Source organism: Citrus sinensis, chromosome 3, assembly GCF_022201045.2.
Source record: "Citrus sinensis cultivar Valencia sweet orange chromosome 3, DVS_A1.0, whole genome shotgun sequence".
In the NCBI taxonomy this organism is placed as follows: domain Eukaryota; kingdom Viridiplantae; phylum Streptophyta; class Magnoliopsida; order Sapindales; family Rutaceae; genus Citrus; species Citrus sinensis.
The window spans coordinates 6,014,389-6,085,730 of record NC_068558.1 but is presented as its reverse complement, the minus strand read 5'-3'; the positions used below and the strand labels follow the sequence as shown (position 1 = coordinate 6,085,730).

The following is a 71,342-nucleotide window of genomic DNA, read 5'->3' as shown; positions in this document are numbered from 1 at the left end:
TATCTATGTACCCTTATTCAAATTTAATAGAATAAAGAATTCAAAACTCAAGTTTATTTTTAATAATAATAAATTAATAGTAATAAGAGAGTATAATATTAATTACTAAATTTTACTCTATATTATAATTTTTTTTAGTATTTAACAACAACAATAATAAATTTTTTTAAGGGTTAACTTAATTGTTAACTTAGAATTACGTAGAGTCATATATCATAGTTTATATTAATATTAATACACATTTATAAAATCATGATATCAATTATTTATTTAATAAATTATAAACATAAATCAATTTTATTTTTTTTGAAACTAAGAATTAAATAAATTTAAAAAAATTGAGCTAATAAAATATACTAAAAGATTTAATTTCAAGTTATTTATAAAATCATAAAATTTTAAATTTATTTTCATTAAAAAATAAAACGTACTTATTGCGTACTTTTTTTCGTACCGTGCTTTAGTCCATCTCTAATCGTGTCGTACTTTTAAGGTCCACGTGCCTAAAATTTAAGCTCGGCCCAGTCCATGTGCGTGCCGTGCCGTGCCGCGTACTCTACCGAAACATACTCGTACCGTACTGTACTATACGAACATGTGCCGTACCCATACCGTGTCTCGTACCGTCTGGCCCATTGGCCACCTCTAGATGAAACCTGTCACATGACATTTTCAACAGTAAATTAAAAGCGTTACTATTTGAAAACAACATGTGTAATGTAAATATAATACACTAATAAATTGAATGATTGTGTGAAGATATTTTAAATGTACTGCTTTTGTTGATGAACCCAAACTTTATCTAAATTTCCATAAATTGAGACCATAATCAGTTTGTCACGTCATTATTAAAAAAAAAAAAAAACAAAGAGAGAGCTTAATTAAGTTAAAGCAAGGGAGAGAGATGTCACTGCCAACCATAACAAATTCATACATTTTCAATGGGCTAGCAACTTTGATCATACTTGTTCAAGTTGCAGCTTACGTCAACTCGTATTGCTCAGCTGGTAAGCCAATGCCCAAATAAACAGACGCTCAATTCATCAAAATTGCATGTGGTGCAATTACATACCCCGACTTGCGCTTCAGCTCGCTTATAATTTACGCAACCAAAATCCAATCTAGCCGCAGGCTTTTAGCCATCACAGCCCGTCTGTTTCACTAAAACCACTCAGTCTACTATAGCCCTGATGAAAAAACTGTCCAAGAGCCGTGGATTGAGTCCCAGAGTCGCAGCAGCCATGCGTGATTGGCGTCGGACAGTTGAGCGACTGGGTGGATGAGCTGAAAATGGATTCTGCTGGACGGAAAAGTTTTGAGCTCAGAATGAGTGATGTGCAAACATGTGAGTGAGTGCTGCCTTGACGAACGAGCTACCTGTTCAAATGGTTTTAATGGGAATATTAAGCTAACTGTGAGGACCTGTATTGCGAAGTTTGAACATGTTACAAGTAATGCCTTGGCTGTTATCAACAGATATGCTGCCACTACCAACCATACCATGTCGCCTTAATTAAGTGAGACTTCAGCTTAATTAGTTTCGTAGCTAGCAATTCAATAGATATGCATGCAGTCGTTATGTAGTTAGCTCTTGTCTGCAAATTCTTTTGTCTGAATCATTTTGCTTCTGGGCTGATAATTCTTTCCTTAAGGAAATTGATTTTGAGTTGGATTTGCAATATTTGCATCAACCATGAAATGGATTTGTATCTAGTTTGGGTTGTTCTTAATTATTTGCCCTTAAGTTTGTGGGGATGTAGTGTGTGTGCATTTTCAGTTTTTATGTTTTTTTTTTCTGGGGGGTGGGGTCGACCACAACACTATATACAGAAGATCTATGTCACTGACAATTGGCCCGCTGGTAAATGTTGCCCTTCGGCCTTTTTATTTTTATTTTTATTTTTAAGTATTACATTCTAAAGTGCTTGGTAGTGTGACATTAATCATGCATTTGACGCCCCAAATATTTCATTTTTATTTAATAGCTATTAGTTTCAAAATCAGCATAACTAAGAAGTATTCGGAATTATTTATTCACAGAAATGAACTCAAAACACGTTCCTGAGACCCCGCATATCACAATCACAATGGAAGCCAAAGAGTGCTAGTCGTGGAAAACTCGAGGCCTACGTTAATAGCAGTCTTTGTTGAGCAAACTGCAGCCCTACCTCCCTTCATTTGAAGTAATAAGTCCGCAGAAATTATTAGACAGTTCACTATAGGTTCTTTTCTTAAGATGCCCTTTGATCCAATCCGGTATCCCACTTTGATGATATGTGCTTTGGCTATAGGCTTTTCTTTAACTTTATACTCCATAAAAACCACTTCCCGGACATGGAGTGGCTCTTTGGCTCCAATAATTTAGGTGTCTATGAAATGCAAAGGTAGCCATTCCAATAAAGTTTCCAAGGCTGAACTTTGTTAGAGAGTAGAGTCTTTATACTTGTCTTCCCTTATGAATTTAAACTTTTAAGTGGATTTTTTTACATGATATCAGGAGTCTGACTTTTAAATTTGATTACTCTTGCATGCAAACTCTTTTAATTATTTCTTTTGGACTCTTATCTTTCAGTCCATTTACGAGTTTGTGTCTTAATCCACATTTCATATAAAAAGACTATTAAATTTTTTATTAAATACTATTATTAAATTTTTATTTATCAGTTTAAACTTTTAGGTTAAACTGTTTCCTTATTTAAAGAAAGATAAAAAAAAAAGTTCATTACCCTTTCTTTCAAAAGATTATATTATTTTGTGACAACCACGGTACCACGAGCTTTTTCTATATAATTCGAAGATCTCTCCCTGCACTTAGTGTATTTATCACACTCTCCAGCTACAAAACACACACACAGAGCAAACATGAAAGGCTCACCCTTTTCCCACGCACTAACTCTTCTCATCTTCATTCAATTTGCTACTTACATGAACACTTACTGCTCAGCGGCTAGGCCGGTTCAGAGTGAAACAAACACCCAGTTCATCAAAACCTCATGCCGTGTCACAACTTACCCTGACTTGTGCATCACCACTCTTTCCGGATATGCAACCAAAATCCAGGCGAGCCCCAAATTATTAGCCAGCACAGCCCTCTCCGTGGCGCTTAAAACTGCGCTTGTTACTTCAACAACAATGAACAAACTGTCCAAAAGCCAGGGCTTAAATCCTAGAGAAGCTGCAGCCTTGTACGATTGCGTTGATCAGTTGAGGGACGCAGTTGATGAGCTCCAAAATTCAATCAGTGAAATGGGACGTAATGAGCGCAGTAATTTTGCCCTCCAAATGAATAATGTACAAACATGGGTGAGTGCTGCATTAACGAATGAGGATACTTGCATGGATGGCTTTTCTAGGAAATCCATGAATGGGAATGTTAAGGCTACTGTACGGAGACAGATTTCAAACGTTGCACATTTGACTAGCAATGGTTTAGCTCTGGTTAACAGTTATGCCTCAATTACCTCACCTAAGTGAGATTTTAGCTAGGCATTTAGCCATTGCTCGTTCTGGAGATGTATTATGCCATTTTAGTACTGCCTTTAGCTTGCAATTGGTAACTAATCCCTCTTTTGTTTGCGCCTGCTCATTAATTATTGAAATGGATGCATGTGGGGGCTTGGATGTATTAATGCATATATGTGATTCTGTATTGTCTACTAGTAAACTAAAGATGCAAATGAAGTGCTATGTTTTGTTTCATCGACAGTTTGTTCATGACGGTCTATAATGTGAAAATATTGAGTAAACTTGATGGTTATTAAACTAAATGGAAGAAATTTAGCCGTGACAAGATGTCGAGGGTAGCAAATGATCTCTGCGAAGCCTTTCCTTGGTGCAAAATTCAGTATCAAATGCTGGAACAATTGAATAGGCCGGTTTGTGACATTCTGCTATATATATGTCACAATGGGAGCTCAATTTCGTCTCATTATTTAGTATTAGACATGGGCTGCATTTGATTTCAGCCACTTGAATTGAGATTAATGCACCAAATATTTACTAAGAAATCCATTACATAATCAGCTTGATCACATCAATGCGAAGAACCCACGTGCAATTCCGTTCCCATTTTGGAAAGTGTAACTCTTATAATTCATATATCCCAGGACCCTACTTATCACAATGGAAGCCAGAAAAAGAGGTATTCTGCAACTCTTGCGGTAAGATAGTCACATGCCTTCCTATCTAATTCATCTAGTTCTGGGACGCTGGGCCCTTATTAGGCTTGTATAATTTCAATTCTGCAAAAGGGAAAGCCGGAAAGCTGTTTGCATTCCATTATTATTAGTGTGTTTCTGGCATTATGACGTGCTATATGGGTTGGAGTTGGCCTGCTACTCTTTTTTAGTAAGAGGCTTGTGGCCTGACCATTATAAAGTGCGCTCTCTTTTGGGCACATGTCGTAGTTATACTTCGAAGTGCTTCTGATTTTTTTTAGGCCCCCACTTTGAGGGCCAAGGCTCCAATAATTTCATGGCCATCTATAAGCTAGTGCTTCTGATTTTTTTTTTAATCACTAAAGTATGCTTCTTTTTTGCAAAATTACAATAGATTTTAATTAAATTTAACTGTCATTTAGAACAAATTTTGTACACATATTTTTTCATAATAAAAATATTGTTATTAGATAATTTATTTCTTCATCGTTTAAAATTTATTTTGATTTTATTAAAAAATTATTATATCATATGTTAGGAAAAAAAATATTTAGGGTCCATGATTTGTAAAGATATTTAATTAAATTAAATTCACATTTTCTCTTTTTATATAATGGGCGGGACTATTTGAACCCATTAACCTTCTTTCAACACCCATTTTTTAAAAATTAAAATAATTATCAAATTATAACTTCTTAATTTAGTTGATTAATTCTAAAAAAATATAAAATTACCCTTGGTTAACTACTTTCTCTCTCTGCTTTTATAATGGTTAAAACCTAAAATAGTTTTCCTCTTTTAATTTTTCTTTTTTTAATTATTTTTTACTAAATCAACTTTATCTTTCTCTTAGTTTTTGCTATAGCATTATCATTCTTTACCCATTATTATCACTTAGAGTTTGTGCTTACGAGATTTAATTTAAAAAAAATTGTAATAGATCCAAATGGTACAAGAACTTTTATTTTTAAATTTTGCATGATGGGTATTGATTCTTTCATTTTGTTTGGATTACAATAAGACTAAATTTGCTAAATTTTTGAATAATTTTGTTTGTTAAATACAATATTTACCTCATATATCATGATAAATTTTGATAAAAGGAAGAAGACGGAGAGAAAGAGAATAAAGTCATATAAGTAGTTGATCAAATTATATTCTCATAATAAAAATTTTAATTCAAAAAAAGGTATAGTAAAAAATTTAATGGGTTCAAATAGCTCCACACTTGTATAATTTATTATTTATGGTAATAGTAAAACTATGACTACAAAAGTGGGCAATATAAGGATGTAAAGGGGTGTAGAAAGCATTTCATCGGCGTAGACCCAAAATAACGCTTTATTTTGTAAAGGTATAGGAAGCCCGAAGTCTAAATATTGTTATATCAATGGATTTCGCAGGCCTTCGTTTTTTAGGAACCGAACCATTGATTTCAGAACTGTATCTGCAGTGGATGATACATTCTATTTTTTAGCAGTTTTAGGTAGAGATAGCAAAACCTAGCCTGCGTGTCTTCCTTTAGACGCTTGGGCGAGCTTAAAAAGCCTGGTACTGGACCGGGTTTTTAAGTCCAGACTTTTGAAATTTGGATTTTATATTTTATGATATAAAATTATATGTATTTTTTTTTATTTATCTTATAGTTTCATAATTTCTAAATTTATTTTAATAAAACTGGATATGAAAATATAAATTTTAAATGTTTAAAATTTTAAATATATATATTAGATGGATCAAATAAACATAATTACTTAAAATAATATATATCTCATAATATTTTTTTAATAAAATTTAAATTTCAATTTGAATTCGGATTTTTCAAGTGATGTCCGAGACCGGCGTGCCTCATCACCAGAAATTTCAGTTCGTGAATCGTGTGCATTTATCCACACGTGCATGAAATCCTAGCTTCATGATGGATAGGCTCACAAGCAGCGATATGTCTATTCAGTTTCATCTCCTGTACATGCCACTGTCCCACCTCTCTCAAGTAAAATATGAGGACATGAATTCTAGTTATGTGGCAGCTTTTCAGCCCTTATATCCCATTTTCCTCTTTGCATTTTGGCTGTCTTTCACATTATTAAGGACTTGGTTATGTTGCAATTATATATCGTGTTACAGTTACATCTAGTTATTAGAGCTATTAAAATTTAGAGAAATGATACAGCCACAAACTCTTGTACAAATTTATTTTGTACAAACTAACTTGGCATTAATTCATTGGTTGAATGAAAATATAAATTAATAAAAATAAATCATGTGGGTTAAGTGATATTTAATTCAACCAATCTTATCATGCCACATCAGTTTATACAAAATAAGTTTGTACAAGAGTTTGTGGCTGTATCATTACTCTAAAATTTATTGTTGTACCCTCATCTAAATGGATTCAATAACTAGTTACAACTGTGATACAGTACCACAATTACAACATAATCAGACCCCATTATAATGCCATAAACCCTCATTATCATTATCTTCAATTCATTCCTTAAAAACAATTTTCAATTCAAAATTTCGAACCTTATACTTGAGGAGGCTGCGTACTTGTACAAATATGTAATTTGCTGAAGATTATTATGATGAAGTACGAGAAAAGAAAATGTATTATTATTAGAAAGATGCAAAACGATTAGAAATTTTTTTTTTTGTTAATTGAATATTAATTTTTAAAGGATATACCTTTACTTTTCACTATGTTTTAAAAATTAAATTAAAAACAATAATAATCTTTTCAATACCAGAAAATAAATCAGAAATTAATTATCGAAAATATGAAAATAAAAAAATAAATGTTTCATATAAATGGCTCTTAATTTTCCAAGCGCACAGGCCACTTGAAGAAAACAACAAAAGATAGGCCTCGCTCAAGCGTTAGCCTTAAGGGGAGAAGAGAATAGAAGAGAAGAGAAGAGAACATAACCAAAACCAGAACTGAATTACAACCGCTTACTTTATCTTTTTTCCCTGGCGAGTGGCCAGTGAGACTCCGTCACTTAACAGTTCACAGTTGAGTCCACTGGTGTTAAAGTGAAAAACTAAACATGGCAGCAGAGAGAATGATAACGGCTTCATGTTCATCGGCAGTATGCAACTTCAATATGAATGGCTCTCAAAGGAGGCCTGTGCCTGTGCCTGTGACTGTCCCTCGCTCTCTGGGTCTCCTCCCTTCTCGAGCTTCCCATTTCTTGGGAAGCGTGCGTGTCTTCAGCCCCCGTTCTACTTCCAAGCTCTCTCCCAGAAGCAGAAGACAATTCTCTGTTTTTGCTGTGGCCGCTGAAGGTTCCTCTCTTTCCCTTAAGTCGGTGTTAATTATTGCTTCGTTAGATCAATTTCCTTTATTTGGATTAATTTCGGAATACCCTTTATTTAATTCTTCAAGTTTCAGCGCAAAATTTCTTTCTCTCTTTTTTTTTTGTACACTATCGTAATGGTATTGAAGACGCGTTTTTTAATTTATTTTGGAAAATTTGGCTGTAATATATTCATTGGTCTAAAAAATAATAATGTTACTCAGAGTTTAAACAATATAAAAACTGTAGTAAGTAGAAGGTGGTATTCAGAATTACGTTTTGTGATACTGGGAAATTATTGCAATGAATAGTTGTAACACAAGTAATATGCATTCATCTTACTTTGGAGTACTGGATTCTTTTGTTGATATTATATGGCCGTATCTATCATGGAAAAGCAAAGGCGTCATTATGGTATTGAAATTTTTGATCTTTATTCTTCTGCAACAGTGTTATTTTTGGATTCTTACTTTAATGTTTGCTTGTAAGAGGATGAGTTTTTATTTTGATGGTTGTTTTGGTTTCTGGGTTTAGGCTAACAGCAGAAGTGGATTTCATTTATCTTTTTTGCAGAGTCAAAACGTGTGATCCCCTTGAAAGATTATCGGAATATTGGTATAATGGCTCACATAGATGCAGGGAAGACTACTACAACTGAACGAGTCCTATTTTATACAGGAAGAAACTATAAAATTGGGGAGGTACATGAGGGAACAGCTACAATGGACTGGATGGAACAAGAGCAAGAGAGAGGGATTACCATTACTTCTGCTGCAACTACTACATATTGGAACAAACACCGGATTAACATCATTGATACTCCTGGCCATGTTGACTTCACACTTGAAGTGGAGCGTGCTCTCAGGGTTCTGGATGGTGCTATCTGCTTGTTTGACAGTGTTGCTGGTGTGGAACCTCAATCTGAAACTGTATGGAGGCAAGCTGACAAGTATGGAGTTCCCAGAATCTGCTTTGTCAACAAGATGGATCGTTTAGGAGCAAACTTTTTCCGCACAAGAGATATGATAGTTACAAACTTGGGAGCTAAACCACTTGTAGTTCAATTACCTGTTGGTGCAGAAGATAACTTTAAGGGAGTTGTTGATCTTGTGAAGATGAAAGCTATAATATGGTCAGGAGAGGAATTGGGTGCAAAGTTTGCTTACGAGGATATACCAGCTAATCTTCAGAAAATGGCTCAAGAATACCGGTCACAGATGATAGAAACCATTGTTGAATTGGATGATGAAGCTATGGAAAGCTATCTGGAAGGAAATGAGCCAGACGAAGAAACCATCAAAAAATTAATCCGGAAAGGAACCATTGCTGGCAGTTTTGTCCCTGTGTTATGTGGTTCAGCTTTCAAAAATAAGGGCGTTCAACCATTACTTGATGCTGTTGTTGACTATTTGCCTTCACCACTTGACTTGCCAGCAATGAAGGGAACTGATCCTGAAAATCCTGAAGCAACACTTGAGAGGGCAGCCAGTGATGATGAACCATTTGCTGGACTAGCTTTCAAGATTATGAGTGACCCGTTTGTTGGTTCCCTCACATTCGTGAGAGTGTATGCTGGGAAGCTTTCTGCAGGATCTTATGTGCTGAACGCAAACAAAGGAAAGAAGGAGAGAATTGGTAGACTTTTGGAAATGCATGCCAACAGTAGGGAGGATGTAAAGGTTGCCTTAGCAGGTGACATCATTGCTCTTGCAGGTCTTAAAGACACCATTACTGGTGAAACACTTTGTGATGCAGACCATCCAATTCTGCTTGAACGAATGGACTTCCCCGATCCTGTGATTAAGGTTGCAATTGAGCCCAAGACTAAAGCTGATATTGACAAAATGGCAAATGGCCTGATCAAACTTGCTCAAGAAGACCCTTCATTCCACTTCTCACGAGATGAAGAGATCAACCAGACAGTGATTGAGGGTATGGGAGAATTGCATCTTGAGATTATCGTCGATCGCCTAAAGAGGGAATTTAAGGTATATATTGGCCCCTCCATACATCTGAGTATCATGTTAATGTTAGGTATTTTTTTACTTCACTTTATTGGGTTTAAACCTTATTCATGGTACTTTTTTCTTGGAATATATGATTGATGTTAGTGTATAGGTATATACTTTTACATACAATACTTGTACGCATATCAGTTGTTGTGAATATCAGTATGCACAGTGATATAGTTTTATGTCTGTGAGCAGAAGAGAACTAAAAGATGCAATAAAATTGTTTGACTGATGCTATTCTTATTTCCTGCAAATTGCAAAGAAAAATATGTTCTGGATGCATAGACTTTTTCTTTGTCTTAACTGGTGATCCTTTGGTGCTAATAGGTAGAAGCTAATGTTGGTGCACCCCAAGTCAACTATCGTGAAAGCATTTCTAAAGTCTCTGAAGTGAAGTACGTACACAAGAAACAGTCAGGCGGACAAGGACAGTTTGCTGATATCACCGTGCGATTTGAGCCTATGGAGGCAGGAAGTGGATATGAGTTCAAGAGTGAGATCAAGGGAGGTGCAGTGCCAAAAGAATATATTCCTGGGGTGATGAAAGGACTAGAAGAATGCATGAGCAATGGTGTGCTTGCAGGCTTCCCTGTTGTTGACGTACGTGCTGCACTAGTTGATGGTTCCTACCATGATGTTGATTCTAGTGTCTTGGCATTTCAACTTGCGGCCAGGGGAGCTTTCAGGGAGGGCATGAGAAAGGCTGGCCCTAAAATGCTGGAACCTATAATGAAAGTCGAAGTTGTCACACCTGAAGAACACTTGGGAGATGTGATTGGTGATCTCAACTCGAGGAGAGGTCAGATCAACAGTTTTGGTGACAAACCTGGTGGTTTGAAGGTACATTGAATTTCTTTCTCAGCACTCTGTCCGGATATACATCCATCTGGTTAATTCCTAAGTGTCTTTGATTCTTGATCTTTCTTTCCTTAGTTTTTCCCGCTGCAGTCTAAATTTTCGATTCATGGGATATTTTGGTATTATTGCAGGTGGTTGATGCGCTGGTTCCACTGGCAGAAATGTTCCAATATGTTAGTGCACTCCGAGGGATGACAAAAGGCCGTGCATCATACATTATGCAGTTAGCTAAATTCGATGTTGTCCCTCAACACATCCAGAACCAACTTGCAGCGAAAGAACAAGAAGTTGCTGCTTGAATGAATTTTTCTGAGGAAACAGGAATCACTATATATTTTTTCATTTACTTGATATAAATCAAGGGAAGGTTTCTTTTTGTACTAATTTTATAGATGAGCTGAAAAAAACTTAGAAAGTTGTGGACGTCAATCTCATCATCGCCGAACAACATCTTGTATCATTGTGTTTGTGACGTAGGATTTGAGAAAGATTTGATCTTTTCCATAAGTTATACGGAGAAAGGGTGGTAATCTTAAACCAGAAGGTGTGACAAATCTACCTTATTAGCATACGGAGACTGCAATTTAATAATATGATTGATTTTCTTTTCGGACTACACTGTTAAGCATTTGATCGATAACATAAGTATTATTAAAACTATCATTAAATACACGCTTTATTAATTATTCACATGTGAATCAAAATCGTGCTTGCTATATTTTGTTTTTTATTGATATTTCAGTGTGAAACGTGGTTGATGGTTGTAAGGCCTTCTCTTGTTGCTGGGTTTGTAGCTGCCTGCTAGATGACGGATGCTTTAAAAACCCCAAAACTTGATTGGAAGCTATTTGCTTCTACTTTACTTCGGCGTAATTCATACTAGCACCGTAAGCCATTTTCATGCGACATTTTGATTTTTTATCACCATTTTACTTCATTAGGCTGTTAAAGAAATGCATCGATAATATTTCATTTTTTAAAAATAGCTGGCATTTTCAAGTACGGCCTGTGTGGTTCTGTTATTATCCAATCCAACCCTAAAGGCGCAAACTACTATAATGCACCAACAAAAAATGACTCTTCGATGAGCTCAGTGCACCCGTACTTCGACGATCAATGATCTATTTTTGTCATTGCAAGGCAAATCGAATGAATCAAATGCGTAAAATGTTCATAGCATTCCCCGCAACCGAACATCTAACAAAAGACTGACATATAGTCAGGCGTAAGTACCGCGAACACACAGTTAAGCCCTCTTCAATTTTGTATCTGCCAGCCATGCTTATGTGATTGCTATTATTACATACTCAAATTGTAAATTTCAAACCTGTGAAATACCGGGAACAGATCATAGGCAGGCAAGTGATATCCCCATAAAAGATTATGAAATAAACAACTTTCAAATTTCCAACTGAAAACCGTTTTTAACAATTACTCCACTCAAATTCACACAGAAAATTTAATTCACTGAAGATTAAGCTAAAAAATATCCTTGTCTGTTGTAAAGTTACTCCAAATTTATCTCATCTGGACAATCCCTGCATTGATCAGCTTCTGAATCTTATTCATCACCTGTGGGTTCTTCATGTGATCTTGAGCAGCTTTAGGATTTTCCTGGAAGTCAACCAACACCTGTCCACAAAGTTCATTTAGCCAAATTCATTATGCAGAAATACCAGAACTTTAAATACCTACTGAGGGATTCTAACTCATCTCTTCTTACCTGTCTCATGACTGGGTCAGAGAGTATGTTCTGAATTTCGGGGTCCTGCATTCCCTTGGCCTGCATGATAGAAACAGAATTAAATCACGCCCCAATATTGTTGAAAAATTCATTCATTCTCATCAAGAGATTTAAAAGAGGCTCACTTGTCTCTCCTTCAATTCCTCCGGGCTTAATTCACCACGACCGGCCTTGTTAATTTGCTGCACACATCTGCAACAAATTTTCACCAAACAATTAAAAGGCGACAACGATACAAGCTTAGAATGTGCACTTTCAAGTAACGAAATCTCAAAGCAGTATTCATATATTGTACCTTCTGACGCCATCAAGAAGCTCCTGGTTTTGTGGGTCATGCTTTAGCCCCTCCTGGTATGTTTCTAGAGCTTTGTCATATTCCTTCAAGAAAAACTGAATGGCTCCTTTTCTGGTATAACCCTTAGAGAAGGTTGGATCAAGCTCAATGCACTTATCTGCATCCTTCAATCCCTCAGGCATGGCCCCCAATTTCGTATAGCAGGCAGCTCTGTTACTGTATGTCTGGAAGTCAAAAACCAGCACTTTTTTTCAGCAATTGGCCATCATATATGCTTGAAATAGAGTTTAGCATGCACCTAAACTACAGACAAAAAGGATGAGACTTCATACCCTTGGATCTTTGGGATTCCTTCTCAATGATTCTGTATAATGTTGTATAGCCTCTGGATACTTCTGCTGCTTAAAAAATTCATTTCCTGCAAATCACCAGTGACATCAGGTTTGAGGCCAACAAGAAATATAACAAAGTATCACTCAGTGGCAAAATATGGAAACCATGGCAAATCCAAGTTGAATCCATTAATAGGCATCTGTTAAAGAATGGTAAAGCGCTGCTTTGAGTGACAGCAAAACCATAGTCCCACAGTGAAAGAATAGTATATCCCAAAAGAAACAAGTCAACAGCATCTGTTTAGGAAGGACATAGCTAATCCAAGTTGAATTCATTAATATCAGATATGTTAACGTTGAAGATGCCAAGAACAGAAATCAAGCACCACATTATCTAATATCAAGATGCACAGTAACTTGAAGACAACTTATGACAGGGATGAAGCTTAAATTTACTGTGTCCTGTTTGCTGATGCATGCATGCATGTGCGCGCGCACGCGCGCGTCTGTGTGAGAAATCATGTTATCATGAGATAAACCTGTTAAAAGACTTTAACTAAAGGACAGAAGGCAAACGAGCAACCAAACAAAAAGCCAAATGGAAACTGTACCTTTCTCACGCTCCTCATCAGCTATCTTCGGGTCAAAAATCTCTTGTTGCTCGAGTTCCTTCTTAGCTTTCTCCGCCTCATTAAGTTTTTTCAACGTGTCTGGGTTGCGATGCTCAGTTAGAGCTTTCTGGAAAGTCTCAATAGCAGGTTCATAGTCCTTTGAACATTTTGCCATTTTCACCAGAGCAGTTCCCTTCCTAGTTAAAGCTCTTGCTATCATCTTAAAGTCAGATCTAAGCTCTCTTCCCCTTTCGACAGCCTTGTCACAATCCTTGATGCATTCCTCATACTAAAAAAGAATGATTCTATTAATAGGATTATGATGATTTATAAACAGATTATATAAGAAAAAAAGGGACATGATTTTCTAGTTAAGTGAACTTGAATAAAGACTAACTACATTAAAAACCTTTACTAAGTGGAATCATAAAAATAATTTTAGAGCAATAAGGCTGAGATCAACTACTAAAAACAGCAGAAGCTGTTATGCTTTCTGTTCCAAAGGATTCAAATGTTCCAAACTGTTCAAAACCAACTGAATTAGTAGAGGCTGGTGAAATTTACACTATTTCTCATATTAAAAACTTAAATGATGCAGTTGAACAAAATTATTAAATACATCTCTTATCCAGAAACCAATATAATGATTGATACCATTAAAAACTACCGCCTAACCCTAATTAATTTGTTCAATATGAAAACAACAGGAGGATATATTACTATCAGAAAAGTGTACATAGTGGCACTAAAAGTTCATGAAGTCGTACATGGATGTTTCCCAAATCCCCAAACAAACAAAATCTTCACTGCCATCAAATTTTAGACTATAGCCGCCTCTCACTTAAAGCATATTCCTCTTAACTGTCCTTGTTACTCTCATATGCAGAAATATAAACAAATCAACAGTTGCATAAAACAAGTTAAATTCTGACCGTATCCTAGATTTTACAGTATCATATGTCAATTAATATGACTACTAGCATGCATTGGTCTATAAACTATAATCTATTCAGTTACATACACAAATGAAGAAACATATAAAAGCAAAACAAGCGAAGCAGAAGCAGTCATTACCTTGCCCATTTCGAGATAAACCGCCGCACGATTAGTCAGGTAAGAAATATCCTCATCATCGAGCTCCAGTGCACTGGAGTAATGTTCAATTGCTTTCTCAAATTCCTTCTTCTTATAAGCAGCGTTTCCCGCCTCTTTCTCCTTCAATGCCTTTTCTTTTCTTTCCTTAGCTTCCTTCTCCTCCTCCGTTAGCTCCATTGGCTCAGGCTCGGGCTCAGACTCCGGCTTCCTCGTCTCCTCCTTAGACGTCTCCGGTCCTTTTGGGGCATCTTCGTCCTGCATTTCCACGTCATCACCACCAGTGGGCCCCTTAAACTTCACATTTAATAAAACCCCCAAAGCCTGCATCACCCGCTGGTCCTTCAAGTATAAGTTTAAGTTGTTAGGATTTCTCTGAATATCCTTCATCATATTACGAAAATCATCTTGGTCGAGATAACTTCTCGTAGTCGGATCCGCCGTTAATTTTGCCCACATCTCAGGTCCGGCAAAAGCAGAACCAAATGGATTATCGGCCGGCGGGGAACGAGATCTGAACGACGCGGAGGCCGCCGCTTTAGCATCGGCCAAGCCGGATTTGAGGGCTTCATTGTTAGGATCGATATCAAGTCCTTTCTTGTAGGAGTTAACAGCTTCGATATAGTCCTGTAATCCGAGGTGAGCAGCGCCAAGTCGGCTGTAGCCTTTGGACCAGTCCGGCTTAAGCTCGACGGTCTTCTTGGCGTCGGCTAAGGCGTCGGCGTAGTTGTGGAGAGATGCGTGCGCGGCGGATCGATTGGAATACAGCACGTGATTATCCGGAGATAAAGAGATGGCCTCCGTGAAGTGGCGCACCGCGGCTTCGTAATCCCCGGACGAAAACGCAGCGTTTCCTTTCGCTTTGGCTTCGTCTGCCATGTCAGCAAGGAATTAATTGAAGAATGATTGGCTTGTGGTTGTGGTTGCAGTAATATTTAGAGCAAAGTACTGCCCTTTGAACTTCTCCTTTGTAGCTAAGAAAACGATTAGTTTCAAATATAAAAGAAGAGTGGGAGGGACGAGAGGGTTCTGGGGGAGAGGGATTCTGGAAGGTTCCGTTAAGTGAAGTCGTTTCGCTCGTGCCATCGTGCTCGTGCGTGCCCGAATAGAAAGTGGGTTGTTTGGTTACGGGGATTTGGTTGAACTTATTCCTATAACCGCCGCTTTTTCGAGTTTATTCTTAAAATTATATATGTATAATTGGGCAGTCTGTTTTTTTTTTTTTTTAATGAAAATAAGTTATGCGAGTGAAGAGAATTATTTTAAAATAAATTATAAAATTATGTAGTTTAAAAAAGTTAAATTTTTATTATTTAAAAATGTATGCGCACAAAAAAAAAAGGACATTCGCACTGAAAAATAACTAATATATACACATCATAACACACACACACGCACGCGCGCACACACACACACACACACACACACATATATATATATATATATAGTTTTACTTTTTTATCATTGCATCACTTAATAATAATAATACAAAGTTGAGATTTTTCTTAAATTATCATAACTGGATTTAACTTGAAAGGAATAGGATCCTCTCTTGATCTAATCTTTACTGAGTTTTTAAAGATCTTCTGTTATGTGTCTTTTTAGTGGTTGACTGGTAGTGTATAGGTAAGATTTAACTTCTTTTATTTTTATTTATTTATTAACAACCAATCAGCAATTGAGTTATTTGCTCAGAACATGATCAGATAAGGAAAAAATCTTGGTCAACTTTAAAATATATGCATTCAATGTCCTTTATAACATGTCTTGATTTGCACATAGTTAAAAGAGTAATGACAGACATTCATCTTTTATCCCAAATTTCATCTTAAATGATATGTTATTAATTGATTGGTTGGTAATTTTTTATAAGATCTAAGTGAAGTAATTGTACTACCCTCACTATCCAATTGATAAATACGACGTCATTAGGGATAATTTTTTGAAAAAAATAATTTGGGATGCATAGCATTACTCTAGTTGAAATTCAATTGAAAAATAGCTACTCTAAATAAACATAAAATTTGTTGAGACAACATATACAGGAGACTGATAAAGTGAATAGGTGTCCTTTTACTCTATTACCTAATATGCATTTTATATTGCCAATTCAGGTTTAGTACAAAAATTTCAATTAATTTTTTATGTTTTAATCAATTTACATGAAAGTTATACTTAAAAAATAAAATATAGTATTACAAGTCTCTCCTCTTTTTCTTTTATCTTCTGCTTCTTATGTTATAAGCATGACAAATTGACAAACTAATTTTAGTGCCTGCTTGGTATGACTTATCTACTAGTCATAAGTGCTTATTTAATTTTATAAACTCTTTTTAAAATTTATGTTTTTTTTAGAATAGTTCTTAAAGATTAAATAAGTTATTTTACCTCTACTAACAAAAGATCAAATTTTGGGTTTTTGAAAGTATAGATCAAAAAGTTTTTAAAAATGTTAAAATTTATAAATGTCTTTTATTTATTTGACAATCTTATTTCATTTTTTAAAGCATAAGTTTAAAAAATTTTGTCTATTAAAGTAGTTTTATAATTTTTAATAAAGCTCTTATTGACAACCAAATAACTAAAAAATTTTAGGCAAAAACTCAACTTATAAAAGTTTTACTAATAAAAGTTCTATTTAAAAAGTTATATCAAATGGAGCCTTTGACATTACAAATCAATTAGTTAATTAACTTCAAAGATGGGATTAACTTTTGAATAAGCAATTTAATGGTAGGAATGACAAAATACTTTACGGGTTTGGGGCCTCATGGAGCCCCACCCGAAATGAAAAAAATTTTGAATAATTTTTGGGGAATGAGGACAAAATAATCCCTAAATTTCTAACGGGGTGAGGTTTGGTTTTGTACTCCCCACCCTAATCCCCATTATTTATAATTTTTTTAATTCTTATTTAATAATTTTTATTTTATCAACTATAATGTCAATTAATAATTTTTCTTTTATTTTTTATGTAATATAGACAAGTTATGACTAAAAGAAAACCCTACAATATAATTCTTTTTCAATTCTAAAATATTATTATGTTTTATTTTCACTTTTAAGGTGCTGTTCTGTTTGAATATTTTTTAATTTTAATATCATTTTAAGATATTATTTCAAACTTTTAGAGTTTTTTTAAATAATTTATAATATGTTAATGATTTTATTTTAAGTCTCTAATTTTTTATTTATTAAAATCATGTATCTATACCTACTGTGAAACAGGTAAATGAAAAATGTGATAAAAATAAAGAAATTATTCCCCACATGAAGATTCTTCATCCCCTTCCCCACCCCATTTAATTGATTGGAGAATGGGGTAGGCCTCTCACCCTCACACACCCCATTGCCATCCCTATTCAATGGCTAATTGTCTCTAATGGGCTTGTAAGTTGTAAACTGTAACAATTATGGGGTCTAGAATGAGGCCGAACTCGGGTAAATACAACATCCTATTTTTGTAATGCTTTTTACACCCATTTGATATCCGTATAACGCCCCACTTTTGTAATCATAGACATTGTTCTATTGTTATTAGAAATTACATAAAAGGATAAATATAAATTTAATTAACTAAAATATTTTTATAAATTTTGAATCCTTAATTAATTTTGAATCTTAATATATGATATAATTAATTTATTGACAAAATCAAAGCAATTTTGAACAATGACCAAATAAAAGACCTAATAATCATAATCTTATTATTAAAAGTATGTTTATAATTTAATTTATTTATTTTAAATAATAGTAAGACTATAACGTCCCACTTTTGTAATAATTTCCATACTTCTATTGTTATTTGAAATTACATAAAAGGATAAATATAAATTTAATTAGCTAAACTATTTTTATAAATTATGAACCCTTAATTAATTTTTAATCTTAATACATGATATACTTAATTTGTTGATAAAATCAAAGCAAGTTTGAAACAATGAGCAAATAAAAGACCTAATAGTCATAATCTTATTATTAAAAAGTATGTTTATAATTTAATTAACTTATTTTAAATAATTGTAAAATTAAAATAAATTTTAATTAATTTTATGTCCTTGTTATTTCCTCAAAGAAAGAGCTATAGATAGAAGAAAGTAGGGTTTCTTAAGAGTTTTAAAGGGATGGTGAAAGAAGCTTCACTCCAAAAATAAACAAAGCAATGGGCGATGATCTAAAAACCAAAAGTGTAGAGCTTTTTACACCCCAAAAATTTATTTTGACACCACTCTTGAATTTTGTTCTATAAAATATCCTCAGCTTAATTTGTAGAATACAAACCCAGAAATTAAACACAATCATCTTGTCTTTAAATTTCACCATACAAAGAATATTTCTTTTAATTTTTTATTTATGAATACGGAAAAATCCTAAAATTTTAAATTATTTTTTTTTCTAATTACATAATCTCTATCTCCATAAGTTTTAATTCTTAAAGTTTTAAAAAATTGAATTAAAATATAAGATACAAATATAAATTATAAAATGAGTTTTTTTAATATAAATTATAAAATCAGTTGGGTGTAAGAAATTGTTAAAACAATAATTTATTTAAGTGTTTAATATATTTTCATTCAGAAAAATTATATTGATTATTTAAGTAATTTCAATTGAGAAGGGCTTTTATAAGGAATTTAGGTGTCAAAACGCTACTCAAAGCAAAAACCCGCGCTTATCAGCGTTAATGGGCCTAGCAGGCTAGCAGAACGTTGCACTTTGGGATCAAAGCAAAAGGACTAAGGAGTCCGCTTTACAATATGTTCGCATATGGATTTATTTTATAGAATGAGGCAACGCGTACGTTAATGACTAGTGACCTTGAACTGCTAGCTGCAACAAACTCAGTCGGTGAGCTTCCATTTCTGTAAATTATGTTCAAACCCAATGTGATGACGTGATTTCTTTGCTTCTAGTCATTGCTTTTATTGCATTTCTGATTCTTTATGTTTGTTAATTATTTATTTCATAGACACGCACGATCCCTGTTTGACGAAATTCCGCAAACAAGAATCCTTAACCTTCTTTGATTAAATTCCCTAACAAATGCGATTCTACAAAATTTCCTATACTCATCTTGATAATTCCCAGTGAAGCATGTTAATCGCACGAGCATTCTTTACAGCTGCGTTGCTTTTGAACAGATGCCGTTGCAAAACCCAGTCAGCCCGATCATTTTTTGAGTTGATAACAATTGCTATGCTGGAATCTTATATGTTGAAGCTGTATTACTGTTATCCGAATAATGGACTGATGTTTTTAATATCTGTAGTAGCTGGCACATGTTGATTGGTGGCATTTGTAGAAACCATAAGGAGTTCATCTCGGGCTGTAGTTATGTGTCTGATTATAGGTTTTCATTACAATTTTTGGTAGATTTTATAATATGTAAGATGCGTGGTGGTGGCATCGATGATGGAGTGTTTTGAATCTTATCTACCTTAATAAGCTCTACAACAATGCATCTTTTTTACCCTTCAGTTTAATGGTCTAAACAGAGGAATACAGCATTTGATGTAATATTAGTTGCGAGAATTGATTAGCAAAATTTTGCAAACTATATATTTTAACTTAGATCACAGTCATCTCTGTCAACGCTATCAATGAACTAATTGGAAATCATGGTTAAGTTATCAAACATGTTTTATAGAATCATTAGTTTCTGTATGAGTATGGACAATCCCAACGGTGAAAGCATTTACTCTAGAAACTTGAACATTCAAAGCTCAGTTTCTAATTTTAGAAAAGTCTTTAAAATTAAAATGTGTAAGGTAGTGTGCTTGAGAACAAAATTAAAATAAGCTGAGGTTCATTTAAATTTAGAAATTTCGAGAAATAGTGTGGATGGATATTGTTTTGGGCATCTATTTATTACTGTTGGTTCTGTTTCCCTTTTTAGGAGGTAGGTTCCAGGTCTGTCTGGTCGGGTCTTCAAGTGTTGAATATGAAGACCAAACCATGTGCGGAAATGGTGACTTTTGCTGATGCTAAATGTCAAGCCATTTGAACTCACAATGGGACTAGGTGTTAGGATGAAAAAATCTCAGTTGAATCAGTTGCCCATGTTATTGTCATGTTCTCTGGAGGTTTATCTCATTCTGCAGTTTCAGATTGTGATGTTCTTATCTGAAAATATGATGTTTCTGGAAACTCCCAAGTATAACACTACTGCATCTAGTCAGTCCATTTGTCAATGATTTCATCTCTCGCTAGGGAAGGGATGAGAAGTGGAAACAGCCTGTGATTTGATTGAACACTTAAGTTCATTCTGCTTTAGAAGGTGGTTTGTGTAAATGACGTTCTCCTTTTGCATACATGAGAATGTTTTGTTCTTTTGACTTTAAAAATTTATGTAGGACATTAATGGATTTAGAGTATGCTTTCCCATTTTTGCTCGTATCTTTGATGTTTCTTACCTAAGAGATTTTTGTTTCTAATGAGAAAGAAGGGAAAAGATTTCTGCCTTATCTTTATATGGCAAAATCTTCCTTCTCTATACAATTTTCATTAACATATTTACGAATGGAAAATGCTTTCAGACCAGTGGGCTTATGTTATACAGTGGAGTCTTCCTTCTCTATACAATTTTCTGCGTACCTTATTGTTTACATTGTTATTTAATTTATTCTTTAATAAATTATGTATTTGCAGGAAAAATCACAACAAGGATTTCATGAGTGGTGCTTCAAGTAGCTTACGAGCAGCTTTCTCCCACTGTGTACAGCAAGTGCGAAATTATGATTACCATCACTACCTCTGCCTCCTCGAACTCCCCCCTGAATTACGGAAAACTGCCTTTGCCCTCCGTGCCTTTAATGTTGAAACTTCCAAAGCCATGGATATTGCTTCTGATCCCCGGATTGGTCTCATGCGCCTAGTCTGGTGGAAAGAGGCAATAGACAAAATCTATGTTAGGAAGCAAATTGAGCACCCAGTAGCTCAAGCTCTTGCATCAGTTTTATCTGAAAATAAAATAAGCAAGGGATGGCTGAAAAGGTCTGTGGAAGCTCGAATTAATGATGCAAACAGAGAGATTAGTGATATCCCAGAAAAGATTGAAGATTTGGAGAAATATGCTGAGGATACTGTATCAACTCTTCTGTACACGACACTTCAAGCTGGTGGTATAAAGTCCGCTGCAGCTGATCACGCAGCATCTCATATTGGCAAGGCAAGTGGCCTTCTTTTGCTACTTAAGTCATTACCGTATCATGCTAGCCGCAACCGCCACTTTTCTTATATACCAGCTGAAGTGGCAGCCAACCATGGTTTGCTTGTTAAGGAGGGGGGTCGATCGGAAATCCACTTGGATTCTCGTGAGGGTTTATGTGATGCTGTTTTTGAGATGGCATCAGTGGCAAATGTCCATTTGCTGAAGGCTCGTGAACTATCTGGGGCGGTGCCAATTGAGGCCCGTCCGGTTCTTCTTGAGTCTGTGCCTGCTCAAGTTCTTTTAGACTCCCTGAATCGGGTGCAATTTGATGTTTTTGATCCAAGGTTAGCACGAGGGGTGCTGGGTATTTCTCCATTGTGGTACCATGTGAAATTGAAGTGGTATTCCTGGAGGGGGAAGTACTGAAAGATATCTAATACTTTTTACAGATTGAGTGGGTCATTTACCTTTGGGTAGGAACCCTGCGATATAAACCAAGCGTTAAGTGTGTCTTTGTTTCGATAGCTTCATTGCGGAACACATACCATCTTCTGAGCGGTGACATTTATGCTAATTGTGATTTTGTTATGTTTTTGTCTTGATAAAAACGCAGCATAGTCTTGAAACCTTATGGTCAAGAATCATTTAGGCTGCATATTCACCATTCTTGTTATCACTGGCTCTGGCTGGAGGAATAACCTGTTTACTAATCAGTTTCATTGTCCGAATTGACAACCATAATATATAACAAGTCTGCTCTTGAAAATTTTGCTTAAAAAAAAAAAAGAAAAAGAATTCAGCTCTAGTTTCATTTCTTGATATAAGATGAGAGGCCCTGTAATTCCTATTTATTTATTTAGTTATTCTTCCAAGATATTCGTATTTCTTGTTCAACATATCATTGTTTTAGTTTTGCAGTGGCTGAACAATCGAGTCTAGGCATTCAAAAATGCCCCCAGGGATTGTGTCTGTACTGATGAATTTGGGCCATTGTTTTCGTTTCCATTACGCACGGTATTTGATATTTATAACAAAATGTCATTTGCGGGGGATTTCATTAGAGGATGATGAAGAGGAATTGGACAAGCACACTATTTTTATTTTATTTTTTCAATTTTATTGTTGAAGATGCATAACATTATTAAAAAAAATGATAATAAAAAATTAATGAAAAAAAAAAAAAAAAACGATGGCTTGAGGTACTGGAAAGTGCATAGGTTCCAGAAAAAAGAATGAAGCAAACAAAGAAACTCCAAATTCCCGAAGTAAAACAAACGTATGTTGGCAACGTAGTGTTTGGGGAGTGGGGACCCATTTTTGATCAGCGGTCAAAACGTGTCAATCCCTGCTTTTGCATGGCACCTTCCACCGCCTTATGCTCTTTAAGTACGACTTTCTCCGTTCTTACCACCTCACTCTCCCTCTTTTTGTGCTGTTTCTTGATTGCTTCTTCATCACTAATTTTCTCAATTTTTTCCACGCACTCTCTATGGCCACTGCCCATCATCGCTCTGTATTCTTTTTGCTAGTACTAGTACTGGTTCTTTTTACAGGAGGAGTTCAAGCTGCACGGTTCAACCGAAGGGACTCAGCAATCCTGTTGCCTTCTGAGAAGCAAGAACCGCCGGCGGAGGAAGGTGGTGAGCCTGTTGGCACTAGATGGGCGGTTCTTGTGGCTGGATCATCTGGCTATGCAAATTACAGGCATCAGGTGTGTGTGTGTGTGTGTAGTCCTATTTTTACGGTTTTTTTTTTGAACCGTTAATTAACTTAATTAGCTAGCATTTGCATTTTATTATGGCAATTAAACTTGTATGACGAAATTGTTGCAGGCCGATGTGTGCCATGCATATCAGTTGCTGAGGAAAGGTGGGTTGAAAGAAGAGCACATAGTGGTGTTCATGTACGACGACATAGCCATGCATGAGCTTAATCCCAGGCCTGGTGTGATCATCAACCATCCACAAGGTGAAAATCTTTATGACGGTGTGCCGAAGGTATTTACCAAATCTTTTTCGTTAATTTTAAATAAAATATTCCTTCCTATGTAATTAGGAAAGCAACCACTAATTTAATATCTAATCCTATTATCTCTTTCTTTAATCTTGACAAAGACCTTAATATGCTAATCTTGACTTTGGTGTTATGAGTTGGTTTCATTTTGTCAACATTCAATAATGCTCCTCTTTGATAGTGATGGCCACTAAATGGTGTATTAATTTTCATTGGCGCTTCGTCAGTTTTAATTGTTTTTCTTGATGTCTAATCATGAACAGTATCCCTAGCTTAAATTACAATAATGTGAAAGTAATGTGAAAGCTCCTGAAACAATTTAATATCAAACGTAACAACTATTCCACTTTAATGAAAATGATGTGGTTCTGTAATCTTTTTGGTCCTTTCAGTTGCTGAATCACAGTGGTTAATTTTCTAAATCCGGGGGCGGAAGAATCCAGAAAGTTAATCAGTTGGCAGCCTGGCTTTGGGCTACATCAGCTTTTGAGCAAACAAAGAAACTAACTTCCTTTTTTATTTTTTTATTTTTTATTTTTAATTCCACTTTGCACATACGGCATATTCTATGTCACTCTTTCACATGTACAAACACATACTTCTAAACAAATTTTCTTTGAGGTTGGTGTGACAATCTTCTAGGAGTTGGTACAAGGAAAGTTCGATCCCCCAGATGTCTTATAGTCCCCTATGATTCACTGCAAGACATCTAACCAACTAGGATATCCTTTTGGGAACTAATTTTTGTACTGTCCTCGACAATGCTTTGTATTGAACATTTCAGTAGTTAGTTGCTGTAGATTAGTTCTAATAATCATGTTAAATTTTAGAAAGTAAAGTTGTTTTTGGCCTCCATTACTCTTTTAAGTGAATAAAAACTAATAAAAACATCTTAATTGGTTGATCAAAAAAGCATTTGGTGGCACGTCTGAGACTTGATATCATGTGGATTGCAGTACAGATCATTGGTTTTTAGTTTTCTTCGGGAGAAGTTGCTCTACAATATTTGTTATCATTCAAGACAACTGTGTTATTTTCCACTTATATGTTATTGTCTTTCAATCTAAACGTCCGGAGTTCCACTATGTGTTAATGAAGCTGATGAGGCAGAAATTTTCCTTAGTTGAAGTTTCATCGTTCACATTAATTGATATTATAGTTCACTGACCAAATTGTGTTATCAATGGGGATAATCACGGCAGGATTATACTGGCGAGCATGTGACTGCTCAGAATCTGTATGCCGTACTTCTTGGTGACAGGAAAGCTGTAAAAGGTGGAAGTGGCAAGGTCGTGAATAGCAAGGCCAATGACAGGATCTTTATATTCTACTCTGATCATGGAGGCCCTGGAGTTCTTGGTATTTTTTTTTTTTTTTCTGTACTTAGTACTTTATGTAGTCTTATATTGTGTTATTTTACACTACAGTAAATGGCGTGATATTAGCTTTAACATGGTTTCATGGTAGCTACAATCTCAAAATTTGGTTTTCATTCCCCTATTTTGGGATTAGCGTTAACAAGTGACCCGTGAAGAATATAAGTGCTTTTCTAGCTAGTTAATCTTCCATTTGGGATCGTAGGGATGCCAAATATGCCTTATGTGTATGCCATGGAATTCATTGATGTCTTGAAGAAGAAGCACGCTGCGAAGAGCTATAAAGGGATGGTAAAGTGATCAGTGGCTCAGAACTTGTGTGTTATAAAGATACAAATTATGATTATTTACAAAGTTTTATGCTGCCACACAGGTTATATATGTGGAGGCCTGTGAAAGTGGTAGCATTTTTGAAGGTGTAATGCCCAAAGATCTAGATATATATGTCACTACTGCATCAAATGCACAAGAGAGCAGCTTTGGGACTTATTGCCCTGGAATGGATCCTTCTCCACCTCCAGAGTACATCACTTGCTTGGGGGATTTGTACAGTGTTGCTTGGATGGAGGACAGGTATTCCATATTGCTCCTCGAAAGAACAAGCAAACTTTTAGGCTGTAAACGATCATGTGATTCTATATTGATGAAGTTTCCAAACTGAATATGTATTTATAAATTTCCTGCAGTGAGACTCACAATTTGAAGAGAGAGACCATAAGTCAACAGTATCAAGCTGTAAGATCAACAATATTTAGACTATCAACATCTTCAGCCGCAATTTCTGTTAAATACAAGAATAATTACAAGCTTTACTTATGTTCATGCAGGTGAAGGAACGGACTTCCAATTTTAACAATTACAATTCTGGATCTCATGTGATGGAATATGGGAACACAAGCGTCAAATCAGAGAAGCTATACTTGTATCAAGGTTTCGATCCTGCCAGCACCAACTTTCCTCCGAACAAGCTTCAGCCTGATCAAATGGGAGTTGTCAACCAGAGAGACGCAGATCTTCTCTTCATGTGGCATATGGTGAGCCTTTCCCTCTTTAATCTATTTGGTTAATCTCAAAGCTCATATTAAGCAGCTCTTCAGGTTTCCTGTTCCATTTGGAGTTAATAGCAGCAGGTCGATGTCTGGATGACATGCAAATTTGATTGCTTTGTTTTACAGTACAAAAATGCAGCAGAGGGATCAGAAAAGAAATCAGAAATGCTTAAGCAGATTACAGAGACAATGAGGCACAGAAAACACTTAGATGCAAGTATTGATATGATTGGAGTAATTTTATTTGGACCAGATAAGGGTTCTAGAATTCTTAATTCCGTTGGAGCACGTGGCCTGCCTCTTGTTGATGACTGGCAATGCCTGAAATCAATGGTAACGCTTTCTTTTTATAAAAAAACAAACTCATATCATTTTATGATTCTTTTCCCTCTTGTGATATATGCTTGAATTTTATATTTGCAGGTTCGTGTTTTCGAGACTCACTGTGGGTCACTCACTCAATATGGCATGAAACACATGAGGGCATTTGCCAATATCTGCAACAGTGGTGTGTCCCAAGCCTTGATGGAAGAAACTTCTGAGGCTGCGTGCAGTGGCAATGAGCTGAGGCAATGGCATCCAGCAATTAGAGGTTATAGCGCTTGATATTGATCTGATAACATTTAAGCAGAAGCTTATTACTGTTGGTTCTTGTATTCAATAGTTGCGCTTTCTTCCTTGGTGCTGTCTAAATGTAAAGGACGTTTAGTGTGGACTGTGGAGGCGACGGAGTCGTAGAACTGGCTTTAAAAGACCCTATTCCTATTGTATTTCCCACCCTTGATGTACAGTTGTGTTAGTTTTTCTTAGTCAACTGCAGAAATAATAGAAAACTTGCATTGTTCACCTGCAATACAGAAGAAGTTGCTCACTAACCGGACTCGAGATCCATGAATGAAGCTGGGCCCAGAATGGGTCATTAGAGCCCAAGATATTCAATCTGGTCTTACGGGTCTTGTGTCCAAATGTAGGCTTGAAATCAAACTAGGTCCTACGACCCACATTTATGGGAGTGCCCATTTCACTCCCGGAAGGGCCAAATCAGGAAAATTATGAGGGCAGAAGCAGATGCTTTAAAATGTGCGTGTATAAGAATAGGTGTGGGATTCTACTGGTGCTTTGAATTGGTGAATACAAGTGGCCCACGCATAAGATGACCATTCTTATGAATACCTGAGCTGATGTCGCGAACTGCCCAAAGTTTCGAGCCAAAAGAGGCTAACTTTGCAAGCCGAGTACTCATTCCGTAACACTAAGGTGCATTCCGATGTCATTTTTATGTGTCTAATTCTATTCTATAGTTCATACTATTATTTGAACTCACGACCATTATTTGCATCTCCAAGATCAGCGACACTGTCTTGGTAATTCTTTTTTTTTCCCTTCCCAATCAATATAATTGATTTGAAATCTAGTCTGGAAATCTCTTATTAAAAATGATAAGAGAAGCTTACTTGTAAATTAAAATCTATCGTAAAGAACAATAAAGAGACCTACTCTAAATTAAAAAAATAAATAAATTATTTTCACGATTATATGTGGTGACTTCAACCCTTAACCTCAAAAATAAGGTAATCACAAGGAGTGACTGTCTTGAGGAGGATGAAAATTGGACAAAAAAATTGAACAACGACGACAACAGGAAGATGATGCAGGAAGAATGTCTTGCTAGGGCCATTTTACAGCTTCATCACTTCTTTTAGTGGCTTGGTCCACATGTATTCTGGAAGCATGGGAATAAGGGACCATATTTTGCACCCTAAACTTAATTCAACCCGAACAATTCAATAATAGTAACTCTTTCAAGTCTCCGGATATGACTTGTGTGGCCGACTTTGCATAAAATAATTTCTTTTGCATGGGACCCGAGATTTGCTATTTGGGCAAGTTGTTCTCAGCACGCATAATTCAACAGCTTGCTTGTGCCGTCTCAATTGTGGGCTTCGCAATTCGCAAGTCCTGAAAAAGAAAGCGGGGCAACTTGTACTTGCTTTACGACAATTCTAGGCTGCGTAAATTATACTCCCCAATTTTTTTGTCTAACCTTAACTAATAACCTTGGATATTTGGAAAGAATTGCAAGAAATCCCAAGAAACATGTTATACTCTTATGCATGTTTTTGTTATATTTCACTACATATTAATTTGAACGGTAAATATTGCTTAACTTGTTAATCTATATAGGCAGAAAACAAAAATAAAGAAATTATTTCAATGATCAGTTTTGGAAGCTATCGAACAATCTTCCTTCTAACTTGTTTCATATTCTTGTGATGTGTTGGATCAATTGCGAGTCATACTAGTGTGAAACATTGGATTAATATCCAATCTTTTCTCCTATGATCAGACCATCATTTTTAATAAATGGCTGACCAATTGTTGGAGGTTTATGGATGGCTTGAATAGGTATTACAGAATTCCCCCTTGAATAGATGGTTGGATCATGATTCTCGTGAAAGCTTATTTTTTCCAATCCGTTAATTAAAATTAATGTCTGTTTCAATGACAAATTCATATAATTCATATATAAAGCAAGATCAACACAAGTCGTCGATACGTCACTATAGTGTTTCCATTTCAGATTAACATATAGAATTGGATTATTGAGCTCATTGAAATTGAGAATCATGTTGATTGGCTACGTGAAGTGGACGTAACCCTTTACTATCTCTCTCCCTTTATCTGCAAAAGTTACTTAACAAGGCATTAGTGACATTTTAATTGTTTTAATTTCCAATAACATGTGCATTTTTTTATACACACACATATATATAGCTGGGTAAGTAGTTATTGATGTCAGATGTTTATTTTTGAATATATATATATATATAGGGTGGGGCTATATGCACTCTAAAAATTACTTTGAACACTCTATTACTATGTACACTCATATATTAATTTTAAGAAAATAAATTATACTTTGTACACTCTTTAAAATGCCAAAAAAGCCCTCACTTAATCCTTTTTAAATTAATCATCTTAATTACTCTACACACTCATGAAAATACTATATACACTCAAACAAATAAATCAATTAAACAATATATCCTTTGGCCAAATCATAGTCATACAAAACAGAATTAATCGTCCAAAAAATTATATTAAGAAATCTATTGATAATTGCTGTCAACATCTATTATTACTTCTTTTGTAGCTACGCCACCACCAATTATTTCCTTGAAATGTTGTATGCGATGATTATATATCGTCTCCCATCCTTTGGCACAAAAACTGTGAAATATTTGCCAATTGATTGCTACAGGGGGGATAGGATGGCTTGGTAACAAGAACACCTACATATGTTTGATTAATTTCAATTAGTAGAATTGCTTATTAAATTCAACATAAAAATTGAAAAGTATTAAAAAAATACCTCTACAAAATTATTGTTATTTACAAAACCAATAGCAATCTCTTTACGAGAATCTGTAGGTATTGACTTAGACCTAAGAGGAAGGAAGGTAAGGCATTGCTTCATCGATAAGTGGAATACCACAACGTTGTAGGCTGATGCAATAAGATGTCCCATGTCAGGCATTGTCATCCATTTGTCAGATCCAGGACAGTTCTCAAAATATGATATTGCATGAATTAATTCATTGAGTCTCTCATATGTCCCATATAAATGGCTATAATGCTCCATCTTCAAATGCAACTCATTTAGCATATCTTTCCTCACTTGTAACCATCCATTCTCACCAAAACCCATTAAGTCGGCTATCGCTCTAAACCCACAATTACATCAGGTGCGACATCTTTAATATGATGAATGTATGATTGTAATGCAACTAGAAATTCATTAACAAATGGATTTGACTTGAACGATTTTTTTTATACACCTAGCAACAAATATGAGGAAAAAAATGTGAAAATACAAACTATAGTTAAGAAATAAGTGTATGTGCGTGTGTATATATAATGCTAATACAATTAAAACAATATCTTTTGCTAATATATATAATAATTCTAATACAATTAAAATAATACCTTTTGCTTTGGTTGCTTATTTCCATTAACTTTCACTGCAGGTCTCATGAATGCAACTGTAGGCGAACAAATTTCTTTTCCTGATAAAACAATCTCAAAAGCAGATGGGTCATGACGGGTTGATGCAATAGCTTTTGAATTTGGTCGACCACGTGTATTTTTCTTAGCTTCTGGTTCTATAAGAGATGTAGAATGAGGATTAGCAATTTCTGTCAACTTTTGTAGAATATGTAACTTCGTATCATCATCATTCTCATTAAAGCGTTTGGCAATCAAGTCAAATATCGGTCAGTAACTCATCTCTGCCTTTCTCTTATTATGATTACGAATCAAGTCAAGTTTCTTCCAATGTGAATCAATACATTCTAAAGGTATAGGTCGACTTTCCTTTTTATATTCTACAATCTCATGAGCACAAGGTAAACTGTGCGTACTACGAATTGTACAACCACACGCGGACACATTAATACCAATGGAATTAGCATGCTTCGACTCAGTTAACACCATTTGTAATGCAGCTATAGAAATAAAGCCTTGAAGCTCTTTAAATTCAGCAGGTTTGAATGGATGTTGTACTATTGTCAAACTTTTTTCAAATGAAACTTTGATGTTCGTGTGTAATAATTATAATAAAGAATGGATCTTTGTACAAGATGTCTCAAAATTACCTTGACTCGTGCCAAGCTCGTTTTTAAGCCTCGAATGTAAACTTTCCACCCTAGTACTAAAAATTAAAATTTTATTAATATATATTAATTTTAAATTGATAAGCTAACTATGAAGTGGTGCATGAAAATAAAATTATACTTATTTGTTGTTAAGTTTCCGAAATGCATGATCTTGTATGTCCATGCTGAAACAAAATTTTCCTTGTATTTATCCAACCATGTAGATGTCACATACTCGATTGTTTGTGGATAGGATATAAAATCTTGCTGCAGAGCATTGAGGCGAGTAATAAATTCATCTTCACTGGAAGAAAGTAACAATACATTCCAACTCATCATAAACTTCTCCCATATCTCTTTTATTGTGAACAATTTCTTGCACTTTGCAATTACATTTTTTTTTATATGCCATCTACATAACAAATGTTTTGCATTGGGAAATACTCTTTCAATGGTATTAACTAAAGCTAAGTCTCTATTGTTGAGTGTTAGAAAATGCATATTTATAAAGGAGAAAACCGTCATTTTACATTTCAAGTCTTACTAACAACTCTTACTTTTATGTATTTAACCTTCTTGTGATTTAATTACATGTGTTTTATTTTAATTACGTATTTTATGTATTTTAGGGGCATTATAGTCATTTCACAATAAAGGAGAGATCAGACGGCAAAACGGACATCACTTTTGAACTCAGGACGGTCGAAAATCTTAGGAGGAGCATAAAATGAAAAATGGCACTATTCATATGTACGGTACTATTCACGTGTACGGTACTAACTACGTTATTGTTCACAACACTGTTCGCATAGACGGATCGATGACGTGCCATTGACCGATGATGTGGCATTGACTGATGAGGTGTCACGATCCTGTTGGGCTAAAATTCTTATGTACTGTTGATGATGACGTGGCAGCATATCAGTGGATGAAAAATCTCGCGTACGGTACATGCATCACACAGGATTATTTTCAATCAAACCGCGTTACTGTTCATCCGAGTCAAATCGTATTACTGTTCATCCACGTGGTCAAACCGTGGACTGTTGACTGATGACGTGGCGTAATCTTGAGCATCCAAACTGTTTTTAATCCGATGGCCATGATTTACTCCATGTATCTATAAAAAGGGCCTCTTCCCCTCCTAATTTGATATCTCTGAATCCATTTTTGAACTCTGTTTTCTGTAATTCTCTCTCCATCTTGTATTTTCTTCGTATTTTAATAAATTTTCATTTTGCCCCTAGTTCAATTATGAGTGGCTAATTTTCTTTCAAGCTTGGGTTGAAGGTGAAGTCTCAACATGTGTCATGGGCTTAATTTGGTAAATTTATTTTCTCTTCCCCTCTAGTTTTTGTGGATGTTTTGACTTATCGTCGATAAATAATAATAATCTTGTCTAGATACCACATTGGTTACACCGGCTCTCTAGTATAAGGTTATTATTATTTGGCACGATAAGCCCTTAGCACCATATTGATTAGAGCGTGGTTCATGAGGTGTGGATTCCCCTCTCATGATTTAATTGGCATTAATACGAATTATTTAGCCCATGATGCATGTTGATACGGATCCAGATACCCAAGTACGTCAATTTAATAGATTTTCTCTTCAATTTATTCTCTCCATTGCAATTCCAATTTTAGAATTTATTCTCGCCATTTTAATTTAAGTATTAGCATATTCCAAATCATTTCCACCATAAATCCAACTATCCATTTACAAAATTAATTCTATATATAATTAAAATCCACCTCTTCGTGGGATCGACACTCGTCACCATTGATCTATACTACAATAGATTCGTGCGCTTGCGAGTACATTAAAATTTGCACAACAAGTTTTTGGCGCCGTTGCCAAGGAGGTAAGTAATTTTAATTCATAGAATTAATTTTTGTGAATAATTTCTTTTAATTGTTTTCTTGTAAAAAGAAAAAAAAAGAAAAAAAGAGTGAATTTACATTTTGAGCTAAGAATTTTATTTATTTATTTTCTCTCTTCTTTAAAATTCTGTAATTTAATTTTGAATTTATTTTTCTTTGTAATTTTTTTTATCTTATTAATTTATTTTTATTTAATTTATTTCACGTATTTGTTTTTGTGTATTTTTATAGAAAGTTTGTAATAGCGTAATAAGGTTAGTATCATAATTTCTCCATCTTTTTTATTTTTATTTATTTTGTTCCCATCTTTATTTTTTATTTTATTTGTTTTGCATGCATGGTCGAATGTCATTATTACCCAATTTTGAACCTATAGACCTTGAACTTGAGAAAACACTTCGCACACAAAAGCACATTAAAAATAAATTTGGAATGGATTTACAAGCACCACAGGAGAGGCCATTTAAGGACTACTTCAGTCCCTTAGCTAATTTGAGCATATCATGTATAAGATACCCAAATATAGCTGCTAGAAGTTTTGAACTAAAACCTAGTGTGCTAAATTGTCTCCCCACATTCTATGGCTTAGAAAATGAGGACCCATATAATCATCTGAATGATTTTCATGCTATTTGTCAAACTTTTAAATACGAGAATTTTTCAGATGATGATGTTAAACTCAGATTATTCCCATTTTCTTTAAAGGATAGAGCTCGTTCATGACTTAATGCATTGCCTGCCAATAGCATTGCATCATGGGAACAAATGGTAACTAAATTTTTGAATAAATATTTCCCAGTGCATAAAACCAATGCTATTCGCAGGGAAATCTCGGAGTTTACCCAGAGAGAGGATGAGCAATTTTTCGAAACATGGGAGCGATTCAATGGGCTACTCTTGAAGTGTCCACATCATGGGTACGAGAAATGGCACTAATGCCAATACTTTTTGGAGGGATTACTACCAAATGTGCAAGAATGACTAATGGCAACAAGTGGAGGAGAGCTAATGTCAAAAAGTGCATCAGAAATTTGAGAATTCTTCCAGCGACAAACAGATAATTCCCAACAACGGAGTCGATCACTCAGGACTACTAGAAGAATTAAAGGAGTGAATGAGGTTTAAATTGACGAATCAACTTCAGAAATCAAAGAAGTCAAGGAGATGGTTGAAGGTCTTGCTCGACAAATAGCATCGTTATCGACTGCTAAATCAACAGAATCACATGACCATGACTCATACTCAGATCAAGCCAATGCCATAGGTGTAATAAGAAAACCATCGAATTATAACCCATACTCCAACACATATAATCCTGGATGGAGAGACCACCCCAATTTTCATGGTCTCAAGGATTCCAACAGAATGGACCAGCAGCTCCAGCTCCACCAATGCAACCAATTCCGCAAATTCCTCAAGCCTCTCAGCCCCCATTTAGACCATACAATCAGAACCAGAACTACTCTCAACCTAGACCATGGGAGGATTCATTCCAGAATCTCAAGAATCTTACTCACTCTATATTGAGTAACAAAACCGCACCATTGATGGACTACGAAATGAATTGAGAGCGGGCTTCAACTCACAAGCCCAATCAGTTTCAAGCCTCGAGAAGATGGTGGGACAACTTGCTTCTTCAGTTCAGACCTTGGCAATGACCGTTGAGAAAGGTAAGTTTTCAAGTCAACCAGTGCCTAACCCTAAAGGAGTGCATGAAGCAAGTACCAGTTCACCGCAACAGCATGGAGAGGTTAAAACAGTCATGACCTTGCGAAAAGGAAAAGAAGTCGACAACAAAGTGGAGATGCCGGTAACAAAAGAAAATCAAATTGTACCTGTGAATGTTGAGGAATCATCACCGGAGGAGAAAGAAGAAACCAACCCACGAGAATACGTTCCCAAACCTCCATTTCCTCAAAGGTTAACTAAAGGCAAAAAAGGAAAATCCACAGGTGAGATTCTCGAAATCTTCAAACAGGTAAGTGTTAACATCCCTTTGCTTGATGCTATTAAACAAGTTACATCTTATGCCAAGTTTCTTAAAGACCTTTGTACTAAAAAGAGAAATATGTATGTTCAAAAGAAGGCATTTTTAAGAGAAAACGTTAGTTCTATACTCCAACATAAAATTCCTTTAAAATGCAAAGACCCAGGCTCCCCCACTATCTCATGTAGCATAGGGAACCACACAATTGAGAATGCTTTGTTGGATTTAAGAGCTAGTGTAAATTTGTTGCCTTATTCAGTATTCGTGAAACTTGGACTGGGAGAATTACACCCAACTCCAGTGGTGTTACAGCTTGCAGATCGGTCCACGAAAATACCTCGTGGTATTGTGGAGGACGTGCTTATCCAGGTAGACAAGTTCTATTTTCCTGTTGATTTCATTGTAATTGACACTCAACCAATACAGGATTCAAGGAAGCACATCCCCATTATTCTAGGCCGACCTTTCTTGGCAACTGCGGATGCTCACATTCAATGCAGGACCGGAAATATGCAGTTGTCCTTCGGCAACATGACTATGGAGCTGAACATTTTCAACATTGCCAAACAACCTCACAATGCAGATGATGGAATTGTTGATGTGGATTTAATTGAAGCATTAGTTGATGACACTTTTATTTCAAACCTTAGTGATGATCCTTTACAAACATGTTTAACTCACTTTGGTTTGGATTTTGATATTGACAGATCGGTCGATGAGGTCAACGCTTTACTTGACTCAGCACCATCCATGGACACTAATAAATGGAAGTCAAGAGTTGAGCAACTAGCACCATCAGAGAAGAAACTCATCCCATCATCAGAATCACCACCGAAACTCAAGCTCAAACCATTACCCAACACTCTGGAATATGCATTTTTGGGAGAAGAAAGTACTCTGCCGGTAATCATCTCATCATCCCTCAATGACGAACAAAAAGGTAAGTTGTTGGATGTTTTGAAAGAGCACAAAGGGGCATTAGGATGGACCATAGCAGACATAAAAGGTATAAACCCAGTAGACTGCATGCATTACATTCACCTCGATGAAAATGCTAAATCTACTAGGGAAATGCAACGTCGGTTAAATCCTAATATGAAAGAAGTTGTTAGAACTGAAGTCCTTAAGCTATTAGATGCAAGTATCATTTACCTCATTTCTGATAGTTCATGGGTCAGTCCTGTGCAAGTTGTCCCTAAAAAGTCAGGAGTCACTGTAGTTGCCAATGCCGATAATGAATTGATACCCACTAGAGTGACTACAGGATGACGTGTATGCATTGATTATAGGAAGTTGAATTCTGTCACACGTAAAGACCATTTTCCTTTACCATTTATTGATCAAATGCTTGATAGATTAGCAGGACATGAATTTTATTGCTTTCTATATGGCTATTCAGGATATAATCAGATCCCCATAGCACCAAAAGATCAAGAAAATACCACTTTTACTTGCCCTTTTGGCACATTTGCATATAGGAGAATGTCATTTGGATTATGTAATGCATCTGCTACATTTCAACGATGCATGTTGAGCATTTTTTCTGATATGGTTGAACGATTCCTTGAAGTCTTTATGGATGATTTTTCTGTCTTTGGTGATTCGTTTGATCAATGTTTACATCATCTGACACTAGTTCTGCAGAGATGTATCGAGAAGAATTTAGTCTTAAATTGGGAGAAGTGCCATTTTATGGTAAAACAAGGTATTGTTCTCGGTCACATCATTTCGAGCAAAGGTATTGAGGTTGACAAAGCCAAGGTGGATCTCATTTCTAATCTTCCTCCACCAAAAACAGTCAGAGAAGTAAGATCTTTCCTTGGGCATGCTGGTTTCTATAAACGATTCATTAAAGATTTTAGCAAAGTTTCTAGACCCTTATGCAATTTACTTGCTAAGGATCTACCTTTTATCTTTGATGATTCATGTCTTGTTGCGTTTGAAAAATTAAAGCATTTGTTGACATCATCACCCATCATTCAGCCCCCGAACTGGAGCTTACCATTTGAGCTCATGTGTGACGCATCTGATTATGCAGTAGGAGCAGTATTAGGACAAAGAGTTGATCGAATTCCCCATGTCATTTACTATGCTAGTATGACATTGAATGATGCACAGTTGAACTATTCAACTACTGAAAAAGAAATGCTAGCAGTAGTGTTTGCATTAGAGAAATTTCGATCTTATCTCATTGGTTGTAAAATAATTATATTCACAGATCATGCAGCTCTTAAATATCTTCTCACAAAGAAAGATGCAAAAGCTAGACTAATTCGTTGGGTGTTACTTTTGCAGGAATTTGACTTGGAATTCAAAGATAAAAAATGTACAGAAAATGTTGTGGCGGATCACCTCTCTCGTCTCCATTTTGACACAACTACAGAGCCATTACCATTAAATGAGTCATTCCCTAATGAACAATTCATGAATGTGGAAGTATTACCGTGGTATGCTGACATCGTGAATTATCTTGTTACAAGTCAACTTCCAGAGCATTGGACCAAGCAAGACAATGCTAAATTCTTTGTAGAAATAAAGAATTTCTTTTGGGATGACCCGTATTTGTTCAAGTATTGTGCAGACCAAATTGTTAGACGATGCGTCCCAGAAAGTGAAATTCCGAATATCCTTTCATTCTGCCATGAACAAGCTTGTGGAGGCCATTTCAGCGCTAAGAAAACAGCGACTAAAGTTTTACAATGTGGTTTCTATTGGCCAACTATATTTCGAAATGCTTACACTTTCTGTTCTTCATGTGATAGGTGTCAACGAATGAGGAGCATTACACGAAGGAACATGATGCCATTAAATTCAATTTTAGTGGTTGAAATTTTTTACGTATGGGGTATCGACTTCATGGGACCCTTTCCCCTATCTTTTGGCCATCAATACATATTGGTTGCTGTTGACTACGTATCAAAATGGGTAGAAGCAATTCCATGCAAAACCAATGATCACAAGGTGGTGATAGGATTTTTGAAAACAACATTGTTTCACGCTTTGGATTCCCTCGAGCAATAATCAGTGATGGTGGTGCCCACTTTTGTAACAAAGCATTCAAAGCTCTTTTGACAAAGTATTCAATCACACACAAAGTGGCGACTCCGTATCATCCGCAAACCAGTGGCCAAGTTGAGATCTCCAATCGAGAAATAAAGCACATATTAGAAAAGACGGTGAGGCCGGACAGAAAATATTGGTCATTAAGACTTAATGATGCATTATGGGCATATAGAACGGCTTTCAAGACCCCGATTGGGATGTCACCCTACAAGCTAGTGTATGGAAAAGCTTGCCACCTACCTGTGGAACTTGAGCATCGTGCATATTGGGCCATCAAGAAATTCAATTTTGACATGCAGCAAGCCAGCTCAGAAAGAAGATTACAGCTGGCAGAACTTGAAGAAATTCGCAATGACGCGTACGAAAATGCCAAGATTTATAAGCAACGAATGAAAGTCTTCCATGACAAGCAAATTATGAGAAAATCTTTCACTCCAGGTCAGAAAGTGCTTTTATTCAATTCTCGCTTGCACCTATTCCCAGGTAAGTTACGCTCTCGTTGGTCTGGTCCATTTATTGTACATACTGTTTTTCCACATGGGGCAATTGAAATTAAGGACCCAAAGAATGGTGTCACGTTTAAAGTTAATGGTCAAAGATTAAAGCCATATCTAGAGTACCAACCACATGAAGAAGACACCGAAATAAATTTGAGTGACCCACCAAATTTGAATTGATTTTTCTTTTCGTTGATTTGATTTTGTTTTCTTTCTTTATATTATTCTTTTGCTAATTGAAATTATTTTTGCATAAGTGTGTTTGTTTAACTATTAAGTTTTTTTTTTATCATTTTTACTCATGAGAACCTTACTTAGACGGTTCCTCCTGAACATTCTTAAACCACTTCAACGTGTCAAAACTAATCTCAAACGGCTGATTCAATTTTGTAAAACACATCGCATTTGGGCTCTACAGCCACCGGAGTTAGTAGCCTATGTTGAGAGTTTAGAAAGCCAACTCAGAGACATTGAGAGAAGTGTTTATGACATCCAGTTGGAGCTTGAGGTAAATTCAATAAGAGGACGATTTTAATTTTCTTTGTGTGTTTTAATTTATTTTTTCTGTTTGAGTGCTTTAGTTTGTTACCCCGGTGAAGTGGCGGATAACGGTACTCCGTGATAATCAAGTCGGTTACTTCAGTTTCCCATAATAACTGATATTCTGAGGCGAAGGTATGGACAGAAACGAGATTCTAGCAAAGCTTCACAAGCGATTCCCTTCACTTCCTCAGAATGCCCTCCTTACGATCTATAAAGCTCGGTCCGAACGCATGCGATTACTCATGAGGAATAACATACCTGCTGATATCCGTTGGTTAATTGAGGCAAAAGTACGATCGGCGGGTGAGTTACCTCCAAAATTTATTGCATACATGCCTGGTTGTGGTAAAGGAAATTATGCAAGAAAACGACGAGCTCGAAGAATTTCTGTTGCTTGTCATAAGTGTGCCAGAATGAGTTGCAATAAAAACCCATGTTCTTTAGGAATGGTGTCTGATAACAGGGAAGATAAAATTCAATTCATTAGGGATGGCTTGAATAAGGAGTCATTGGATGATATCATTTTGTCTCTTGAAACGCATCCCAGTGGATATGTGCAAGGAGCGATTCTCCAGTTATGGCCATTATTCCAGAAAGAGCATGCACGATATAGTCTCGGGAATTTGACTATAAACGATCCTGTTTGCCAGTTTATAAGAAAACTGGATGGGAAGCCTATCCTCGACCCATAGAGGGTGTTCAAGCCGTTTCTGGACGTAAAACCAGAGGAAGATGTGAGCCACAGTCGCAACTACCTGTAAATATCCTTTTACTTTACTGTTATTTTATTTTACTGGTGTTTTATTGTTTACTTTATTATCTTTAATAATTTTGTTACTGTTTACTTTTTTCTTTTTACTGTTTCTTTTTTTACTCGCAAGCCATGTGCTTTACACGTTATTTGACACTGACATATTACCTCATACACAACTATGACCCACTATCACCAAGACTCTTAAATGTGATTTTTTTTGTCAAGCACTCACAAATTATTTTTGCGAAGTATCACAATGGCAGCTACTCCTAATAGACAATTCAAGAACATTTGTGTGCTTTCCGAATTTACCTATGGCAAACATAAAGAGTTCGTTGAGGCAGCCATAGATCTTGGTCGAAGCATAGCAACGAGAAAATTACACTTGGTGTATGGAGGAGGTAATCGAGGGTTATCGAAAATGGTCTCAGAAGCAGCTTTTATCAGAGGCAGCCAAGTGTTAGGCATCATCCCAAGAGTTCTAAAACTATTGGGCAGTTCGTCTGACTCATCAACTGGAGAAGAGTTAGTCGTCTCAGGTATGCAAGAAAGAATAACTGAAATGCTTAATCATGCTGATGCTTTTATTTTCCTTCCAGGAGATCTTGCAACACTAGAGGCACTTATCACACTAGCATCTTGGGCCCATCTGCACATCCACCAGAAACCCATCAGTTTGTTAAATGTCAATAATTTTTATGATGGCTTTATCGCATTTCTTAACCATGCAATAAAAAACTATTTCATTCCTTCTAATGTGAAAAAACTTTTTATTTGTGCTCACACTGCTAATGAGCTACTTGATCTGTTACAAGCTTATAAACCGGAGCCAAACCCCTGGACCTTTGTGTTGGAGCATCCACATAATGATGGTAACAGTAGCCGCAGTAAGAAGTACAAATTAGATTTAACTCTCCGCTTGTAAATATTGTTTTCTGTGTTGCACCACCCAGGTGATGTCTTCTAAACTCTACTTCTTTCATTTCAAACATTGAGGACAATGTTTCGTTCTGGTTGGGGGGAGGGAATAATCGACAATTGTAAAATTTTGGTTAAGTTTTTACTAATTTTTTGTTGTAGAAACTAACTGTTACTAACTTTTTGTGTTGAAGATGGCTGAATATGGAGTGTAGTGACTCTAGAAACGCATCTTCATCGTTTTAAAAAAATTAAAAAAAAAAACTTAAAAAAAATTCAGACATTTTCTTTTTCTTTATTATGTGTTTATGTTTATTTTTCTTTTTTTTAATTTCTCCTCTATAAATATACATTTTCTAACTTTTAAGTCGAAGATGGCTGAATATGGAGTGTAGTTCCTCTAGAAACGCATCTTCTTTAAAAAAACAATCATTTTCGTTTTCTATCATTTTACGTGTAACTTTTCTAATTAGTTTTTATGCATCATTTTCACATTTCTGCATGCATATTTTCCTTTCATGCTTAGAATAGGTTGGAGGGTAGAATGTTGTTTGAAAAATAAAAATAAAAAATTGTGTGATTTGTTTTAACATTGGATGACATGATTAATTTTAAATTTTAGTATTTGTATTATCTTTGGTCTTAAGTGATGTTACATTGTGTTTGCTACTCTACATGTTGATGTTGGAGACAAATATGAGTTGCTTGAAGAATGAACATGTCATAATAAGTACCAAGTGAGTTTTTGAGCCTATCATTTTTCTTGGAGAGTACCCCTTTTGCCCATTCGTTATACAACTTAACAGTTTATTATTGTATACACGATCTCTAGATTTCTTTTGAGTTAACCCTTAAAAAAAATTGTAAAATTAAAAAAAAAAGAAAAAAAATATGTGTTGCTACATTTGGAGGCCCATCTAACTAGTAGATATGGAAGATTATTTAGAGCCCTAAAAGACGATGGAAATGCCATCTTTGGTCCGTTTGAGCCTTTCTAGCCATCCATTTTATCAAATATCCATAGTTGACCCTTTTGAGCCTTTAAAAAAAAAAACCTTTCTTTGTCAAACTTATCCTCTTGACCCACTCCGATTTGGAGTATTACCCGATATCTTATAGGTTCCATCACCTATTTATGTTTGAGAAAATGTAAATAATTATGTTGTTCAGTAAAGTTATGCCAAAAAAAAAAAACAAAAGTTGTTGTTTCAAGAGAAAAATAAAAAAATAAAAATAATAGGTGAAATCCACCTTGCAATTTCCAAAAAAAAAAAAAATCTCTGCATTTTTCTCAAACATACACTTTGTTTTCCTTATTTTTCTTCTTTGTTAGCCATGTCCCTAGCCTACGTTACGTCCTAATAAAAGTCCTTCTTGATTTTAGGGAACTATAGTTTGAAGTAGAAGCTAGTTATATGGGCTAAAAAGATGTAGTGATGCATAATAAAAAAAAAGAAGATAAATAAAGTGGATTGACTAGCATTTTTGTTTGACTTGAGTTCGTATTATTTATAAGCTGAGGGCATATTTATTTCATCTTAGTGAAAGCATGTGATATCACTTCTTTATTATTTTCTCTTTCAATTACCATTCATTGGAGTGACTATTTTTATTGGTTTTAATTTCTTTGTGAGAGTGTCACTACTTCCAGTGAGATTTTGGGGTTTGACATGTCATTATTGAAAGTAGTTATGACAAAGTCTACTGGGCTGATTCATGTGGATGGTTGATGTGGGTGTGATGTTGCTTTAGACTGGAGATAATGCTTATACTTTTATTTGATTGCTATCATTAATTTGACGGAATAAATACGAGTGTTTCTATTAAATATATATATATATATATATTTTGAATTTGAATTTTGTTTTCGCTTTATTTGCTAGGGACTAGCAATAAGCTGGTTGGGGGGTGTGTTGAGTGTTAGAAAATGCATATTTATAAAGGAGAAAACCGTCATTTTACATTTCAAGTCTTACTAACAACCCTTACTTTTATGTATTTAACCTTCTTGTGATTTAATTACATGTGTTTTATTTTAATTAAGTATTTTAGGGGCATTATAGTTATTTCACAATAAAGGAGAGATCAGACAGCAAAACAGACATCACTTTTGAACTCAGGACAGTCGAAAATCTTAAGAGGAGCATAAAATGAAAAATGGCACTATTCATATGTACGGTACTATTCACGTGTACGGTACTAACTACGTTACTGTTCACAACACTGTTCACATAGACGGATCGATGACGTGGCATTGACCGATGATGTGGCATTGACTGATGAGGTGTCACGATCTTGTTGGGCTAAAATTCTTATGTACTGTTGATGGTGACGTGGCAGCATATCAGTGGATGAAAAATCTCGCGTACGGTACATGCATCACACAGGATTATTTTCAACCAAACCGCGTTACTGTTCATCCGAGTCAAACCGTGTTACTGTTCATCCGCGTGGTCAAACCGTGGACTGTTGACTGATGACGTGGCGCAATCTTGAGCGTCCAAACTGTTTTTAATCCGATGGCCATGATTTACTCCATGTATCTATAAAAAGGGGGCCTTCCCCTCCTAATTTGATATCTCTGAATCCATTTTTGGACTCTGTTTTCTGTAATTCTCTCTCCATCTTGTATTTTCTTCGTATTTTAATAAATTCTCATTTTGCCCCTAGTTCAATTATGAGTGGCTAATTTTCTTTCAAACTTGGGTTGAAGGTGAAGTCTCAACATGTGTCATGAGCTTAATTTGGTAAATTTATTTTCTCTTCCCCTCTAGTTTTTGTGGATGTTTTGACTTCTCGTCGACAAATAATAATAATCTTGTCTAGATACCGCCTTGGTTACACCGGCTCTCTAGTATAAGGTTATTATTATTTGACACGATAAGCCCTTAGCACCATATTAATTAGAGCGTGGTTCATGAGGTGTGGATTCCCCTCTCATGATTTAATTGGCATTAATATGAATTATTTAGCCCATGATGCATGTTGATACAGATCCAGATACCCAAGTACGTCAATTTAATAGATTTTCTCTTCAATTTATTCTCTCCATTGCAATTCCAATTTTAGAATTTATTCTCACCATTTTAATTTAAGTATTAGCATATTCCAAATCATTTCCACCATAAATTCAACTATCCATTTACAAAATTAATTCTATATATAATTAAAATCCACCTCTTCGTGGGATCGACACTCGTCACCATTGATCTATACTACAATAGATTCGTGCGCTTGCGAGTACATTAAAATTTGCACAACATCTATCACTAAGAATGACTTTAGGCATAGCACTATCATCCAATACACTTTTTAATCTAGTCAATGCCCATGTGTAGTTGTCTTCTCGCTCAGATTCAAGATAAGCAAAAGCACCAGGAAATGTCATCTCAGTAGATGTCACTCCCAGAATTTGCAGTAGGGGAAGATTATATCTATTACACTTGTAAGTGCAATCCATCAGCAAGACACATGGAAATGCATGCAACAAGTCTATACTGACAGGATGCGCCCAAAATAAGTCTTTGACAATATTAGTATTATCAAAGCTTCTATGCCACTCAATGTACTTGTGTTCAGATAACTTACTTAATAATAGTTGCATTTGTGATCTCCCACCCATCTCTGCTACCTTATACCTTTGACGTGCATTATAAATATTCTTTATTGTTGAGACATTGTTGGGATTTTTCTTTTTCAATGTCAATATAATATCTTTTGGACGCACCATACTCGTAGACATATCAATTAACAATAAAGTCTCTTCTTTTGACAATCTTCATGCATAAGAATGCCCCTCAAGATGCTCAGCAGCTGGATGATTATGTACTCCACATACTACTTTTAATACCCAATCATCATCAGTGTCTAACTTATGGCCATTTAATGTAAAGGGACATCCACATCTCTTAATGCCAGTAGTTCTTGGTTGCTTTTCTTTTTTATTCTCTTCATTTGTTCTCGTGTTTCTATACTGTTCACTTCTCTCACAACAAAAGGTGATCCTTGATTTTTGAGCACCATTACCAGAATTAGATCTCTTGATCACAATTACAAAACCATTTCCTCCCAACTTCACGTGTCCAATGAATTAACTCTTCCTTACTTTTAAATATCTACATATAAAATAAATAAATAAATATTAACGAAAGAACATTAGACCTATGAATTGTAAAATGAGACTCACCTTATGATTGATGAATTCATTAGTATAATCCATTACACATTCTGAATTAACATTGGAAATTTGAGTTGAAGCCATGTCCTCCATGAAATACAGAATACGGACGCCTGTTCATCAACTGAATATTTCATAATAAATTGTAAAATATTTTAAAGTAAATTGTAAAAGAATATAGACAGCACATAAGATATTTTAAAGCAAATCGTAAGATAAATTGTAAATACTACGCCTGTTCATCATAACAAATTATAAAATATTTTAAAGCAATGATCACCGTTTGTTCATCAAAAGAATACAGACGCCGCATGCACATAAGAACACACTCCTCAGCTAGAAATTAAGAATATATTTTGTGTAGTTTCAGGACCCACAAACGAGACGCATGCTAGCCATAACATTATATTCCAAAATTGAATTTCAATAGTTGAATTTAGAACCCCACAAACGAGACACATGCTAGCCATAACATTGTACTTCAAAACTGAATTTCAATACCTGAACACAAAGACGCATGCTATCCATAACATTATACTTCAATCTGAATTTCAATATTTGAACATCCCGTTATACTCAACTCCATAAAATTCAGACGGCAATCAATTTACTTACCTAACCATCTCGAAGGGGAAGAACAAGGTGGATTATTTGTGCTGTAAATTAAAAAATTAAAAGGATCACACATACCTCATTAAAGTTAAAATCTTCACATATTAAGTTTCCTTTATAAATATTTATTTAAGATATTTGGAAGAAAAAACTTAAGATTTAAAATAGTAAGAAAATTAAACATTAATTGCAGTGCCCTAAATGAGTGTCCAAAGTAATAATATTATATGTGCTCATAATAAAGTGTCCTTAATAGTAATTTATATCATGTGTATTTTTGTAATAAAAACTTTTGTAAAAATATGAGTGTTCAAAGTAATTTTCAGAGTGCATATAGCCCCACCCATATATATATATATAGAGAGAGAGATGTTCAAATTCAAAATTTTAACGTGCAAGAAAGTCCGAAAATAAGCATAAATCGTGCGGTTTAGGTGTTTTAAATTTTAAACCTCTAAAACTCCACAGTTGAAAAGTTTTTCAGAATTTTTCCCGTATTTTAAGAACTTAGACTAGAAAAGTACTATATATATATATATATATTCAAACTTATTATTAGGGAATTCAATCAAGTTGAGATGAGTTCATTAGGTAGATAACCAAAATGATCATTTTTTTATTAAAAAAAATATAATTTATGTAGTGCAATGCGATAATCTCTCTCTGAAAGTTTTCAATCAGAAATGACGCTTCGATCGGCAAGAGGTTGGTCCATGTTCGATTTGTATTCTTGCTAAACTTGGAAGCTATCAAAGATTATGATATGGATTGATTGCTAAATCTCATGAAGAGGGCTACAGTTAAACGGAAATTAAGCGTCTATATTAAATCCATTATTTTCTTGCGCTCCTTTTTACACTGTAGATAATTATATTAATTACTGTTATCAAATTAGTTTCTTTTACTTTTCAGGTACATATACTTTGTACGTCTAATCTCACCTGCTAATGATATATAAAATTAGGCCTCAGAGTGACGATGAAAAGCATCTGATGCTAAACAACTTTTATATCACTAGCACATACATACCAATTGCCTGTCGCTTTATCGACTAATAAATCGTCGTCTTCCTCAGAGATGGATAAGAACGAGCTAAACTGCTGGACTAGGTTCAATTGATCTTTTTGCTAGGGCTGCTATAATCTCAGATCTATTACAATTGAAAATTAGTTCCCGAATTTCAATTCTGGGTTCCTGTCGTTTTCTTTGCAAAACCGCTTGACCAATAACACTTGCGTCTTATTTAATTTATCACTTTTCGGATCAAATCTTGTTAGATGGACATTCACTAATCACTAATCACCAACTAGCTAGCAGCGCTCAATTTTGAAGCAATCTTTTTGGTTTTGTGCTCATCTCATTTGTCGTCAGTCACATGGATTTTTTTTTTTTTTGAATCACATATGGATACTTGTTTAGTTATGATAATAGACTGATGTATAAGAAGTGTAGCTTTTGTGGGTGTGGGTGCTAATCAGATTAACAGGTAAAATCTTTTAGGATGGAACAAGAGACTTGAGTATAAACTTCACTTAAAGTGGTGATATTAAGTTGAATTTAAATTATTAATTAAAATTCTAATAGAACAAAAAGAAAACCTCTAGCTCTTGCTTGTATTTGATCAGTCGTTAATTTTAATATGATCAACAGCCTTACCCTGCTCATCAACACATTCAGCTGACATCAAATAATATGCAATACCGCTTTATCAGTTGCTCTACTTTTAAATAAATCTTAGATTGTTAATGGAAAAATAGTATATGGAATCTGGGAAAATAATCTGTAAAAGGTATCTGCGGGGAAGAAAATTATATATTCAGCATTTTTATTTACAAAAATTGGAGGAATATCAATAATATCATCTAAAATTCTGCATTTTTACTATCATATCACAAATGTGGACGGTGGTGCTTGCGACTCCGGCAATGATCCCATGCGTCGATTCTCGTCTTCACTTTCTCAAACTCCGAAATCCGACAAGGTATCGTGATCCCACCCGGATGGTTGAAGCCGTATACCCGCTCCGCTTGCTTCAGCAACTCTCCAAACAAGGGGTGATTAAAGTAAATAACAGGCACAAACACCCTCCTGGCTTCGTCATCCGACTCCCCCACGTACACAGCCAAGTGTCCCTTGGGTACCTCCGCGGGTTTTTCTTGACCCAACTGGATAAAACCCGGATTAGAACTCGGAAAACAAAGCTTTTTAGCTCCACGCCGTATGCAGCTTGCCATGGATAAAAACTTTGACATGGCCTTGCAGCTGCTTCTAGTACTCTGGGAGACAGCGCCTCCGAGGAAATACCTGCAACGCGGTCTTCTTCTGGGTCGGATTATCCACTTGAACACCTTCACTATCCTGCGCCCTAGCTTGAAGCCTCTAAACCGATTCATTCTTGTAACTGTATAATATTATTTAATAAGAGAACTAAAGCAAAAAGACTGCTACAAAATTAAGTGGAGCGTTTTTACGTATAGAACTAGTGTTCGATGGAGGAAATAGGTGATGGTTGCTACGACTCGAGAATGAGACTTGGGTTCTTTTTGTTCATCATGTTTGATGAGTCAAACCAAAACAGCCCCAAATGTTTACATATAAGTATATAACGCAGACTCGCAGAGTGTATGGTAATGGACATTGAGAGGGGAGGGGAGATGCAAGAAGATATGGTCGGCACGCGGCGCGCACTTAGTAACGTGGGACCAAGAATTTAAAGGGAAAAAAAATTGAACCAAAAATTTTTATAATTTAAATTTCTTTTCTGGGACTGATGGAACATGGGTTTACGTGGTTTATTCTTAAACAATACATATTTGATGAATTTATAAAAGTCCATGTGAGATTGGTGGAGCTCGACAAATTGGCATATTTGGTTTACTGGAATATGTTTGTTAAATCTTTTCTATATATTGGAATATATATATATATATATATATTCGGTTTTTTTAATCAAAGAGATAATAATTAGAGGGTGGGTGAAAATTAAAATTAAAATAGCAGAAGGTCAAAGGTCAAAGGTCAAAGGTCAAAGGTCAAAGGTCAACTGGGCAGACGGTTTTCATGCTTCGCGGGCCGTATGAAGTCGGAATTAGTTTTTGGTGAAATTCAAAATAATGTATTTTTTGAAGAAAAAAAAAAGATTTTTATTTGGTTCCAACATTGACAGGGTTTTTTTTTTCCCGTAATTCAAAAATCATAGAGCTCTGCCACGTGTACATTTAAGATGTACGGTCAAAGTTGAATTGTACTGTTAGGTTAGTACCATGCAATGTTACGGACTTTGACGGTTGAAAATAGATGGAAAATTTAAGTTGTGCATGGAAAGGTCAGTTCCGTTTTGGAGTAGGGACTTTTAAATAAATTAACGATAGATACAGCATCTGTTAAATAAAGATTAAAGATGGTTATCTTGTTTCGGTGGCAAAATTGCCGTGAAGTTGGGAAAGTCAAGAATCAAACCATGAGGATTTGATCAAAGTGATCTATGGAACATTGCATGTTTAATCATAGTTGAATGTTGGAACTCAATAGATAACCTAAAGCAAACCACAGTTCGATGATAAACATATAAATATCACTTTTGATTTGATCCACACCACACACTTGTCCCTTCAATGAAGAAAATGTTTTTTTTTTTTTTTTCTCGTTTTGATATTTTTTGTGCTTTGGCCGCATAGGCTGCCAATTTATTTCTTGTTCTCATTTTCTCAAATTGCTCGTTTATGGTGGTTTTTTTTTTTTTTTTTTTTTGTCTTTTTGGGGAAAAAGAAAAAGACAAGAAATTGCGACCCTTTAGTGAGTGGATGGGACGACGAAACGTAACAAACGTTCCTCTTTGATGCAATTGGTGTTAGGAGCTGCCCAACGTTTGTTTAATAATCAATGTGTCATTATCTATTTAAATATAATTACATTTTTTTAAAAGAAAATAAATAATTTATTTAATGCTTAGAATGGTGCAAGGAGGGCAGCCATTGATGACTGTTCTTCCTAGATACGTACTTTGTTGGTACAATTTAAACTTTCTAATTATCTCTATTGCCAATTCACGTTCTAATGACCATTAACATTTTTACTTGATATAGAGATGGGACCTGTGTTAATTTTCTGACTTTTTTTTTTTTTTTGAAATTTCCAAGAAACCAGCATAGAATTTCGATCATGTAGAGGGAGGGAACATATAAATCTGAAGTCTCAACGAACAAGAAGAAAGCAAAACAAAAGACTCATGGAGATAGCCAAATCTCTACGTTACTGGACTTCATGTGGATTCAAACTAAGCCGGTGACCTTGCAGAATCAATGCAGCGGCTATAAAATTCAGCAATTGTTTACTTCTCTTCTTAACCCAATATATATATATATATTTGACAATTTGTTTTGACGAAGCGTATATAAAAGAATCGCCAAATTTATATGCATCTGGATGGATTTTATTATTATTATTATTATTATTTAGAAGTTAAAGGAGTTGGCAATGCTTAAATATAACTTTTTAGTGTGCTAAACATTCTTATGAATTAAATTTGGATTGCTAATCAAACAAAGAAGTTGAAAGCCACTTTCATGTCGCCCTTGGACAAATCTTAGTAATATTATTTAATAGATTATTTTACATTTTTAAGCAAAATTTCTGAAATACAATTCACATAATTAAATTTATTAGGTCGGATATAATTATATTTGAAAACATCTTTGTACAAACAAACTTATGTGCGTCTCAAGTTATATATATATATATATATATATATATATATAATTTGATTTATGCAGTCAAATTATGCAGATTTCGAGAATATTGCTTTTTATTTAATCTAATGCATGTCACCCGCAGCAAAGTTCAAAAAATCTGAAACTTAACAAAAAGATGCAGCAAGATTAGTCAACCGTACACAAAAATTATTAATGTCTGTAATGTGATGTCCATTGAAAAGCTTTCGACGAATAATGATTTTAATTACATGTTAAAAAAATAATTCAACTCAAATCTGATTGATCCAACCACATTAGATACAACTAACATTTTGATTCATGAGATCCCGTATGTCACCGTAAAATCGAAGTGGAACCCACTGACATTATAATGGATAAGTTAAAAAGTAAGTGTAAAAGATTGTTTAGTTGTTATATTATAAGGTTAGTATCTGATAATTTTTATATTTTTAAAAATATTTTAAAATATTTTTGCCGTTGAACTATTGACACTTTCGCCGTTATTTTTTGTTTCTTTTTACTTGTTTTTACAATAATACACTCTTACAATAATATTTTTTGGGATATTAATAAAAAATATTAAATTACCAATTTAACCCTAAAAATAAAATAAAAATAAGAAAAATATATTAATTTTTGCAAAAGCTCATGTATGCCCAAAAATTGTTAATATTATAAAAAAATAAATAACTAATTTTTTGGACATTAATAAAAAATTAATATATTAACTCCTCAACAGAGTGTTCTATAAAAATTAATATATATTGTTTTTGTTTCAATTTTATGTATTAGGCCAAATTGGTAATTTAATTTTTTGTTTCAAAACAAAAGAAACATTATTGCGAGAGGTAATATGTAAAAGCAAGTCAAAAGAAACAATAAGTAATGCAAGTGTGTCAATAATTCAACTACAAGGATATTTTGAGGCAAGTTTTAAAAATATAAGAAATAAACGAACACTAACTTCAAGTTATAGGGACTAATGAGCTTTTACCCTAAAATGTAAATTTATGATATTCAAAGTTTATACATTATGTGTAAGGATAATTTATGACAAGAAATTTTTAATAATAATAATAGTCAATCTACTAAGTTTATACACAAAAGAATTAATTGTTCCATATTATAAACTGTCAAGTGTTTGCTATATTAAAAGTACAATATATTTGATTGCAATCACATAAAAATTGGTAGATAAATTTATTAATTCTAAGACTTTCTTTAGTATTGTGGTTGTGGTTTGTAAGCCATGATTGAGTGAAATGCAAGCCCTTGTTATGAAATAAAAATTAATAATTTGACAAAACAAAAAAAATCATATAAATTTTTTACCAAGTAACTGTAGATTAAAATTACATAAACCCTCAAACCATAGTAACTAAAATTTATTAAGTATTTTATTAATGTGGCCTAAACGGTAGTACTAAACATACTAACAAAAAACTCTCCTTGTATTAGAAAATCTATTAGACAACAACACAAAATAAAGAAGCAACACAAGATAAGGAATAAAAATATAAAATGAGAGAGCAATATATTATAGAGTGATTTTATTCATTTCAAGTATGTACAAAATAAAGAGATGATGTCTCCTTTTATATTTACATAATCACTACATGAAATTAATAAAAATATTATGAATCATAATTTCTTGTGAGATAGTAGGAGTTATAAAGAACTTAAGGGTTGCTAGTGGGAGATAATGGAAAGACTAAAAAATGTATGTTATGAATATCCTCATTTATTTTAATAAATTCATAACAGTTTGTTTATTTATTTATTTTTTTGAAAAAGAAACGGAGCCATAAACTAGTAGATAATAACTGACGCCAAATTGCTAATGCCTAGAAGGTTGGATCTTGAGATTTTTGTTGGTCCAATCCAGACAGTTCTGAGTGGATATGGGCCTCGTCTGGGCTAGAAATACTGGGCCAGATTCTTCCAAGTAACAGAAGAGATCATGCTCTATTACTATTTCACATAATTTCGTTGTCGCCTGGATTTGTGTTTCAAAATACTCATGCAATTTTACATTGGCAATAAGTGATACGTTTTCAAGATAAATTGAAAGGTTCAATCATATAAACGAAGGTCATAGATGCGTCATTACTATAAAGTTTTTATTAAATTTTTTTCAAAGATGGTCTGAAGCATTAGTTATTGTTGAACGATCTTGAAACATCATAAACGTTATTATTTGGTTTGTTAATTACACATTCATGATTCATTTATGGTCTCATTGGCACGGTTATGATCATCCGAAGCACTTCCAAGTCTCTCATGACGTTTCAAATTACCTTACCTAATACTATGATATTATGCTTCTCTCGTTGTTCTAGATGAAATTAATTAAACCAAAACCTTTATAACTAAGTTGTCATTTACATAAGAAAAGTTATTAAACTAACCATTAATTTGTAACTGCTGTGGCTCATATCTTCAGTATTATTTGAGCAAGTTTTTTCACTTTTAAATGATTAAGAGAGCACTGAATGTTGGACCTTACAAATGCTACATTTTTTTTTGGAAACCGGAACTTATTTGATCAAAAGTTGGTGGATCACTGGATCTGTTAACAAAATAAAGATGCTAAATATGAACATGCATTTATAAAAGCTAAAACAAAATAAAATCTGTGTCTAATTGTACTTTCGACCTTTCAGTTATCTGTTTCTATATTATTATAAACTCAATCAATATTGTATGACTCCTATCGTCATTGGGAAGTCTTAGCTTCCTATATACAAGCAACGATGTACCTTTTCTTTCTTTTCTTCTTTTTGAGAGATAATATTCTTCTTTAAATTTTGGGGTTGCCCTCAGCAGGTCTAAATGTGAAAAGAGTAATGGGCACAGCGCCTTCTATAGGATTTGGCATTCATGACCATATCTTGTGTATGTCGCGTAATGATCTCAATGAGGATTGCTTCTGTATATCTACTGTAACTTCATTGTGGTATTTTCAAAATTATATACATATATATATCGATATATATATTTGTGGTAGGGATGGCAATGGGAAGGGGAGGGGACCAATCTCCCCGTACTCATCCCCGATATTTTGCGTATGTCCCTGTCCCCTCCCCATCCCCGTCAAAATTATTTAAAAGAATCTCCATTCCCTCCCTAAATAATAACAGGGGATCTCCGAGGGTCCCCGATCCCCGAATAACTAATATATTTTTTTGTTTTCAATTTTGAGTTAATCATATTAAAATAAAAATTCAAATAAAAGTAAAGTTTGAAATATATCTTACATTAATATCCATTACAAAAGTCACATACATTAAATTAGTAAGTAACGCAGCATGCAAATGATATAAACTATCATGAACAAATTAATAGTCTAATACAAAATTGTTACAAATAAAATCAAATTTAGATTTAAAATTAACTTTTCAATGGTGGCGTGGACACTTTATAAATGTGAACTATTCCCTTTACAACACAATAGTTAAGTCGAAGCAAATCAATAGCAAATATTAGATTAGATTAGATATTAAAATTGTGATTTGCTGTTGGCAATTATAACATCTAAAAATAAATAAAAAATAGATTTAAGATAAATAAAAAATAGATTTAAGTTTAAAATATTTAATGAATATTAAAATTAAAACAAAAGTTTTGGGCTAATAGATTCTGTCCGGTCTTTTTAATGTCCTAAATAAAAATTTAGGACTTTAATTAGTTAATTAGGCCTAAAAGTTTAATAATATAAATATTTTAATATTTTTTATTTTTACCAATACTTATAATTTTATAATTCAAATTTTATTATTTATTTACTAGTAATTTTAAAAATTAAAAATTAAATTTAAAATTAAAATGGGAAAATGGGTAGGGGATGGGGATTCCACCTCATCCCCGTCCCCTCCCCGAATAAGAAATTGGGTAAAAAAATTTCTCCGTCCCTTCCCCGAATAAGAAATTGGGTATGAAATTATCCCCATACCCTCCCCGAATAGAAAAAATCCCTGAGAGTACCCGTCCCCGTAGGGATTTTTGCCATCCCTAATTTGTGGGACATCAACCATTTATTTTATTTTATTTTATTGTATGTGGTCATGTATCTTCAAAAGAAATGACAGCTAGCCAGCTCTTTACCCACATTACCTCTCCAATTCTCAAGCTAGTTCATTAGTTTTTCATATCGGCACAAACCGATATTTCCAGTGCCCTTTCCAAAGCAAGAGACACGGCAACCTGTCCTTTCTGATTGAGAAAACAGAATATTCATCTATTTCTATGCCTTCTTGGACCACCTTACAGATTTTTCTTTTTCCTTTTTAAATTAAATTTGTTTATAAATTGATACTCCTAAGAACAAATATAGTTGGAGGCTAGTAAAGCACTTGCCTTATTCTCTACGAATGAATACTGTCGCTCTCCAGTGCTAATTATTGTGTGAATAAAAAAGAAATTATCATGTGCTTGCTCTTTTGCCAATAACTAAGCACCACCCGATCAAAAGATTTTTTTTTGCTTCAATTATAAGAAAATGATCCTTATTACCTTTCACACATATATGACAAAACTTGTAATCTTGATGGTTCTGATTGATTAGATGTGTGTGAGTTGATAATCTTTTAACAGCTTCATGATATAAACCACATTAACTACCCTTAAACTATAGCATCAATGGAAAGGTATAGGTCCCGCTGTTGTATCTATAATTATTAGAGTTGCATTTCAGTTGACTCCAGGGTTTCAGTGAATTAATAAGTGTCACTCCACCAGATAATTCATTATGACCAAGGTACAGGCTACAGCAATTTCAATCAAATCCCACATCTTGGATTTTTTCGGGGACAATAAAGACACCATTTTAGCTCATGTTCCCTCTTCCGTGACTGCATTTCTACAAATCATCCTCATGTTAAACGTTAATGTCAATCACCAAATAGTGCTCGGCTGCATGCATGCATTTTCTTACACTGAGATAAATCGTTTGGCTTATAGTTAAGGATCTGCAACCAATGTAGTATTATTAGTGTTAATCTTAATTTGATCATTTCATGAGTCCTTTAGTTTTAATCTATAGTTACTAATTAAGACTTGATCTTTGTGTTGATTTTTTATGAGATTGTGAGTCACAGTCATTGAATAACAAAATATAAATGATTAAATCTTAGTCCAGCATTATTATAAATAAACATATGGCACAAAATTTTTAACAGATCAATACAACTCACATCAGTATTTTATCCAAATTCCTGCTTTTAACCACACATAGCCATAGGTCCCTTAACAGGCAAAAGTGCAAGTAAATTTCTCTGCTTTCTGCTTGCTGCTCCAGGTTGTGCCACATTATTGTAAAATTTGGTTAGATAAAGTAGAATGTGATGTTAATGATTCCAAATTCCACTCCCTTAGCCTTTAGTTGTTGTCATTTCTTAATCTTATTATTATTGCTATTATTGTTCTGAAAGAAGACATATAAACCAAAATGCAATCATAATCTCTGTTGCTATTAATTAATATTGTTGTTTTATTTATTTCATTTTTCATTCCCAACTTAGCAATCAGCGAACCCGGCCAAAAAGAGCCACAACCACAGAAAATGACATTGAAATTTTAATTATTAGTCATCACGCCTTGAGCAACAAACAGTAAATGATGACAGTGTGTGCATGTGTTTCTGTGCAGAAACAGTTGACCTTTGAATTCAACAGTCAGCTATCCTGGTCCTGGACCTATTTAAAAGTTTAATCTAGTAATTATTATTATTATTATTTATTCATTTAATGTTATTTAATTTATTCAGAGGATAATTAATGGGAGTGGGAATAGGTTATACATCTGAGAAAACAAAATTGAAAAACGTGCTTCTCGTTAATTATTCAAGGGAGGCCCTTCAATATACCCTCGAGTCTGCAAATGCCAATCAAGAAAAGTAGTAATTATTTGTTATGTTAGTGGACGTAAGACTATTGGAGCAAAATATATGATTTCAGATCATAGTTTTGAATGAAGCAAAGCAATTTGTTTTGATGATAATTTACAGTAATTATGACCACTAATTCCATTTCATGCAATTTGATGATTATTAAAATTAATTATGACTATCAAATTATTTTACCAGACGTATGGACTCTTATAATTGAGTTTCCAATCTCTTCTGTTCATGTTTATTTTAGATAAGTTGTAAGACGAGTGGACCGATTAGTTGTGCTGTAAAATGAATGCAAGTAGTGGAAGCAATAGTTGTGTTAACAAATGCCTGTATATAAATGATGGGTGTGAGATCAAGTTAGTTAATTATACAACTACATACCAATTGTGTCATCATATAAGAGCTGATGTGATATCATCTTGAGCTGTCCAACGAGGTATATTTTTAATATATTTTTTCTCAAACTTATGGTATATTATGTATGGTATAGAAAAAATTGTGCTTAAGCAACATAAAGCTTGGGGTGCAACAAAAATTTTAGGTCTTTCGGCAGAAAATTTGGCGCCATTATACCATAAATTTAAAGTTTAAGATTCATTTCCAACATATGATATTATTCTTGATGATTAGGGTTTATCAAGACGAGGCTATCAACTTGTTTCAATTTTTATATCCTCCAGTGAGAAGCCTTGATTTGGGTGCCCGCACATATAGGCATAGATGGCTATTCAGATCGTTGTATAGCTAGGCAGGCATATGGGTTCTGTTCAAATTTCAAATTAGACGGGTGAAATCTACATAAAAAATAAGATTCAAAAGTGTAACCTCGATGATTGATTTTGTCATATATTAAATGTTTTACATTTGTTCTATTAATCTGGACATAAATAAACTTGAAGGTTTCGACTACGTATACGTTTTTTTGGGAGTTTTTACTTTTCTGTGTTTGAAGCTTTCCAAATTTGTTGAGTTAAGTGAAAACATGATCTCTTAATATATATATATATATATATATATATATCATAATTATATTCAATTACACATTCTCATTAACCTACCGCACTGTCTCTTCATTAGATTTTGTTCAAACAAACAAGAAGATTGTGCAGTCACACCATGAAATCCAGGTGGAAATGGAACATCAGAAGTTCAGAACTGATTTAACAGGGATGCTAGTTCATGTTTGGTGACGTGGCAGTGGTGGTGAGGTTAGCAAGTCTTCTCTTTGGGTAACAAGCAAATACAAAATCGTCACGTGCTTTATATTGTAGGTGTCCTGAAATCATGACTGAGAGAGACAGCGATAGTTAACAAATATTTGTCAGGAAAATGCTTGTCTGCCGCGTGTTCTTGCGCATGTACTTATGTAAACTGATATTAACAGAAACACCCCAGCCCTCCCGAGGCCAGATTGGTTCATCAGTGATGAAAAAGGTGCAGTCTAATCACTAATGTGGCTCCATAATCATATGATGAAATGTAATATTAATTCAGTTTTAACTGCAGCCATGATCACGCGTAAGGCGCTATTCATTAAACCCTATCCGATATTTCAGAATTCAGAGATAAATTAATTTAGCCAGCATTTCAATTTTTTTAGCTGTAAAAATTATATAAATGAAAAGAAAGCTGTTGAATAGTCATTGGTCTACGTCATCAAATGATCATATCTTATAAAAAAATTTATCAAGCGTATGATCTACTTGTATTCTTGTTGATCTTGCCTAAGCTTTACTCCATATCTTGTGTAGGTACAAAAAGACTAGACTCTAGGGTAAAAAGACTTGGTCCAAAAATAATTATATACCCAAAGATGCAAAACTTCCAGTAGCGCCTTAGAATGAATACATATTAAAAAGGGAAGATAGATAGAGAGAGTGAGCATATTGGTCAATAATTTCATTATTGTGCTCCTCACTTTTCAGTATAATTGTCACAATACAATACATTTATGGCTCATAGTCAAAATGATCTGCGAACTTTTAGCATGCTTGTAGAGACGGTATCTTCACCTGTTAGAATGGCAAGTTCATCATGTTGAAATGCTATGCTTTTTCTTTTTTTCTTTTTATATAATAACATTCGCGAAATTAAAATGAATTTATGATATAGACTATAGAGAGAACACAATTATCACGATCAATTTGTTATGTTAGAATAAAACTTAGATCAATATGGTGTGTTAGAATAAAACTTACTCTTTGTGGAGTACTGTGTACATATATATTTAAATTTTGGAAAATAACATGAAAAACAAATTTCTTCTTATTAAAAAAATAGAAATTTATAGAGACAATGTTCATAAAAGAAATTTAAATAGACAATGTTCATAGAGTGTTATTAAAAAATAATAAAATTAATTGGGATAAAATTAATTATATTCAATTCATGATTAATTTATACAATTTTATTATTAAAAATAATGTAAAATTAATTATATACAATTCATAGTGTCTATTTATTTATTTTTTCATGGTAAAAAATTGTGTATTTCCTTGACAATGTTCCAAGGGATGGCTCTTTCGTGTTGCATGATACTAGAACGAGACCAAACAAAAGAAAAAGGGATTTACAATATTTGAAATTAATTAAGCGAGTTGTGAGTTGATAAAGTTTGTTTCGTCAGCTTTAGGTAGGATGATAAGAATCACTAGAATTCTTGGATGAAGTAGAGTTTATTAATTTTAGGATTATCTTATTTAATTCAAATACTATTTCAATTAGTTTTCATTTTACTATTTAATCCTGGTCTAGATTGTATTTCAAGTTTAGGAACGAGATAGGTTTTCTATAGCAAAAGTTATAGTTAATATAAATAAGTATGTTTTATAATCTTAATAAACTGTAGATTTGAGTTTTATTCTTTTTATCTCTTGATATTTCGTGGAATCAACGAGATTTAACTCCCTAAATTCATGGGTTTTCTTAAAATCAGTTTGGACTTAGTTTGTTTCTTTATTCAAGTTTCTCAAAATCAATAGAGTATTGAAAATGTCCTTATACATCCATTATCCTACATTAGTTTATCCTTTCGTTGTGTTAATTTTGCTATAGAGCGTACAAACAATACGTCGATATGATTGATTATCTTTATCATTATTGTTTAATACAATGGTTGATTTTCAATCAACATAAAGATCGATTGACTCAATCTTTACTAAGTAATCATTATTTGCCCATTATATATATTAATTGCGTCATTTTTCTCTCTTTCTTTTTTTCAAACACTTGTATATATTTGAATCGTTGTGCTTATCGATCAACGAGAATAAAATTTGTAACAGCGGGTTCAATTGTTGTATTCTCTTATTCAAAGTAGAAATACGGAGTTCTTTATTTCAATTTCATCGTATTTGCATCAGTCTCATTAGCTAGATGTTTCAGTTTTCTTGTCTTAGACTAACCAAGTGACCTAGTCACTTCCTACTTTAAAAGAAAAAGCAAAAAAATACTAGAATATTGTGACGGGCAAACATCCTATGGACATGATAGTGAGGGCATAGACAACAGACATGAAAAGTATTTTTTTTCAAAATATAATATATTTAGAGACTTTTCAAGGAGTTGCCCATCCTTGGATAAACGTGGGGAACCGATACAATAATGAATCAATATCAGCAATGATTAACGAGGCACTACCATTTGTTGGAGTTCAGCTCACACCTTTCTTCGATTAACTCCCCTAATCACCACTTTTTTTTTTTTTCGTTTTCGAATTGCCACTAATCACCTTAAATATTTATCTGTATGCACCAAACTAAAATAACTATAACCAGTTTTAATATTGTGGTCCTTCCACGTCCTAATAACCACGCCTTTTGTTTTCTTGTATGTATAATTTCAACTATCAAATGTGAAATTAAAGGGGACCATTCTTTTGTAGATTATTTTAATCTATTTTCTTTGTTAGACGTTGAAATACATTTATTACTTTTATGATGATTAAAAGTTTGTCCCCATGTAAAGTAAAATTAATTAATTTATGATTAAGATTATGGTTATTCCTATATAGATTTCATCTTGTTACAACATTCAACTAAACTAACAATTTGTGATATGTGTTGAAACAAATAAACTTATGGAGCTTATATAAAAATGTATGCTTCTCGTACATACTTAGAACACATTAATATATAAGGACTGTTTAATTGTTACTTTCGATACAACCATATCAACATTAATACATTAGGTCCTAAAAATTTTTACAATGAAATATATATATTTGTCGACAATAACAGTATTAAAATGAATGATTACTTAGTAAAAGAAACAGGAGAAATTTTAGAATACATAAGAGGTAATATAACTAATTAATATATATATGACATGTAGTTGACTTTTATATAGCCACCAGTTATATTCTAGTTCTTCAAAGTAAATTGACACATATCATAATATTATTTACGTATTGTATGATTGATATCGTATCTTACAGATATCCTATAATTTCTCAAGAATCAGTCTCGCAACTTCAATTAAGCTCAAAATTCTTGACCAACGACCTCTAATACTATTAGTTTATTGCCACATAGTGGGTAAAAGATGATACTTGGATAACATCAGAGGCTTTTGCTTCACTTATGCACCTGTAATTTGTGCCAAACATATATACATAAACAAGCGAAATACATTATCCAAGCTTTTTGTTTTTTAAAATTCTTGATCCTTACTCCTCAAGGCCCTAACCCGAGGCGACGGACTGGCTCCGTACAAGGGGGGAAAAGAAGGTGGCGGTTCCACAGGGTTACCTTAACTTATCGGCATGCACAAGCACAGTTCACTAAACAATTTTTGTGCACGTGTCACAAGCTTCTCTGGCGTAAAATTTAGATTAATTAAATAGATAAAATATTGAAAGAAAAAGGTGGGGTCCAAACGGGATAACGGGGTGGGTCCCACCCGGAAACCGGCCTGCATTTCGAATTTGTGTATCTAATGATCATGGGCCAGCCCACGCCGGACCGTGAGCCGCCACGTATGAAGTCCCAGCAAATTATTCTGTTTTCGTGGGCCCCGCTTTCCACCACCAAAGTCACAATGTCACATACTTCTCGGTTAAGCCGCTAAGCCGAGCCGAATTTGGTTCTTTATTATTTACTTAATAATGTATTTGGAGAAGCGTCGTCATCTGGTAAATTGGGGTCGGTTTGTGCGGACAGGCTCGTGAGTAAGAAATACTAAAATTATAAAATACAAAAAAAGAAAAGAAAAAGGCATTGCAGACTGACCAACCAGAGACCGCGTGCAGTGCAGTTGCTGGTGAAGACCTGGAAAGTATTTATTACCTTAAATGCCACCAAACCTTAAAAAACCTTTTTCCAAAATATTATATAAAATATATTTAATCGTATTATTAAATTTGCACTTTTCGAACGGATTGCAAACCCCCCCCCCCTTTTTTAATTAGGCTTGAGCTTTAGGGTGTAACATTATTTAATGGGTTTATGGCATGTTAGGGTTCCCGTAATGACACTTTAATTACGGGAATGCAACTTCTTTGTTGAGAAACTTCTACATTATATCAAGCTCGGACAATTATACCTTTAATTATTAGAGCAAATTAGAAGTCAAATACATTCATTCTATATTGTCAGATATAAAGGAAAATTAATAGACATGTAGTTTGTTGAGTTAATGAATCATCTGGGCTACTAGCTAAAATATGACCATGTAGTTCATATAGGTTGCACTAGTCTACGGGTAACCTTGAAGATAGATATTAAAGTTCTTCCAGCTCGCTTTGTAATGGTGATATGGCTCTTAAGATTGTAAGATTAAGGTGCAACCAAGACCGAATCAAGGAAACGATAGGAAAAGAAGAGAGCGAGAGGTGAGTCTCCTTAATTTGATTAATAATAATGTTATGATCTTATCATTTGAGTTCCAACTTAAGTTTAGTTATTACTGTCACATTATGTTAGACATTACTAATTAATGTGATGTGGTTAATAATCAATCTTATATAGTAATTATAGAAAAGTTACCACATCAATTAAGACTAAATTGAGATTCAAATGTTAAGATTTTGTTTCACATAAATGTGGCTATCTAGAAAGATATAGTTATAATGATTATATATATAATCGTGTATATCACGCACTGCAATTATTTTTGATGGGTTATAAATTAAATGCTCACCGTATATAGGTCACCACCATAAAAGAGAAAAACATGATTACATCTCAATATTCATCAATGACTACTGCATAAATTTAATTTATCTTCTTGGCAAATATATAAATATTTGAACTTTTACCGTTCTTTTGGAACCCTTAAGAGTCGCCCAAGCGATCCTCACCGTCCGATCACTGACATCACCCTTCCCTCTCTCTCTCTCTCTCTCTCTCTCTCTCTCTCTCTCTCAAATAAATGAATAAATTATCATTCTTCTGGTCCCTATCAGTTGCTGGTGGGGTGGTGAGCTAGCTAGAAGTTTAATGTGCAAATTGCCAGCATCTTTCTTATTTCTCTTAATCTCTCATATTAAAACTCTTTGTTATCGATATTAATTCTTGGTCGAGGCCTTTTTTTATCCCGCAAAGCTTTTGCAGCAATCAAGCTTCCACTCAAAAGATAGAGGATTATTTAAGGCATGGTTTTTCATAGCTAGCTCATTTTGTTGCTTCTTCTTATTTAACCCTATCTCTTCTCTCTTTCGCAATTCCTCGCAACTTTTCCTTTTCACTTTTCTTTCGTTGCTTTTCATTTCCTCGGGATCTGATCATCTCTTTCTCCATCTCTCGATAACTACAAGACAGTTGTTGAGAGTACAACAGTTAGGGATTCAGTTCAATTCCCGAGGATATTTGATTTTCCATTTGCATTTGCGTTTGCTTGTTGTGTTTCGTTCTCTTTATCTTTCTCTCCCCTTTTTGGTCTGATTAATTCAGTTGCCCTTCTGGAAGTTTAAAGAAAGTGCATACCACAATCAAAGCTTTAAAGTTGAGTATCCTTAAGCATATGTATGATATAGCTGCTTGAGAGGCTAGGTTTTCTCAGATCTGTGGAGCAAGTTAAGGGTTTACTCTAGAGAATTAATTATCAAGGTTATGACATCGTGATTTTCTTCTTCTTCTTCTCCTTAATCTTTTTTAGTATCCTTTCCTCCTGCATGCTTTTGTTGATTTACATGTCTTCATTCTGTTAATGTTTTTGTTTTCGTTTCGAATGATTCATTCATGAGGTCTTGGAGGATGCTTTTCTTATAAGCTAAGCAAGATGCATATCAAAACTCAGCCGAAAAGAATATGCATGTGCATGATGTCTTTCACAACTTGTGTTAGTGAGATCGCTTCTGTGTGCATAAATTTGCTGCCTTGAGTTTTATTGTAAGTTATGATGATCATGCATGGGCAATTCCGACTCTTTTGTTTGCTATGTAGTGAAAAAATTTCTTCTATTATTGAATCTTTATGATATTTTGATGACAATCAAACAAGGGCAAGATGTTTCTATACAATATGTTTTCATTTGTCTTGCTACGCAATGGTTTAGACAGATCTCACTTTATGATAATATAAACTTAATAACTGTAGAAGAAATGCAAATACATCAAAGACTACCCAAGATTATTCATTATCATGCGTCTGTTTTTATTGTTGTTTGTTGAATGAGTTACAAGAAAGTAGTATATTAAAGATAGTTGAATAAACAATGAGAAATCGTAAGGTGTCATTCAATGCATGATGTATGTGTCGTCGTGTTCTGAAAAAATTCCCCTTTATGCATGTTTCGTGAAGCAAAGCTATCAAAATTTGATTCCCCATATCCATCCAACCTTCACTTTTTTATAAGTGGAGAAAACACTTTCTGTTCACTATTCTTCATTCATGTCAATTATATTTCTCAAGTAAAAATTTAGTTTGTCTTGCTTATTTGCATGAGGTTAACTTTTACGAGGACGGCCTCATGGTTTCATGGGTGTTGATATGAATGGGTTTTATATAAATTTTCATGTAATTAACTTCTCCTCTAATTCTTTTTAGTTTATTTATTTATTTTTTATTATGAAATTTTGCCATTGCAATTTCCAACTCTTCAGTAATTTCTGCTAATATCAAGTATCCTCTTGATTCACCGATTTTACCGTCCTTTCTGAACATTTATAATCTGTTGGGTCAAGCCCATTAATTTGTTCAACACATTAATTGGTTTTAAAAATCATGCATCATCTCCAGATGAATGAAGATAATAGTCAGAGAAGTGTATTATATTCTTGAGAAGATGTCTAACTGCATATTGTTTTTCTCATCTAGCTAAGATTAGGCCCCATGTTGTAATTTGCATAAGATGAATTGAAATTGGATCGAGATGAAGCTAAAGGACTAATTATGTTTGCAGACATTTTTTAACATGATCATTGAACTGCTATTATATGCTTGTTTAGTAACGATTACATGGCGTATAAAGTTCTTAATCTTATTACAAAACATACTTTTCTTATAACATTAATATGACTTCTAATTATGAATTAAACCTTCACGTTGGCTGAGTGGTATAACAGAATAAGATTTTGTACTATCGACATTATCCTTTACTATTGGGTCAGCGCAATTACGTCTCCCAGAAATGAAACACAAATAATGAAACTTGACATGGATTTATCAAACTTAGGGAAACACACCATGATGTGCCCTCTTAATCATTTTTTAATTATTTTTTTTCTAGATCAAGAAGTGAGATGAAATCAGTTTTTTTCCCCCTCCCCAACTAGTAGTAAACGTATGTATTAGTGAAAATATATAGTTTATTCCAATTTTTATTTTGGGTGCGGGAACAGTTTGACCTTCATTCACCCAGATAGCATGTTGTTAAGTTGATGATATAATTAATTATTAATTGTGTTATAATTATTTTCAAATTACTGATATTAATTCTGACATTTTAATGCAGGTCTTGAGTCCTTAATTAGGAGAATATGAATTCATTTTCACATGTTCCTCCAGGCTTCAGATTCCATCCCACAGATGAAGAACTTGTTGATTATTACCTTAGAAAAAAAGTTGCATCGAAAAGGATTGATCTGGATGTCATCAAAGATGTTGATCTTTACAAAATTGAGCCATGGGATCTTCAAGGTAGCAATTATTCTCTTTTGGTCATTGCTAAGTTTTTGTTTAAACGAAGAGGGAAAGTCATGAAGCCAGTCTTCAAATTTGATTTTGTTTAATTTTGTAGAATTGTGCAAAATAGGAAGTGAAGAGCAGAATGAATGGTACTTCTTTAGCCATAAAGATAAGAAATATCCAACTGGAACTCGCACGAATAGAGCAACAAAAGCAGGATTTTGGAAAGCCACAGGAAGAGACAAGGCCATTTACTCCAGGCATAGCCTTATTGGCATGAGAAAAACCTTAGTGTTTTACAAAGGACGAGCTCCCAATGGACAAAAATCAGATTGGATCATGCATGAATATCGTCTTGAAACTAATGAAAATGGTACTCCTCAGGCAAGTATCACTTCTCTTCTTAATAAGATGAAATTTTTATTTACTTTTAATTGCTACTGCTTTACCAAATGAAGAAACCATCTTTTTGTTTTTTTGCAAGAATTGATACAAAAAATAAATTAGATAAAAATATCAAAACAATATGCATATTCAATAGGGAAAGCATTTAGTGAGACTGTTCCCACCAGATCATTGTACAACTATCCAATGATATAATATGTTGTTGCATATGCACAATTTATATTTAGAGTTTTGAATTTATTGATAAATATATACTTGACAATAATATCTGAGATTATTTGATTTGATGATCATATAATATTGTGGTAAAGACAGTCTCACCTTAATTTTTTCTCATTCAATTCAATTGTTTCTTATAAGCTGAGCGCTGTTTTCTTCGAAGTATTTTAATTTATAGCCAACATATACATGTATCTATATTTTAATGTGTTTTAATCAATTCTGTAGGTGTAGTGAGTGATCCCAAATTTGAGAATCGGGAACTATGGGACTATTTAAACAACTTTAATTTTGTTCTTTATTACTGATAAGTTACTATTGAAAGTACTGAAGAAGAGTACACAACTAGCAGATATTGCAAAAATCAATGCCTTATCACAAGGCCAAGGGATTCCCCTATTACGTACCAGATTTGCTCCATGATTCTCCCCATAGTTCCCTCAATAATATTCATTGCTTAGGAGTTGTGTATTACCTGCCTTACCGTTGCATAAGTTTAGAAGCCACCAAATTCTCTCTCTTTTGGTTACGTTGATGATGCACTATATACACGATCAACTTGAATACACAACACAAAATCCTTACATTCCATTTCCATTTGACTCACTTATTCTTCGGTTCCCAGATCTGCATTTATTAGTTAATCCCAAATAATTAACCAAGGGATAGCATCAATAATTGACAGTAGATAATTGTTACACTCTTTTAGATTTAATTGGCAAAGATACCAGACAAGAGATAGTAGTTTTATCAACATATATGTTAGTTCCTTTCTTATATACTAAGACTGAGAGAGACTTTGATTTGCAACTCATTGTTAATAACCATTTTCTTTAATATGGATAGTGAAAAAAGGTTCAATCTTTAGCTGCAATTGGACCTACCATATGTACCTAAATGTCATAGCACAAATAATTGAATACAGATTTATTTTATTTTAACAAATATTAATGGTGGACGTAGCATTATGGGGGATGAGGGACTTAGTTTCTATTTAGGACTTTCCTATCTTTCTCCTTTCTAGGTGAAAAACCAAGCTCAACCTATTATAAAGTTGATGGGTTTGAACCCAGTTTGCATGGGTGGAGACAGTGGACATGGACAAAATTTATATTTTAACGGGTGCCAAAAGTTATAAATGTAAATGATAGAGGCCCAAGACTAAAATTAATATGTACATAACTCTAACTCATACTCAAAATATAGATTAAGAATTAAATAATTTCTCAAACTTATATTATTAGGTCAGAAACTATTCTCAGCTAACGTGAGATAATATACTCAACATAGGCAAAGGTAATGATTGGTGCTGTTTGGTGAAAAAAAACTTATTATTAAAGTTCTACTTTATCATTGGTATTATTTTCCTGTTTTCATCGTTATTTACAGATTCATGTAATCTTTTATTTTTGTTTATGTAACTCTTAAATTTTACTCTATTCATCCAATAATATTCTTTATTTTTTTTTTCAGAAACAAATTGTTATCATATATATGTTCTTATTAATCTGACAATGTTAAATAAATGAACATGAACGCACCAGGAAGAAGGATGGGTTGTGTGCAGAGTATTCAAGAAGCGAATGGCAGTAGTTCGCCAAATGGGCGATTATGAGTCGCCTTGTAATTGGTACGATGACCAACTTTCCTTTATCCCTGAAATTGATGATCATTCCCCTGGCCGCCGCATTCCTCAGCCTTTTACCCAATATCATCATCTCCACTACCCGTGCAAACAGGAGCTTGAATTGCAATATAACATGTCTCATATTCATCACCACGACGCTTTCCTCCAGCTTCCTCAGCTTGAAAGCCCCAAAGTTCCACAATCCACAGCCGGTGTTAGTTGCAACTCTGTGGTTCCATATGCGTATGATAGAGCCACATTGCAATCCTCAACACTCACACAAGAAGATCAGCACAGTACTCAACAAGGCCATCAAGCACAAGATTTGAACTCATCACTTTACAGTAACAACAATAATGACCAAGCGGTGGATCAGGTTACAGATTGGCGAGTCCTTGACAAATTTGTCGCGTCTCAGCTTAGCCATGAGGATGCTTCCAAGGAAAACAATTACTCCAATGCAGCAGCTGATCACTTTCATGTGGATGAACAAATGAATATGCAGGGCAATGGATCAAACACCAGGGTAGAGATTGCGCAAGAGTATGCGTCCACGTCAACCTCGAGTTGCCAAATTGATCTGTGGAAGTGAAAGCTTCGTGTGATGAAGAAGTAATTAGAAGATATAATATACATACTAATCCTAGAACGTAAGTACAGATCGACAAAGAAGAGAAGTGCTATTAAGGTTGCTGTAAATAATGAGACTAAAATGGTATTGCTTTAGTTCTTGGAACTTCTGCTATTGATTAGAGCACTTAAAATACAAACTACAAATAAAGTAGTAGTTTTAGGTGGACTGCATGGCCGAGTGCAGATGAGATTGACTCGGCAGATGTTGAATTTTACATGTATTTTGCCTTATTGCTGCTTAATTTGCTTTAATATTTTATATTGTAACCTTCTTCTGTTTACAACATACATGGAGACAAGTATATGTTCCATCTTAATTAATTATGTGTTTTTTTTTTTCTCCAATAAAATGGAACGTCAACTTATAAGTGAACCAACACCAGGACATATAGAGGAATACTTGTGAACAACCGGGGCACTCCAAAGATTGAGATTAAGCGATTTTTGAAACAAACACACCAATCTAAGTTCCCGTTGAAGACATTCCAAGTAAACTTTAAAAATGCAGCAGAATTAAGAGATTTAAGATCACGGAGGCGGAATCCCCAAAGAAGATGTTTTTGAAAGCAAACTAAGGCATAATCTTTTGAAAATTTCAAGGCTATATTTTGCAAATAGCTAGTGAAATTACTTGGACTACCAAGTTTCAGAGATGGAATGAAACAATTATATATGCACGAAAGGAAAATGCCTGTGACAGTGGGTTAAGTATATATCATATTAAGCATACAGTAGGAAGAATTTGAATTGCATTTAAATTATCAATTGAAAAAATAAAAAGACGAAAGCGAGGGTCGATGAAGCAAATACCCAAAGAAGGAAATTAGTCTATTGGTTAGCTCAATTCCTACAATGAAGTACTACAATAAATTACCACAAGGATACCACTTGATTTATTATAATTATTACTGTTCTTTTAAAAGGTAGAGAGGTGCATAATACCTAAATCATTTTTTAACTATTTACCTTTTTTAAAATTTGAACTCAGATAGTTAGTTAAGTAAAGTTACTTGAAAATTACTAGATATATTATAATTACATAATCCAGTGACGTTTGTAATTGTTGTGGTTCTAACAATTTAATTCTAAAGATTTGGAAATATATCTAATTAAGTATCTAATAAATGTCTCCTTTTATTTGGGCAGCTAATAGCTACCACTATCAAATTGCACTAAACTTCTAGTGATTTCATTCCATAAAATATAGATTAAAATTTAGAAGCCACCAGCACCTGACCCCGAAGATATATACAATTTGTCTTGGGAAAAAAATTAATTTTCTGTTATTATTCATGCTTATTATAATATATTTATATCTTGCAATGGCTCCATTTTGAGCTTCAAATACGCATGCGGTACTGAAGAATGCTTCATACACCAAAGATTACCTGGCTATTCTTTGTTTAGCTGTAAAGGTTTTGCCAACTTTAAAAATGTTCTCTTAAGTTATAGATGAAACCGTTCGTTCGGTTGACATTCAACAATTGTTTCGAAGTAAATGCTTCAAATTTGTTCTGAAAAGTTTTTTAATTAATGTTATTTTCACGTTAATAAGTAGAATCTTACGTGACTGTGAACCAAAATTAAATGGCCATGCCAACTCCTCCTTTATGATGAATCAAACATGAAGACTATGAATGGTGAAGAACAAATTGAGAGAAAATATATATATGATAATATTAGTTAAATAGCTAAAGATGTCACTGTGGTACTGGTTTTGTATATTGGCATAACATAATGTTCCACAAATAATAGAAGTTCTTTTAATAAGTAAAAAACTTAGATAACTAATAAACTAATAAGGTCAAAGACAAAGTTAACAGCTAGCCACTGGAAATATGAAATAAAGGACATGATAAAGGATAATGTGCTGCAAGAATTGTGCATGCTAGAAGAAAACAAATGCTTAATTTCTACCTTCAGTTTGATCAATACATACCTGCGCAAAGAAGATGGATTAAATGGAGCCCTGAACGATCAGGTATCTTCAAGAAGTAATTAATGTTATTTTGCATGCAATTATTAGCCTGTTTCTTTCAATCAAAGCTTGTGTAAGGTTGAGTTCAAGAGCTGCAAATTTGAAGGGTTGAAGAAGATTAGAAGAAGACGACTTTTGCAAGACTTACCTGCTTTTAAATACCATGAGGTCACTAAAAATAATGCAAGATATGTCAATGGCTGTTATTGACCAAGAGAGCTTATGCACATCCTCTTACTTGGGATGAAGTCAAACATGAGAATCCCTTAAAAGCAATGGCTATTCTTCCTCAAGACATAATCATTGGGCGTGCTCTCATGGACTACTCATATAATGCACCGAACTCTCCAAATCAAGAGAGAGACAGAGAGAGAGAGAGAGAGAGAGAGAGATGGCATGCGAAAGAGTGAAGGGCTTCCAACCGGACAAAAGTCTAGGCTTAGGCTTTCTAATTAGGGTTTTGTTCACAATCAAATTTGGCAATTTCCTATAGCTTTTCTCTTGCGTCACTTGTGATAAAAGAAAGAAATATTGAAGTAAAGAACAATTTGTCAATTTTCTTTCATCAATAATAATGTTAAGAAGGGAGACAATCATGTATGTGACATCACAAATCACGATGTCCTGTAACCCCAAAAGCAGCACACCATGCCCATGCGCACTAATCGATGCAGGGTGTGTGAGTTACATAATTAGAGTTTATTAAAAACGTTGTTTTCGGACTAAGATAGCATCATTTACCCTGTCAAACAAAACCCATGTGCAGCAACATAATAATATGCTTCCTTAGCTCCCCAAATTCCAAACCAACGTTATATCTCTCTCCTTTTCGGATTCACTTCTCAGGTAATTCATATACTCTTATACCTATCTTTGATGCATCATGATATTAATTATCAGTCAAATAGTATAACAGAAAGTAAATATTATACATATGCCCTTTAGGCATAACTCGATGACGAGTTATAAAAACGTTTTTTTGATAATAAGAATTAAAAAGATTGATGTTTAATGGCTCAGATTTCTCTTACCCATCCCATCAAAATGTACTATCTATATCTATTGTGTATGAGTTACGACTTTGACTTTTGCAATACACTCATTGTGTGTTTATTTGTAGGATTAGGGAATCAGAACTTCAAATGAGAATAATTAACTGTGTTTACTTATTAAGGTAGAAATGATAATGGGAATGAAATATGTTGGACCTACATATTTTTAGGATTAAGGAATAGGAACTTGATTTCCGTGGGGAGTTGATAATCAAGTTCCCATTCCTTAAACTTCTCATATTACACTATCAAATTTTCATAATTTCCAAATTACCTTAATTAAGTTTTGTTACTTGCATTTTGGTCCTTGTATGCAAATCTCATTATTATTGTTGTTGTTGTTGTTGTCGTCTTCGTCATTAATGTCATTATTAATAATATTATTAAAATTTATTAATTCTATTATTATTATTATTATTATTATTATTATTATTATTATTTTGACAATAATCAATTAAGTTCATTTTAGTTACTTATAATAATTCATTATAATTCTAAGACAAAGTAAACTTATCAATGGTAATACAGTTCATTCCAATTTCGATTTCTACTGGTACAGTAAACAATTTATTTTGATTTCTATTTCCTATTCATATTTTAACTCCTTCTTATTTCAGTCCCTTTGATTACTTATTGTAAATGCATCATCATTCTTTTCAATTAGGTTAAAGGGTAAATGTT

General features: G+C 34.1%; 7 protein-coding genes and 1 non-coding gene across 11 annotated transcripts; 5 read left to right on the top strand and 3 right to left on the bottom strand.

Annotated features, from left to right (window-relative positions):
- The first annotated feature begins 2,418 nt into the window (after positions 1-2,418).
- On the top strand, positions 2,419-3,699 carry LOC107176835 (21 kDa protein-like). The gene has a single exon (XM_015529813.3). The coding sequence runs from the start codon at positions 2,863-2,865 to the stop codon at positions 3,472-3,474; it is 612 nt and encodes a 203-aa protein (XP_015385299.2). The 5' UTR covers positions 2,419-2,862; the 3' UTR covers positions 3,475-3,699.
- A 3,294-nt stretch (positions 3,700-6,993) lies between these two features.
- Positions 6,994-10,786, top strand: LOC102624603 (elongation factor G-2, chloroplastic). Its single transcript, XM_006477193.4, has 4 exons — positions 6,994-7,445; positions 8,030-9,444; positions 9,796-10,308; positions 10,458-10,786. The coding sequence occupies exons 1-4, from the start codon at positions 7,208-7,210 to the stop codon at positions 10,623-10,625; spliced, it is 2,334 nt and encodes a 777-aa protein (XP_006477256.2). The 5' UTR covers positions 6,994-7,207; the 3' UTR covers positions 10,626-10,786.
- An 893-nt stretch (positions 10,787-11,679) lies between these two features.
- Positions 11,680-15,431, bottom strand: LOC102624310 (hsp70-Hsp90 organizing protein 3-like). Its single transcript, XM_006477192.4, has 7 exons — positions 14,383-15,431; positions 13,309-13,597; positions 12,698-12,783; positions 12,366-12,589; positions 12,196-12,262; positions 12,050-12,109; positions 11,680-11,958 (listed from the first exon to the last, which is right to left on the bottom strand). Exons 1-7 carry the CDS (start codon positions 15,277-15,279, stop codon positions 11,845-11,847), a joined length of 1,737 nt encoding a protein of 578 aa, XP_006477255.1. The 5' UTR covers positions 15,280-15,431; the 3' UTR covers positions 11,680-11,844.
- A 3,646-nt stretch (positions 15,432-19,077) lies between these two features.
- LOC102624027 (uncharacterized) lies at positions 19,078-22,138 on the top strand. Of its 3 annotated transcripts, XM_015529688.3 has the most exons (3): positions 19,078-19,248; positions 20,297-20,677; positions 21,049-22,138. In XM_015529688.3, the coding sequence occupies exon 3, from the start codon at positions 21,071-21,073 to the stop codon at positions 21,974-21,976; it is 906 nt and encodes a 301-aa protein (XP_015385174.2). In that variant the 5' UTR covers positions 19,078-19,248; positions 20,297-20,677; positions 21,049-21,070; the 3' UTR covers positions 21,977-22,138. The 3 variants fall into 3 exon arrangements, with proteins under 3 accessions (XP_015385174.2, XP_006477254.2, XP_024955172.2); XM_006477191.4 differs by lacking the exon at positions 20,297-20,677; XM_025099404.2 differs by lacking the exons at positions 19,078-19,248; positions 20,297-20,677 and adding an exon at positions 19,266-19,622.
- Positions 22,139-22,831: 693 nt separating this feature from the next.
- On the top strand, positions 22,832-26,841 carry LOC102623739 (legumain). Its single transcript, XM_006477190.4, has 9 exons — positions 22,832-23,261; positions 23,383-23,547; positions 24,766-24,922; positions 25,145-25,230; positions 25,313-25,512; positions 25,626-25,674; positions 25,767-25,973; positions 26,115-26,321; positions 26,412-26,841. Exons 1-9 carry the CDS (start codon positions 22,926-22,928, stop codon positions 26,592-26,594), a joined length of 1,590 nt encoding a protein of 529 aa, XP_006477253.2. The 5' UTR covers positions 22,832-22,925; the 3' UTR covers positions 26,595-26,841.
- Positions 26,842-33,342: 6,501 nt separating this feature from the next.
- On the bottom strand, positions 33,343-33,446 carry LOC127901618 (small nucleolar RNA R71). Its single transcript, XR_008053862.1, has one exon. It is a non-coding gene; the product is annotated as a small nucleolar RNA R71 (small nucleolar RNA).
- Positions 33,447-46,871: 13,425 nt separating this feature from the next.
- Positions 46,872-47,766, bottom strand: LOC102623442 (auxin-responsive protein SAUR15). The gene has a single exon (XM_006477189.4). It carries the CDS (start codon positions 47,468-47,470, stop codon positions 46,967-46,969), a length of 504 nt encoding a protein of 167 aa, XP_006477252.2. The 5' UTR covers positions 47,471-47,766; the 3' UTR covers positions 46,872-46,966.
- Positions 47,767-62,081: 14,315 nt separating this feature from the next.
- Positions 62,082-67,948, top strand: LOC102623165 (NAC domain-containing protein 7). 2 transcript variants are annotated; one of them, XM_052436433.1, is made up of 4 exons: positions 62,082-62,728; positions 64,575-64,759; positions 64,860-65,135; positions 66,920-67,948. In XM_052436433.1, the coding sequence occupies exons 2-4, from the start codon at positions 64,600-64,602 to the stop codon at positions 67,588-67,590; spliced, it is 1,107 nt and encodes a 368-aa protein (XP_052292393.1). In that variant the 5' UTR covers positions 62,082-62,728; positions 64,575-64,599; the 3' UTR covers positions 67,591-67,948. The 2 variants fall into 2 exon arrangements, with proteins under 2 accessions (XP_052292393.1, XP_006477251.2); XM_006477188.4 differs by having other exon boundaries at positions 62,083-62,728; positions 64,860-65,131; positions 66,916-67,948.
- The last annotated feature ends 3,394 nt before the right edge of the window (positions 67,949-71,342 follow it).

What these genes read in the sequence shown, in the direction of transcription:
- LOC107176835 (XM_015529813.3), top strand. Translation starts at nt 2,863, where the DNA reads ATGAAAGGCTCACCCTTTTCCCACGCACTAACTCTTCTCATCTTCATT.
- LOC102624603 (XM_006477193.4), top strand. Translation starts at nt 7,208, where the DNA reads ATGGCAGCAGAGAGAATGATAACGGCTTCATGTTCATCGGCAGTATGC. An exon ending in GCCTAAAGAGGGAATTTAAG is followed by an intron (nt 9,445 to 9,795) that starts GTATATATTGGC and finishes TGGTGCTAATAG; the next exon opens with GTAGAAGCTAATGTTGGTGC. An exon ending in ACAAACCTGGTGGTTTGAAG is followed by an intron (nt 10,309 to 10,457) that starts GTACATTGAATT and finishes GTATTATTGCAG; the next exon opens with GTGGTTGATGCGCTGGTTCC.
- LOC102624310 (XM_006477192.4), bottom strand. Translation starts at nt 15,279, where the DNA reads ATGGCAGACGAAGCCAAAGCGAAAGGAAACGCTGCGTTTTCGTCCGGG. An exon ending in TTTATCTCGAAATGGGCAAG is followed by an intron (nt 13,598 to 14,382) that starts GTAATGACTGCT and finishes ATTCTTTTTTAG; the next exon opens with TATGAGGAATGCATCAAGGA. An exon ending in GGAATCCCAAAGATCCAAGG is followed by an intron (nt 12,590 to 12,697) that starts GTATGAAGTCTC and finishes TTTGACTTCCAG; the next exon opens with ACATACAGTAACAGAGCTGC.
- LOC102624027 (XM_025099404.2), top strand. Translation starts at nt 19,495, where the DNA reads ATGTTAATCGCACGAGCATTCTTTACAGCTGCGTTGCTTTTGAACAGA. An exon ending in GAATCTTATATGTTGAAGCT is followed by an intron (nt 19,623 to 21,048) that starts GTATTACTGTTA and finishes ATGTATTTGCAG; the next exon opens with GAAAAATCACAACAAGGATT.
- LOC102623739 (XM_006477190.4), top strand. Translation starts at nt 22,926, where the DNA reads ATGCTCTTTAAGTACGACTTTCTCCGTTCTTACCACCTCACTCTCCCT. An exon ending in ATGCAAATTACAGGCATCAG is followed by an intron (nt 23,262 to 23,382) that starts GTGTGTGTGTGT and finishes AAATTGTTGCAG; the next exon opens with GCCGATGTGTGCCATGCATA. An exon ending in CGAAGAGCTATAAAGGGATG is followed by an intron (nt 25,231 to 25,312) that starts GTAAAGTGATCA and finishes GCTGCCACACAG; the next exon opens with GTTATATATGTGGAGGCCTG.
- LOC102623442 (XM_006477189.4), bottom strand. Translation starts at nt 47,470, where the DNA reads ATGAATCGGTTTAGAGGCTTCAAGCTAGGGCGCAGGATAGTGAAGGTG.
- LOC102623165 (XM_052436433.1), top strand. Translation starts at nt 64,600, where the DNA reads ATGAATTCATTTTCACATGTTCCTCCAGGCTTCAGATTCCATCCCACA. An exon ending in TGAGCCATGGGATCTTCAAG is followed by an intron (nt 64,760 to 64,859) that starts GTAGCAATTATT and finishes TTAATTTTGTAG; the next exon opens with AATTGTGCAAAATAGGAAGT. An exon ending in AAATGGTACTCCTCAGGCAA is followed by an intron (nt 65,136 to 66,919) that starts GTATCACTTCTC and finishes CGCACCAGGAAG; the next exon opens with AAGGATGGGTTGTGTGCAGA.